Source organism: Botryllus schlosseri, chromosome 8, assembly GCF_051294905.1.
Source record: "Botryllus schlosseri isolate E-star chromosome 8, Bs_hap1, whole genome shotgun sequence".
NCBI classification, from domain to species: Eukaryota; Metazoa; Chordata; class Ascidiacea; order Stolidobranchia; family Styelidae; genus Botryllus; species Botryllus schlosseri.
The window spans coordinates 6278279-6350367 of NC_137243.1; the positions used below are offsets into that span (position 1 = coordinate 6278279).

Genomic DNA, 72089 nt, shown 5'->3' on the forward strand with positions numbered 1-72089 from the left:
ATGCTGTCAGAATTATGTAGTTGACTAATTCGACTAATTGGAGCGAAATGCTGGTGATCTAATTATAATTCCAATCTAATTTGTGAAATGTTTCTATGCTCTAATTTTAGTTCCAATCTAATTTCCGATTTTACGCAAAAATGCCGCATGAGATCTGCATATTGCTGCACAGACGTTTGCCGTTCTCATGTTTACGCGAATGAGCACTCTTTTGATATGAACTGAACTTGTTTCAATTTCCAAGTTTGCGTGAATTCAGTAATTCTAATTCTAATCGAATTTGGAAAAAACTGTGTAGCTATAATTCTAATTCTAGTCTAATTTGAAAAAAAAAACTGCGTAGCTTTTATTTAAATTCTGGTTTAATATGGAATAAACTGTGCAGCTATAATTCTAATTCGAATCTAATTCGGAAAAGCTAGTTGTCCGAATTTGCTACTGTTTCTGTTTCTCCTCCGCCTCCCGTTATAGTCGCTATTCGACACTGAAAGTCAATGTCGCCACATCCAACTCTGATGATAACGAGGCATTGTAATTAAAGTAATAGCTCATTTCACAGAAATTTGCCGTGTTACTTCCTCAAATATACTCACGAATTGTACACGAGATGATGTATATACGCGGACTGTGTGATATATACACATCAACTTTCGAAATGTTAAAGAGCAACATGAAGTAGCTGCTGGGCGAGCTGTTTTTGTTTTTGATATTCATGATGGTGTTTCGACTGCTTTGGTCATTTACACCAGGCGGATACTCCTCTCTATGATTGCTGAACTGCCGACTTCCACCACGGCCATTGTCATTCTATTGTCGTTTTGCGGATCATCCGGCGTGTATGAGCCTACAGATATACCTCCTGAGCGAGCTGGCAGCAATACCAAACGAGCCACACCACATAATTATTCAAATCCGATATAAGATGAGGCAACGTTTTAGCTCTGCAAAGCGACTTCATTATCCCCATTACCGGAAGCAATGTCGTCGTTGCTTATCCATTTCCTTCATAAGCAATTGAAGTTTTTGTACATGTATGCAACCGCACGCTGAGCGCTCGCATAACAACACTCTCACGTACCCATTCAACACTGACAGCGTCAAAGCTGTGGTGATATTCAAGAGATGCAAATGTTACATACATTAGGACGACCATTTCAGCCACCAAATGATGTTGCATCACGTCAATGGCGACTTTTAGACGCGCTCATGATATATCGCCAATTGAAAAGAGAGTAAAACGTATGTAAAATGCATGTAAATCGTACAGAATTGATGCCTTAACGGTGGTAATGCGCAACATTGTAGGCCAATGTAATATAAATGAAGCTTCTCCCAACACATCAGCATCCGTACAATTTGCAACTAAATATTTATGATTCCTGGTATCATAAAAAGTGATATCGCTACCAAGTTCAACAGCATGCGAAAGTAATGTGTGTCACCGCGGCTTATCCGTAACACAGGGCTTGTCGGGCTTATCTGATTCGGGTCTAGATCTGGCAGGGTATGGATGGATTCTGGCTCGAAAATAATCCGGATTTTCATCTACCCGAATGATTACTGGACTAATCCAGGTTTTGAACTTAGTACTAGTTTTCAGGATCAAATCAGACTGCAGTCAAACATCAAATTGTGGGCTAAACGCGATATGAAATATGTCGGGTACGGACCAGGTTCTGAACCTATGCATCGATTCCACATATGGCGTAATATACGTATTACATGGCCCCCTGTATGACCATGACCATCGCTCGCTACTACGTATATGGTAAACGAAAATCGCAGATATCCACCATATACCGCATGAGGCCCTAATCAGGTAAACTGCAGTTTCTGGTCAACATTGGTTTCAAAGTAATGCAGATGGCTAAAAACGAATCGAATGCACAAATTGATATGAGGATATATCACAGGGTTTAATAATTATCGGTGCACTTGACTCGTTTTCATCCAGTAGAATGGGTGTGAATGCAAAAGTCGGTACTGTATCAGAAAGTGCCAATTGCCTGATTTGTAGATTGCATCGTGCGCTATGATAGAAATATGGCAAATGCATCTCTTTCCAACCAATGTATTTACATTTTCAAAGGAGAATCAACACGAATGAGCGTATTTGCTATTGTGCATCATCAGTAATCTAATCGCTAGGGCGGTTTTTTTTTACCTAAATAAGGAAAATTTTGACCTAAAAAATTCTTACTTTTTTTGACCTAAACAAACTGAATTTTGACCAAATTTTGACCTAACGTATGCAAATTAGGTGTTTTCCCACATAATGTTAAAATTGTACCACTTATCTTCATTTCTGGTCGGAACTGACTGTCCTAACGAAGTAGTTTGACCTGCAAAAAGGTTTTTGGCTTAGAAACAGGCAACTTTTTACATGAAAAAACCAATATTTTAACGAAATCTGGCCCTACTAGGAAGCTTGCCAAGGACGTTTAACAGCAGCAGTTGTTGGCTGACAAAACTCAAGTTGTGCGTACACTGCTGGCGACACACCGTGTTGCTTCATTCTGACAATGTTGCCTACATCACAATTTTTCATCATGCGCTTCTTAATATAAGAATGATGCAATGCCCAAGAAGTCTTTCTTCAGTTAGGAGATTGCGGTACGTTGACCATAACACAATGTCTACCTATTTGTTTTATTTGACCGTTTATGATTCACAATGAACAGACAATTAGCCGTTTACAACGGTAGGTCTATAAGAGAGGCTACAAGACGTAAAATATCAAATGATAAGTTCGCAGACAGTGCAAAATCTACGATACAAACGAAATGCAGACGTCAAAAAAATTTTGACTTTATGAAAAATTTTGACAAATTTTGACCTAACGCTACAATTTTGACAAAATTTTGACAAATTTTTACTTGTCAAAAAAAAACGCCCTACTAATCACCAATTAATGGCGTTCCAGTATCCATATATGGGCCGCCTCACAAGCCCCGCTCAGGCAATTATGAGCGAAGTTACTACGCGCTAATCTTTCAAATGCTACCTTATAAGGCGTTATGATATTCCTGCGGGAATTTCAACAGGGGCATCACCTATTAGTAATTATACGCTAATAATTCCTGTATTTCTGATTTGCCGCAGATTGATTGAATAAAAGTCATTTTTATGAACATTCCACTAACCATCATCGGGTATGTACATAACACTGGGCAACAACTTTGAACAAAAAATTTGTTGATTTCGATTTTGCACTTGATTTAGGCTAATTTAGGCGTGCTGATTTCAGAAATGCCATTGGTTTTCTTCTATCACGTCAAGTTTTTGCTCTGCGTCATATGCCCAAAATATGCAAATTTTCACGAATTTAGCCATATTACTTTTCCATACCATATGAAAATTTACACTTTTGCCATATAATAAGTTATCTAGCCAACGGTTCAATTGAATTATAAAGAATAAAGGTAGTGGTATCAATCTAGGCCGATGCTTCCTCCCATTTTTGGTTAGAGGATGCAACCATCCGAGCATATTTCACACACATATTTGATGCAAACAGCAGGACATGTCAAGAAAAAGGAACATTACATTTACTATCAGCTATAGGTCCAATGCCTCATTCAGCGTATCCAGTGTAACTTCAAACTGCTATATGCTCGATAATTTGGATCAAGATGAAGATCTTAGGGATAGGAGGCCTAATGATGTAGATTTTGAAATTGAAGATGATTCATAATGTAGAGTAGTCCATCAACACAAGTTATTGATCTGACATAGGTTTTGGGACTTGGAATAGAAATGTTCGGAACTTTTAACATCCTTACGAAGTGAGAAAAGATGACTTGGCAAGGTAGAGAAGGTATCTCACTTTCGATCAGGAGAATCAGCCTTTTCTTCGTCGGCCTACTTTCGGTAGCTTTTTGTATTCCCGTGATACTGGTATTGGCATGATACTGTCACCCTCGATTACTGGAGGAGTTAGGAATCCCCATTTAGAACTCAAGCGAATGACAAATGCCTATAGGTAGCTCAAAAAGGATCCTAAAGTGTGGCATTCTCCAAAATGGCAACGTCTTAGGTGCAGTAACAATTGCACACTCCGTTAGTCTTCGTGAATAATACAGAAACATTGAGAACAATAGAGAAACAAAGAATTCTTGCAATATCACGAGCACGATTGGATCGTATGCGTCAGCTTTGAAATATTGTGTTTTCATTGTTTTTCAGACAATAAGGATGCACAGCACATGCAACCCTGATACACTTGTGCCACTGTCATATGTTCATGTCGGACAGAAGACATTAGAAAAAAAAAATATCTTAATAATTTCCCTGAAACCCTTGACATAGTCAGAGATGGTCAAGGAGAAAATGTCCCCCAACATCTGAAGATGATGGGGATAAAATACCAGAGTAGATTGGAACTTACATATGTTAGATGACTATTGCTCGAGTATCAGACTAGACAACCTACAGAATTGTGGGTTATTAGCGTGAATTTGGTCCGTGAAACTCGCACTTTATTTGTCCTGTACAAGCAATATCAGTTTAAATCAACCAAATAAAGCAGTGCAAATGTTTATTTGAAGTCTAATGATTTACTTTCGACTGGTTGTAGTTTTTGAAACGTTTTATACAATAAACACAAAATATTAAAAGTAGTGCTATTATGTGGGTTTTGAGGCAATGTGGGGGGTGCCTAACCCAAAAACTTGACGTGATAGAGAAAAACGGAAGTCATTTTTGAATTCAGCGCCCAAAAGTTAGTCATAATCAATTGCCTGATCAAAGTCAACAAAAACTGTGTTGACCAGTAGTATTGTACATTGTACGTACACATTGCAAATTACATTTGAACAAACGCCGAGAAATATTCAATAAAACACATATCTTCTTCAGAAAGGTTATCTTTTCATTCGGTCGAATAACGAAATTGGGGTCATTTTAGCTTCGTCTCCGACAGAAGCGCAGATATATCTGACAAAATATCGTCATTTACATTTCGGGAAAAGAGTTAATTAGTTTCGTATTCCGAATACCTTGAAACGTATTAGTGAATACCTATCGTTTTGCGACTCTGTCCGACACATGTACGTCACAGAATCCAAATTGGTAACGGCTCGTGTAATAATGACTTAATGGCGTTACTTGACGCCTACATAATTACGTCCAAATCGCGATAAAACGAGATTTTTATTTAACGGGCGTCTGTAAACTTTCGCCGTCTCTGTGGCATCCAAATGTTGTGAGTCAGAGATGAGCCGGGGCCTACGATAATTTAGGCCCCAGGTGAGCGGACTTTGTATTTTCGAATTCAAATCGTGGATTTAAGTTTAGAGACCGAATCCGACTTCGTAATTAATTTCGTGTCGTGCCCAAAATCATGTCCACGCCAAGTTAATGACTCAGAGTAGATCAGAAGTCGCATGAAAATTAAAAATGATTACAATTTCTCTGTCCAAATCAAAATTTTAATCCGGCTAGGCAAATCTCGTAAGTTCAAATCCGACAAATGCTTTTGAATCTCATCTTTGCAAATCACCCCAAGGTAACAAGACTGGTCCGTAACTGCCGTTCTGTAAGCTATATCCGAGCCATTACAGTCATTCAATACACTGCAAATGTGTATCGTGCATGGTACATTTCAGCGATTTTCAGCACATCGTATGGCGCACATTAGGTAAAAAGCACTTTCTGACACATGCTTTTGCTTCCACATCCCTTACAATGGGCGAAAATTAGCCAAATACACCAAGGATTCGTGTAATCGGCTCGTTTTCACCCATTAGAATGAACATGCCAGCAAAATTTGGTATCAGAAAGTGCCGAGGGCTTGATTTGCGCCCTATACGCTAAGGTAGAAATCTGGTGAACATACCTATTTATTTACAGCGTACGTCAGCACTTCACCACATCAGGTAATATTGATATACTGCGAAGCCCTGACAGCAGTAGATTGAATTCACACAATATGTTCCGCATTGCCACAATTACGATCTTTGCTGCTGTGTGATTTCGTTTCTGGCAGAGATTACCTAATTTCGAAAACCTGCTTAACGCTTCACACGGATTGAGTTTTCCGTGGGTCATACAGAACCTTCTTTACAGCACAATCCCAATTAAGCCCATGCGATGTTTTCAATGCAGCTTTGATGGCATATCATTGACTCAGGCACGAGCGATCGGAAAAAATACACGCATTGCAAGGATAACCTGCTAGATAACCACTTGTGCGTGCAGTGCACGGATGTGAGATCACAATATTGCATCTTGTATCAGCGCAACACTGACCATGCGACTGTTGACAGTTTTAAATCCAAAATGATGGCAGCATTTAACAAAGATATATTATCTAGATAGCCAAGACATAGTAAGTACGCCATTAAATTATACAATTATGAACATTGAACACTTACTCTTATCTACTGTCGTATACTATATCAAGTATCAAGGAAGCAGCAAACAATAGATGACTCGATTGTAACATAAGTATGAAATGCATCCTAGCATTGGCTGAATGGGCCGGATACCAGTCAAGAAGACCAAGACAGTAGTAGATAATTCGTTGCACTACAGAACACACTATCCGTTGTATGAGATGTCAAATATAGATATGCCGCTACAGTCGATTGTTTGGCGGTACAGATTGCGCATATTTGTACCTGTACGTGATTAGATGCCGAAGATTGTGAAGGATTTTCCTTGGTGATATTCTGAATGATTTATACGTGCTGTAAGTGGCTAAGTAAATGATATTAGCACTATGAAATAATGGCTCTGAAATATACACTGATAGCTACACACGCTGAGTGTGTAAAATCTCTTATACTGGGACAACATTCCTCTCTTTCTAGCTCTACGTCTGCGCCGGTGTGTCCTGATTACTGCTGTCAGCCGGTAGTCTCATTAAGAGGATATATTATGAGATTATCGATACATTCCCATCATGTTATTGTATACGGAAATGATGTAATGGTGATTAACTGGTTATGCATGAGCGTATCACAGCGCACCGTGATGTTATTACCATAAAACTTTTAGATTGCGAAATGTGAGAGTAAATGTCGAAGTCTGCCTCCCGGTACATTCATTTGCAATAAACAGTTAAGCACTATGATACCAGTATTGTCTAAGCAGCAGGTTCTGCTGTCAGAAAACCGCTTTGAAAGGCATGAACAGCAGACACTCCCCAACCTACACGGGTAACTACGATCATAGCTAGGTTTTCAATTTCTATTTGGAAAATATAGGATCGCAAGGAAGCAAAGGAGCCATGACACTGTAACACGGCAACTTCGCGTTGAAATCCCTACCAGAGCCTGACCGCCGATAAGTGACCATGACCACGATACCGACAGAGCAAAAATATCTCGGTACAATCAAATGTACATTAAATGTATTACTATGTAAACTACACTGCCTTACGGAGAAAATACACAAAGTGTGGCACATACACAGCTCGCGTCCAATCTCATTATACTACATCGCAATTTTCGGCAACTGCTTGCAACCGTCCCGATTATGCATTCGACTACCAAATTGGATCTGACGTAACAACAACAAATCCGTTTTGGTAAACGATGTTCGATTGACGTAGCTGACGTCGAAATATGTCCTGCACTCAACTGCGTGTCACAAAGCGTAACTTGTCTTCAGAGACAGTAATGCCTAAGAGCCCACCTACCATGTATGCTTGTTCCGTTACAAACGAACTTAAACACTGTTACACGGAGTGCTGACTAAGGAAAACTACATTTTCCACTTCGATTGCACGAGTGCCAAATGAGATTACTTTGAATTTATCGACGCGACCGCAACGCATCCCGTCATTTGATGTGAGTGTTTTCGGTCGTTCTTATGACATGTGACGATTAAAATAATAACGGCCGCTGAGTATGTGCGTTGAATTAAGTGATTTGGTCAATCGTAGTCCCGAGTCCGCGGTAATGACTGTAACTGTAACGGCTTGTAACCGTTGTGTGTCATTAATACTAATTGTAGATATCAGTTGCCGCAGTATGCCGAATTTAATTCGATGAAATGTAGTCGCATATAGAGCTTGTAGTCAAACTAAAGTCAACAATCATTCCGATGAAGTTCTTGTTTACATCCATTACGTTCTGGCACTATAGATGATACATTGCCTGTATATTTGGTATAACCTTAGTTCCGGTTTCTTGTAATGAGTAACACCTGTAGTTATAGGAATTTTGCTGCATTTTTCAGACCCATACTTTACTACCACAGTGGATCACGTCGACGATCCTCAAATGTATTGGTGTCGTCATAAATTAAGGGCCATGACTGAATCTGGTTGTACTAACAGCAAGAAATATATATCCGACCGTCTGTGAATTGCGAGGTTATAATATACCCACTAGAATCTTAACTAGACGAAAATAATAGAATCACCTACAATTCTCATAATTGCATTCCTTGAATAATAACATCTGACGCCGCGTGTCAGTCAGTCAGTCTTTATTGATATTTTTGTTGATTCAAAAACACCACCAGATTGCGATATAGTGAAACCACTTTTTATCACGTGTGACGGAATCTATGTGCTAATTGTGCTTGTGCAATGCTCATTGTACAGTAGGGTTATGACTAGAAAAAAAATTTCAAAATTTTGTGTGTCCCGTAGTCACAAACGATGAACTTTTGTGTCCTGATTTCAAAATTAACAAAATAACAGAAACCTCCCGCACAAAAATTTTGGATAGGCTTTTTTGGTATATACAGACTATATAAGATATATACCGACTGATTTTAATTTAACTGACACAATTCCAATTGCGAAGATTTAAAATAGTATTTTGGTAAATTGTGATTGCCCAGTTTGAATTAATCCGATCGTTTTCTTGCTTACAGTCAAAATTAAATAATTAATAATTAATTATTGATTTCGATTTTAGATGTAGACTGTATGTATCGTATAATTTCAATTTGTCTGACACAAATCCAACCGGCTGTTCGAAAAGACGAAAGTAGAACAACTCAACATATTTTCAGCGGTTTAGAAAACCATATCATATATGACTCAGCATCTGTTGATACTGGGCGGCGGAATGGCGTTGTTGTGAAACTGCAAAATGCAATGATGAGCACGGGTTTTCATAAACCACAATATATTGGTTGCCAACATAATGTTATCAATTCTTAAAGCATATATCAGAGTTCTTCGATCCAATATCCTCAACAAATCCAACCCTCAGCTACAAATTTGGAGATGACATGGTAAAAAACTACGAAAACTTGGTACAATCCACCAAGCCAGAATTTCAAATGAAAATATTAGAAACCGAGGATGGATGATGATTTTAAGTTTATCTATGTGCTGTGCAGAGCATGCCGCTCTTTCAGAGAAAATAGTAGATTACCACTAACCAAATGGCATAAACTTTCATCTCTACGCAATGCCAGATGGAGCTCAAGGGCTATAATTCCGTACTTCCAAGTCCCCAGATGGCGAGTAACTCTTGAGATATCATGCTTATTGCTTATTCATCCCAAATGCGTGTCAGGAAGCCTGGTATTCTAAGCAGATGTCTATAAATGGAATATACTGGAGCCCGACCGATTATCGGTTCGTCGATAATATCGAGACGATATCACACTTTGAAAGAATTATCGGTATCGGCCATTGAAGCTGAAAAATTATCGGCAATTTTCGTGACGTCACAACATGGCGGTAGGGAACTATTATCTTTGACCGCTAGACTGAGAATATTGATATATTTCACATAGCTTACACTTAACAGGTGTCCAGATGTAGCGTTTCTAGTTTATTTCATGTTCAAGTATAACAATGGCTGTAAAGATGTTCAAATAAATGCTCTGAAGCTTTGAAAATGTGCTTATGTATATCCAACTTCTTTTGAATATCGGCTGAATGTATTGGGTTTCTTGGTCAAGGTGTCAAGGTTCTCGGTCAAGGGCTTTCGGTTTTATCAGTATCGAGCCAAAAATCCAATATCGGTCGGGCTCTAGAATATACCAAAGATTATTTGCTGCTATCTTTGCGCTCGAATGTCCTGCAGCGATAAAGCGCCGTAAAATCCCATTGGAGGTCAGATATGCCCGTGGTAGATGTCCTTGGCACTAACATAATAACAGAAAGGGAAGTCAAATTGATGGATGAACTTTACCAGAAGTGCAAAAGGACATATATATGAAGATTAAATTTGTAGCTAAGAATACCTTTGTATTGTAAATTTTTTCTATATTTTCACCAGTGCCGAAAATTGAAGTTAGTTTGTGCGGAACATTTTTACGATTTGAACAAAATGATTATAATTTTATTAATTTATACCAAAATGCTCATTAATTCCTGCTACAGGCAATTTTTTTTCAAGTCATAACCCTATTGTACAGTACATTGTACAATCAAACGAGCATATACAATGCGTTGCTTCATAGCGATCTGAATTGATTCAAGTATAATATGAGCACTTGTCGTTGACACGGAATTAGTTCAGTGCGTAGAAGCATTGAAAATCCCGGGGTACTAGAGCGCATTATTACATACATTACATAGAGATCATGTTCTGCAAAGATCAGATCGTGGCTCAAGACAAACAGTGCGATTGGACGCCATTGCGACCTGTCGCTTATCGCGTAGACTCCAACTTAGGAATGTTTAGTTTTGTTCTTTATACCTGAGGTGAATTGTCCACCATTGTTTACCGTACGGAGACGTCACAGGTTGATTAAACCTTGATACAATTCAACCGTTTGATGGAGAGAGCTATTATGCCATCTCTAGGGTACTCCAGGCGGCCTATTATATATACAAGCTTTGGCGTTGATATGAAAATATAGCATATTTATGTTCTAGTAAATCATATATTGGTAGCCCTTCAACAGGTAAGCGCAACGTATTTTAGCTTTAGCGTATCACTGCAACTGATCTCTGCCATTGGGTATTGTCGATCACAGGGAGAATTCTTTTGATGACAGTGTCTGGTTACACAGATTCTTGTTATTGTCTTGTTTACTTAGCATTAATTAATGAGCTTATGCTCCTCTCCAGCTCAGTAGGTTGAAATAACATAAGGATCTCCAGAAAGCGCGGAAAGGTATTCACGTAGAGAGGGGCTAGAACATGTATGCCAAACCTTATAGTAGGCGTGATATCTAAACCCTGTGTAAATTGATCAGATAACAGTCAGATATAGGCGACAGGCATATTAGACTCAAGTTCCATTATTATGAATAGAAAAGGCCCATTGCACACAGCCATACGTACCCAATGTCAGGCGATAATGAGCATGTATGGATCTATCGTAAAATGATGCAAATTTACCAACAGTTAAGTTAACAGTCATGTCAGGTAAAGATGAGTTTTATCACAGATTGACGCAATGTAGTTTACGACACAGGACGTAAAAGCAACCTAATGGGTGTGCCTCTCATAAATTGCTACGGGGTAATGATTATAAGCAGCAACCGCGGATATGGGCGGGTGTCTTCCGGAACATTATTGGTCATGGTCAAGCACGATTCTGATCAACAGTCGAAGTATATTCTGCAGATTAGACAAAATCAGTTATTACACGATTCAGATGCTGAATGATGCTATACAATCTCACAATATTTCAGTAGACTTCAGACTTTCAAAGGCGGGTGACCCCACTCTTATGAATAACGACCCTGTAATAATAATATGGATGCAGTTGCATGCACGGAAGAATATTGTGATAGTGTGAAAGTCTACGTCACACGACATTTATTTCACACTGCATTCATATACCGATAGAATAGAGATCCTTCCTGTAACCAGACCTACTGTAAACAAATTGCGAACAAGTGCGAAGTTCGAATACGTTCAATTGTACGTAAGATTTTATTTTTTACCATCTTCTACATCAGTCAAATCGCAACGACTAAAATATAATGACCATATACTCCTAGTGACCAATGACCAATGACCAATGACCATAGATCAGGAACCGATATAATCTATGTTTAGGCCAATTTATATGATTTATCACAGCTATTTCAATCTTAGCGGAACAAAAAATTGCTTCCCGCCTTAATGATTTTAAGAATTGATCTTGTTATGTTAATAATTTCATATCACCTGTGAACGCGAATAAACTCTCGCCATCTCTCCCAATTATCCAGTATATTATCCCGCGAGTAAAGGCCTAAATTGGACTCGCCATGGATTGGGGCCGAGTCCCAGAATGCGTGAAATTCTACGGCACGGGTAGTCTTACGACAGGCTCCGGCGATATGCTACATGTGGACAAGACCACCAAAAATTGGAGGCGGTGGGTCTATCACAAGCAGCATAAGAAAATACCGGATCTGTGCGTGAATATGTACGGTAACAAGAGACTCATTGAAAGAATAGAGACTGCCGCTGTTGCTATAAAATCAGGTACAATACACTCATAATAAGTAAAGTATATAAATATGAGCTTATGCCGTATAGTCAGGTTATCTTGTATTATAAACGTAGTGCTGGTATGGTCCACAGCTTCAACACCAATGGGTTGCGGGTTTGCGTCAGACAGAGGTCGACTCCAGAATTCCATCTCAAGTGTTTGAGGTTTATCTAGGCTCCTCGCTATCTGATCCGCGTCAGCGGTGTCCTACAAATGCCAAGCAGTAGGCCTTGCTACAAGTCGGCAATTACGGAATCATAGTAGAGAATATCGGTCTGATGTAAGTGAACATTGCAGCAGTCGAAAAACGCCATGAGTGCTACGAATAACAATAAACAAATATGGCCACTGGCATGTAATGAAGTACTGCTAATTTTTAGGAGTACTCAAGTAGGTTATTATACGTTTCGTACTATTCTTACTCCAGTTGTATGTTTTCAGGCTATACTCTCACTTTTACTTAGCATCTATTGTCGCAAAATACTTACTTTTCCCACTTTTTTCATTTGTAGAGTAGAGAGGGGTTTTACGATTGGTTTGTATCACTTTTCAGAATTTTCATTTTTTTATAGTTTGGTCTTGTCACAGAAATGTCTACTTTTACTTGTAATTCATTATAAATTTATGCCGCGACTCGTACTCGAGTAGCAATGCTGACTATAGTTTGACCCCTCTGATTTTAAAGTCACTTTCACGTTAACACCCCGAAATTACGTAATTTCATGCATCAACGCCATAATATTTTACTGCTTTAATACTCCGAATCTATCAGGGGAAATAGTATATATGCTTTGACAGGTTATAAGCATGTCGCCGAAGAGCAGTTTCAACACACAATGGCGGAAGCCAGAGACCAACTGTCCAACGCGCGATCAGACAGCGCGGAAGCGCTTGACAGGTATTTCCCGCGCGTTTATGTGGGCGCAACTAAATCTAACTGCTAACGACCTTTTAGACTAGGAAAAATCTGCCTTCAAGTTGCGGACTGGGCAAAAGCTATAACTTGCTTCGAATACTCGTATCATATGCGTCGGGTGATTTACGGCCTGGAAACTGATCACTGCAAGACCCTCGAGTCGCTGATCTATCTCGGAACATCATGGGCCGAATATGAAAATCTACACAGGTACTTTATGACTGGACGTCATGCTGCTTTGCTAATAACTATATAGATTACTAACTTACGTCAGTTAGTAATCTATACAATAACACTGACCGAGTATAACGCAATATGAACGAGCACTATAGACGCGGTGGTTATATGATATTCAAACGAATGGAAATCACAAGGTTTACCATGAAATATTCACAGTACGAGCAATTGCCTTCAAATGTTCAAACATACTTTAACGGCCCTGGATGCCATCCACTTCCTTACTCGTCATTATTTTTCAGGGCCATCATCGTGTTCGAAAAAGCTTTGGAAATGGCTAAAAATATATCAGAGAAGGGCGCGAATCGCGACGAGCGAGTGGCGGAAGTGCTGCACAACCTGGGATGTTGCTGGGAGCGACTTCACGAACACCACACCGCGTTGTCCTGTTACGAAAAGTCGGAAAAAATACGCAGAACGATTTCGACTCCGGCGGCTTGCGGATCCGCCCCGCGATACTTGAATTGAATTCGCGAGTCACGACCTGACGAATCCAGCGAACGGTGCTGCCTTGCGACCATACATAATATATACTGCCAACTGTGTCGCCTCAAGAGTGAAACGATTCCTGATTTTATGGCTACAGAATAATGGAAACTCTCGTAAGGCCTGTGATTTACATTGTATTACTCAAGGACATCATTTGCGGAAGTGTAACCATTTATACATGATTAATACCAAACTGTTTAACCAAATACATATATTTTGCATAAGCACACGTACGAGATGGGCACTGATATGGTCAGAGTGTGGACATTTCAATGCACGCAAGAAGCCTTCGTACAGCATTACCCTTCGGATGAAATACTCGGTAGACTTATTCTGGCGGAAGTCAATATCTATGTTTCCTCTGATATAGCCTATTGTAGTGGACTGGATAAGAAGCTTCGTTATGTTGAATCCGAATACTAGATATAGCACTAGATCAAGGATTCTCAACCTTTTTTGTCCGTGGCCCATTTTCAGGTTTGAAAATGTTCTGTGACCCACCCCTTACCCTAGCCTAGAGTCAAAGTTCTGTTCAATGATAGTAATCGGCGGCGCTGATATGCCTAATATGTATATGTTTCTCTTACTAATCACATTTAAATCTAGACCTCTAGGAACGTGAAATCGCGTCACGCGCGACGACAAATTTCAAGTTTAACAACAAACGACCAACCAAATTTCAAGTTTAACAACATACGACCAACGAAATAATTTTGGGTCCCTGCCATCCCTCCCCCCCCCCAATTTACGGTTTGGGTACGGCAGTTACGGCTCTGGTAGATCGTATAACTCTTGTATACGTTATGGGCATCCACTTTTCCACTCACGTCGCGAAACCCAATGATCTGATCCCCGCATCCACTGTGTGCTTGGGGTTTTAGTTCAACTATATGGTGGGAAATAATATGACAATTCAGGGCCAATTCGAACATTCCTTTGGTGAATGGGATGCCACAGAGAAGTGGAGAAATAATTTTATAATATGCAAGCTGTACATTGTACAATGTCTTGTACTGTACCTACTGAAGTTGCGATGTCAGAACATTCAATCCAATGATACAACTCTTAAATTATGTACAACAATGTGACTCCACACTTGTCAACGTCTCACCAGAGTCAGATGAAAGGTTTTATGTATTCTACGTATAATTCGATGACATGACTATATTTTTGAGCGAACTTTACAAATATAACTAAACTTTCAGTAATTTTCCAATTTTTCAACCAGGTCTGTGGCTCACCTCTAAATGCTCACGTGGCCCACTGTTTGAGAGCCCCTGTACTAGATAATCAGAATAGCAGATACTAATAATTATGATAATAATGTACCGGATTCATAGTTTAGTTAACAACATGACCATTCTTAGCTATCCAGCTTTTCGAATAGTTATGATAACAAAAAAAAACTTTTCACTTTGTTGCTATCTCATGTGACTTGATACTTCTTGTCACAAGGATTATGAGGTTGATCTCGGAGCTGACCTGTCGTACACCTGTCGTACACTTCCTTGTCCAGAATAATTTTGCTGCGATGAGAAACAACGCAATCCTGGATATACCATAAGGTAAGTAAGATGTAGTAATATGACTGTGCAGTGTGCACTGTGTGCAGTGTCCAGTCCATAGAAATTGCGTGGCGTATCGCCGCGTGTTTATTGCGTAGGTAACAGACATTCAAGTCACAGGAAGCTGCGACTATCAAACTGTATATTGCGTGTATCAGGTGATTGAGAAATCAACATCGATGAGATAGAAAGAAAGAATACTGCAAGCTTCCGTCACCAGTGACAACGCAACGGGAAAGTGAGGTTGTGATAGGGACATGCAATGCCAACTCGTCACTTAACTGGCTCAATTTTGAGGCGGAATCATACCAGAAGTATAAAGCTTCCTTTGATCGTTACTAACTGGAGCCGTTACTTGGAATAGTGCCGGATATTTGAAGCAATCATAATTCCGCAACTCCCATAAATGGTAATATTGTTTGATCGAATATGATCACACCCTGGATCCTCTACGTCAACTACTTCTACTTTAACATTTTTGAAACGCACGCTCTGACGTTGCGTATATCAATCCAATCAGACCTAATTGGTGCAAAGGACGCTCTGTACCTCTGTACCTGTCGCGATTACACAACGATCGCGGCAGATAAGACTGGCGTGACACGCCATCGAGTCAGGTATCTCTGCGCTGTATGCGCCATGCGGCAGAACACTAGGGCTGAGCACAATGATTCGAGTATTAATTGTAATCACTCAAGTCGATTGGCTAAAGATGATTTCCTCTCGAGTACTGAGATTATACGCTATTTACCAATAAAATATCTTTATTAACGAGAATAACAGTTTCAACGCTGTTTCCACTGTGGATGCTGTAAACCTGGATTGGTCGTATCACAGAATACAAAACATCTGGTACAAAGCTACGCAAGTCAGTGGAAATGATACGTGTGTGCGAAGTCTTGATCAACCCAGCACGACATTGTCACACAGTGCAATGAAATAGGTATAGTCTCAAATTGAATAGCAAAATGATAAAAAAAAATTTGGCCACAGCCGTTTTCTTCAGAACGCCACCGTAATGGAGCTGCAATTTATGAATTTTCCACAAGAACTTCACGCTCCAGCAGTCACGCAGATATCGAACGTTATATAGTTGTCAGGCGATGTTATGAAGGAAATATGTCGTACACGACAGAAATAGAATACACTAGGCCCGATCTTGACATAAATCTCCTGACTGAAGAATGAACATCTTCCGTTGAACGCGGTATCTAAACCACCTTGGCGGCAGATACGGAATCAAAATAAAGACAATAGGCCTGGTAGTCGAGAAACACAAACAAACAAACAAACGTTCCTAATCTCACCACTGCGCGTAGTATGTATTTTCTAAGGGAGTCTTTTCGGAGAACGAATATATGAATTCCGTTACAGTATTAGCCACGAGCTAAACTAAAACCGTAGTCAGTACTGATATCGGTGAATATGTCGCCGAATAATTTCCGGAGTCCCAGGTGTGAAAAGCACTACCCGGCGGTCGACACTAACGAATGTGCGTAGTGCGCAGCTTGGAATTATACTGTCAAAGGCTTCCGCGTTGGGAAGAAATTATCGACTGATAATTCTCGTTGATCAAATAATTATCTGCTGCGGATTGAACTAATTTTGGTACTCCAAAGATCGACTCGGGCTATACTCGTTTGGGGTTCGAGCACTCGACCTGTAACTTGAACTACAATTGGTGCAAGGGGTGACAAATCCTCAGCGATAAATTTTCGAAATGAATGTATTGCGACATAACCAGCACATCATTTGTTAATTTCCAAAAATTTGTTCCCTCATGGCGCAGTCTCTTCTGAATCCTTGTGTCTTCGAGTATGTGTTCAATCCTCAAGTTATATGGGAAGCAATATAAATGTAATCGTGATTGCATCTCTATACAATAGTAATGGAGCAGTACGAGTTTTTGCTGTAATCATGTTCGCACATTTCAGAAGAATTCGTAATCGCAATCGGATACATTGATGCAACAATCGACTAACGTCTGGTAAATAGGGCTGGGCACAATGATTCGAGTACTCGAATCTGAATCGAGTATATATTTTAATGATTCGAGTCGAGTAGCAAAAGACGATTTTTTCGAGTACTGAAATTAAACGTTCTTCGCTACTGAAATTTATTCTATCAACGAGGATTAGGGTTTCGATGCTATTTTCTAATGTGGAAGCCTTGAAACCTTGATTGGCCGTATCGCAGCATACGAAACACGTATAGTACAAAGCTACGGCCGTTACTGGAAAGACATTTCCGAAGTCATGATCCTCCCACAACATTGTCACAAAGTGCAATGAAATCGGTGGTCGAAGAAATACCAAAGTGTCTTTAATGTGATGGATAACAGGCATTCTATTCTTTGTGGTGGCACAAAAGGTACATATTTGAACTTTGACACATTACATTTTGTCGTGACGTCATAATGAGTGATACTCGAATACTCGACTCGACTCGAAGCATAATACGTGATTCAGAATCGAATCACTCAGGTACTCGATTTTGCCCAGCCCTACTGGTAAACACACGTCTACAGCACCAGAGTTTATGCGAGAAAAACGTAAATAGAGTGCACGTGATTTAAAATTCATTATCGACGTAAAACCAAGAACTCCTTAAACCGCTCAAATTCCGAGCCAATTCGAAAAAAGGTAAACACTGTGTGCAGGACACGATTTCAATATCTAGAAGCAGTTCCGCGTCGATAGTTTTCGCTCAGCGATCACACGTGGAATCTTCCTTCTTACTGACGGGGGGCAACCGTGAGAGTATTTCGTCTAACTTCCTCCCGCAGTCTTGCAACTGTCTTCCGTAGTCGTCCATCTGAAATGCACAGTCACTAAGCCATTATATTTCATTTCTAGTACAACAAATGACGTGTCTGTTCTGTTGAAACACAACGCTGGTTGGTAATGCGCGGTTAAACGCCACCTCCTTTCTTTCTTAATTGATCGGTATGTTTTTTGTTGTTCAGATTTCTTTAAACGCGTTACGTCTTTCGTTTTGTTGACAGTGAGTTGAGTTTGGTGAGGTCATGCCACTACCGGCACCATTAATAACAAATTGCAACGGGATGAAGTGCGTTTGAACCGTGTTTAAATGGCCCAGACACGCAATCGCACATTCTATATGGAATATAGCCTCTGTCAGCAATTTTCAAGTAGCATGCATACACTATTGTCGCTTTCTTGCGTTTGAAACAACATCGATTGCACCAGTTGTATGGTACAATAAGTTCACTAATGCTGACGAGGACGAATCCTTATGTTGAACTCGAGGCGTCAGTCATTGAAATTCAACAGTTTGTTTTAACGGAAAAAAACTTCAAGCACCGAAATACCCTTGAAAGCCATTACAATGAAGTAAGACTCGTCAAATCGTATTTTGTAGACACAAGAGCGTCTTCATTAGCCCTTGACAACTCAGGGACACAGACAGGTATGGTCACTGGTCACTGTGGTCAGTAACGAAGTACTTTCACTTGTTCTAGTACTGAAGTAGGTTTTGTCTTCTTGTTGTACTCCCTTGAGTGGTTATATTTGTAGACTTCTTCCACTTCTAGCAAACAAAACTACTAACTATTTCTACTAACTAACAATTACATGCTGTTTGAGCGTTTAAAAGACGATATTAGTCATTTTGATTGATGACGTCGACAAAAAGCATGATGTTGGAGTTAAGTAGAATTGCAAGTATTACATGAAATATGTCACATCTTGATATCGGTAGAAAATATCGTTTTATCGAAAAAATTCTATGATATTGGTCGGGTTGCAATCGTTATTCAAGTAATTACTTATATTCGGAGTAAATGATACGCTATTTGGATACAACTCAGCACTAGTCCAACTTATGTAGTGTGGTGAAACGTGTAAATTTGAGAGTAGTTTCAGGATATGCTGATCGCAAGAGCTCCTCTGACATGACACCTGCGACGCAGATAGCGTCGCGGTGACGATAAGCGCCTGCTACCCTGACGGCAGGTTCGATTCCGCGTCGGAGGTTATTCTAGGCTCGTCTTACCCCGCGTCGCTGTTCTTACGGCGACAAAAAGCCCAGAAAAATACCCCAAAAAGGAACGCACTCACAAGGAATGGAAAGAGCATAACACCGAAAAATATAGCTGATATCGGGAGGTCGAGGTGGATGCCAGTTTAAGAGATCGCAACTGGTCGTTCGGCATCCTCCTATCCGTTCATTACATCGCATTGTGTCTTATTACACTGTAAGTTGTGTGTGTCTTGGTCAGATGAAAATATTATCAGACGATATTGATTATTGATTGAACTGTGCATATATTTTCGAAAATTGCACTGATTTCTTGTGACATTGGTCATTTTGCGTTACTCGCGAATATGCGTTCTGCAATTTTGAAACTGGAAACCTATTTCTGCTAAAGGTATATGACACATCTATCAGAACTGCCTACAGGTATACTTTCCAGATTATCCTGCAATTTCTAAACTAGCCACCTCTGAATAACCGCGAAAAGTATGCGATCCCTCCACAAAATCTACTTTGACTTGTTTTGACATGTCTTTGAAATTGTAACACCTACTTGAGTAATTGCGTAGAATTGAATAGAAATTCACGGCGTTATTCTACGTTCATACTTGAGTAGCAACGCTGTCTAATTTAACCAACTCTGGGTAGAGTAGATTCCCTTCTGTAGTCACGAAGCTAAATCGCTAGCGCATACCTTGAGTTCAAGTCTTCGTAAACGAAACCCGGCCGTTACGCGTTGTCTATCGATTCCGGAGAGTGGATCTGAATTCAGGCAAACCGTCATTCTCGGTATACTCATCGAAGTAGCAAATTTTCCTACATGTACCGTCATTGAAGGAAGCAGGCTTGCCGAGCGTCATGTCCAGTCTACGCTGCAGCTCTTTCAATCGCACTGTGATGTTCACGTACCCGTGGGAGTACTGCTCGAAAACGTCTCTTACGTCGTAAGGCTTCCGACATTGCTAAAAAGTTCAATGGGAACTGATGCGCCGGTTAAATCTTTAGATCTACTTGTGGGAGAAGCCTCGTGTGACCTCTAACGTTAACATCAAGTCGGCCTCATCGCTAATGCATGATTAGCGACGATGCGTCTATCGAATCCAAGTGTGAGAGACACAGAGTCCATAATTTTCATTCAACCGAAATATATGATAAACAGACAGCATCAAAGATGACCCAGAAGAAAAATCCACACACAGTCTTTTGGTATGGATAAGAGTGATCGATGGGACCTGAGAAGTCAACTATATTCTGATTATACCCGTATCAAATACGCACATCAGTACACTAAACATGAACTGAGTGTAAAAAGTGTTAATTGAAAAATAACGCGGAGCAAATTTCTCCGTCAAATTTGTCAGACTGCTACTTGCAAGGTCTTTGTAACGTTGAGTTTTGTTTGCAAGCGTAACGCGCTGAATGGCTGATAGTTGTATTTGCTATCGAGTCAGGGATACTAGAATCATTGAACGTATAGCTCTATAGTCGCAGTGCTTATCCACCACCCTCACCCCGCCCCTATATAGCGATGCACCCAAGGAAGGATGCTTCGCGTGTTCACATATACGGCGTCCCGAAAAGGATGAAGAGCGCTGCACTCACATGAAAATCCTTCTTTCGAACAAGGAAGATTAACACTCTCAGAGCCCTGACGACGTTTTTATATGAATTCGGTAAACTGCAAAAGCGAAGAGAACAAATTGATAAGCGTCTAAGCTCTCTAGTCTGTGTTCGTATGATAGTCACGTTACTTGAGAGGCTTGGTGTCGTTACAACTCCTGACTTCGTGGATAATGTCGCTCCAATTCGAGAGGGTTATCGCTTTCGAGTTACTGCCTCTCTGGTCGGCGCGTTTCGCCTTCTGACTGTCTCGTTTCATTGGTTTCAGCTTGGTTCCGGATACCGTCGAGTCATTACGATGCCTTGTAGGTAAAGCGTAGAGCTGCCACGTTGCTTTGCACTGTGATCCACGCCTTGTTGCATAGCACCGCCAGCTGAAATAGCAATCCGGAATATAAGTTTGCCTAAGTAAGTAACTTCCAGTTTAAATCAAGTCCCAGCAAAACTCAGGATATATATCGAATTAGATCGGGTTCACCGCACATGTCTGTTCGGTGTTCACACTGTTCACTCAGCACCAAAGCTTTTATCACCTGGTGACTATCTCTCTCTCATACTCATATAACTCTACTCACGCGCGCCCAAAAAGTAGTGAGATATACGAGCAGATGGTTCTCGTGATTTTATTATCTTTCAGATGAGGTTATGATGCACTCATCCTGATTAGACAGACATATACGTAGGGTGGTGTTAAACCAGAAGTAGGCAATTAAGTTTCCCGACAGGCCAAACGAGAAGCAGAGAATATTTGGCAGGCCGAGCCCAAATATTGAACTATATATTTTGGGGCCAATTAATATTATTTTTAAATGCAAAGCAGTGATTACATTGTTAAACAGGCTGTTAAGTAGATTTGTTTATATCAGAAAATGAGAAAGTGATGATTAATTAAAAATAAAATAATATTTTTGCAATGTCATTATTCCAAACAATGATAAACATGAAACATTTTAAACATTTAAATTCCTACAAATTTTTCGTATGGGCCGCTCAGAAGCGCGTCTCGGGTCGCATTTTGCCCGCGGTTCGTAAATCACCCAGGTCTGTGTTGAACCATGCGTTCATTGGTCGGAAAATTCCCAATTACCTATATGATGAGATCTGGTGAACGGAGCGAGGATGACATACAACTACAACCGCTAAAACCTTTTGCGGAGTCAAGGATACAGGAAAAATAGATAAATACAATTTACACCTACTTACCATGCTTGTATCAAATTTGCCGCTGCCGGGATTTGACGGTTGAATTGTTTTTGACGCTGCTTCTGTTGAACTTTAAGTGCAAAACCGGAGCCTAGAATTCCCTGAACAACAGTATCCCGTTGTCAACGAACATATGATGTGCTTGACCGGTTCGGATAAGACCAATTCCAATTCAAATGAACCAAAATCGTTCATAACGTGTTAGGGATTATAGTGGGCGAGCCTTGGGATTCAACTTAAGAAAATTTCAACATACCGCAGGCAGTGCAAAAAAGGAAATTGCAAAAATGGAGAAGAGCGAAGCCACCAGTTTTCCGACCCAGGTTTTCGGCACCAGATCGCCGTATCCTATCGTCGTGACAGTCACCTGTACAACGAACGGCAACTGTAAGGAATGTCAAAGCGATGTGCAACCTATCTAATAGAAACAGGAACAATCTACACATGTGCTTGACAAGAAGATAGCTTGCGTGGACGGGACGAGACCGTAACAGTAAACAACTGAACAATGATAAACTTGACTTATACCAGTCGTTGCCAGTGGGCGCCAGCGCCCCCTGGTGGCGTTAGCGGCATTGAAGCGGGAACTTGCTACAAACTAGGCGATTATTGGGGCACTGAGGGCAAAGGCAGGTGTTATGCACTATAGATATTAGTTCGGAAGATCCATTAATTGATGTGTGTATTTTTACACTAAGAAGTGATGTATGGATATGTGGTAACGCCACTAGCTTTTGCACAAGGCGCATTCAATCTCAATTTGTCATGCATGTTCAATGTTCATCGGCGTAAAATAGTGAGTTTTCTAACCAGTCAATCCTAAAGGACATAATTCTTAGCCTGAGAGGCTTACTGTAGACACATATAATAACACCTGTACGGCGAGTATGATGAATTTTTGGAGCCTAGAAAAGAGGACACTTTTTCAAAATTTTCAGACTTCCAATACTGGAGTGAAATCCGGAAAAATGGTAAATTCTTTCCGAGTTTGTGGTTGGTTGACTAAAAAAAGGTCGTTTTCCTGGATCAAGTCCCGAAAATACCACCGGAACGTTACTTGAGCGCTGATTTCCTACATCTCAGTCCAATTTCCACGTGCATTTAACCAGAATTTTCAAAAAAGAGGACAAATTCTCAAAAAAGAGGACATATAGACGTTCTCCGAGGACACTTTCAAAAAAGTCAAAAAAGAGGGCAAATCCTCTTAAACGAGGACGTATGGTAACCCTAATAGTACCCGACAATGAAGTACAATGACATTTAAAGGGGAACTGGCTTGCACTATTTTATTCCTTGATAATGCTTGTCCTGAGATCTCTGCAAAGTTGTGACCTTGAAATAGCGTGTTGCGTGCTTCCCATGAATTTTATTAACCTAAAGAGGCCATAAGCGCCAACGTCGTTTTATGAGCGATAGACAAGCAACGTTTTGTCGATTTTAGGTTATAGGGGACGCTTGGTGACTGGATTATTGTCCAAGGGAGGGGGGTGTCAAAAAGTTTTGAAAATACTGACTTAGAGGGTATTTGAACTGAAAGTTAACTGAGTGTCTCAAGTGCTATTCATTGATGAAATCCTATCAAACGGAATCAAAATTAGATTTTCACACACTGTGATGCGGAATGCTCGCAGAAGTACGGTATCTATGGAGTTGGAATAACAATTCAAGTGACGAAACCGAATAAAACTTCAAACAAAAACTTTATCCATTCTCATTTCACATCCTAAAGTTGCAAGCGGGAGGTCTTACTTATGTATTTCGGCTAATGATGCACTGTAATAGGCATTACCTACCACTCCCCACCACAAGGCATCCGCGTAGTTTTTGAAGTCGCTGTTGGAGACAGCTGGCAAACAGCTTCCGTTAGTTGAACTGCTGTTGAGAGAAAGGTCGTTGGCGTCATTGCTCCCGCTTTGAAACGTTGGACTTGCTGAAATAAATTCCGAGTTATTTTTGGAATGTGTGTGGTGTGAATGTGCAGTGTGCACTGATGAGTCCGCAAATGCCCGATTCAAAATAGGATAGTCGATATCGAGTTATTATTTCAGTGATTATAAAATCCTGAAATTAGTTATCGGTATGTCATACGGGATCGATATGCCTATATTCAAGTTCCCAATACCTACTGTTTTGCTAGCACAATATGGCAGAGGTGGTCACTGGTCAGCAACTAAACACTTCTAGTTTTCCTGAGTTTTCATTTGTAGAAGGTTTTTGCCACTTTCACCAGCAACATTTGTGTTTCTAGAATATTTAGACCTCTTAGTACAGGGGTGGGACATTTACTTTCATACGTTTCCTTTTCGACACTATTGCTCAAGTAGTTTTGGCATGTTCTGAAAATCAATATTTCTACTAATAAACGAATGGAAATCCATTATTATGCTTTTACTTTGGGGTATGTTAACAATTACAACCTTGACCACATGTAGTAATGTCAATTAACGCCTCCGTTTACAGATTAAAGTGTTTCGAGTGCAAATCACAGATGCAATTCGAAAAGTCACGTGTAAGGAAAACGCACCAAACTATAGTTTACATGACTATTTGAGTTTCACTTTAAACGTGTATTCCTTATAACACCAAAGAATCGACTAATGCGTGGACACTATATTAAGCTTTAATTCTAACAGTGGTGGACTATATACTCATTCTTCCTGAATGTCAATTCAAAGACCGATCATAAACACCGGTAATATAATCCACATCATTCAGCTGGCACGCTTACTGATTAAAAACCTATCGACAGTTCGTAGGATTATAGCACTAATGCGATATAAGCGCAACATCTAACGACAGAAATATTGGTAACCATACTACTAGGGATGGTGTGAACGTGAGGTTCACGTTCGCGTTCTGTGTGTGAAGTGTGAACCCCGGATATTTAGAGGTTCACGTTCACAAACGCACCTTGGTAGGTTCTGCACTGTTAAACTTTTTCATATATTACAATTTTTACCGTCATTAAAACATCTTTGGTTAAAGCTTATTGCATTTCAACTGCGGGCCACTCCATGCATGGCACCGAGCATGTACCTTGACTATACGAGCATGTACCTTGACAATCTCAAAACTTGTATCTGCTTTGTTACAAATGTTTGCTCGAAATATCCAGCTTTCTGTTTGTAAATATTCAGTGACGCTCTGCTGTGAGCTTGACCCGCAATCACAACATCAAGAGAGCGACATACGCTACATGTAGATAGTCAGCGAATTGATATCGTTGTCTGATGTAGAAAATCTAGCAAGCGTACGGGGTCCATCTCGATTCCATGTTTATTTTATAATAAAAACCAAATCCGTACGATTGGGGTGCTGGCTACTGCTGTATAACTGGTCAATGGGGTAAAACCCATTTTCACTCCGATCAATATCAACGTAGCAACACACAGACGCCGAATACATTGTTCTGTCTGGCCCACACCGCTGAGGCGTAAGCTTATATTCCCTTGCAAGTCATCGTCGAAATTGTTGGCAAGCGACGAAGGATGTTGATTTTATGGGATTATTATATCATTTGATTGCTCCAGTTGATACATTTCGCCACATTTAAAAGTCAGTATGTACTTAGTATGTACACTATGGCTTTTTTATGTGACCCGTGTCGTCGCTAGGTATCGCGTACATGAATATATATCACTTCACTGAAATGTAGGGTTGAAATTAGCAATATATCGTCACGTGACGTCATGAAGTTCCCGTTCGCGTTCGCACAGAACCTTTCTAAAAGGTTCGCGTTCACGCGAACCTGAACCTTGCAGAGGTTCACACCATCCCCACTTACTACCATGTTATTGATTTCATGCAGGATGTTATCGGTATACTAGACACTTCTAGCGAATTGTTGAATAGCGACGAAATACAGCAAATATATATGTGACTTACCGTGTTCGTCAGGCCTTTCAGCAAGATATACGAAGTACGACGATAACACAAGCGCTAAAAATCCTATGTACAACGTAGTGATTAGCTCCTGCCGGTGCATGTACACGACGCTGCCTGAAAGTACAAGGGTGTACAAAGGGTTGTGTTCAAAATTAAAATAAATTTATAACATGGATATTTCAAATAAGACCCTTGTTTTGATGCTCGCACATCAAAGTACGAATGAAACTGGAAGTCTTAGTAACAGACCCACGTCTCTTCAAGGAAGTCATAGATGTTACACGGTCAACGAACATTGTCATCTAATGCATGAACGATACTAGTCAGCCCTCTAGTTTTCCGGACCACGACCTGACACGGACATATCTCGCCTTCCGACACATGCCACCTTTTTTGTCACCTGTCCTTTTATATTATCTTCTTTTACTTTTCATTCAGTGTACACTGTACAGTGTAGGCTACATGCCCCCCTTTTTACATCGCCTAGGCCAGGTGGCTGTCTGATTTCGACGACTATACTCCAAGTCGTTCGACACCTTCCGATCTTTCATTGTATCGCAGTCTTGTGGTGTATTGAAGTGATGACATTTTAAGCAATAAATAAAAATGGACAATTATAGTGGAAATGGCGCATCAAAAAAAAACAATCCTTGTTTTGAACAATATTTTTTATTGTTTTGTCGTTTTGTATTCATCCGTGATTGCTCTTTGTGAGAAGAATATCTAAAATTGAAATATTTTGATTCAAAGATGCTCCGTAGAAAAACATGACTGCTTTGTACTCTTATATTTGAAAAAATGTTTGATGTGTATTAACAACTAATTGCATTTTCCTGGATCTTATTCAATATTACAGGCCAGTATTTAGCCGTTTCAGTTGCCGATGCTCGTATATCGTTCATATCCAATACTACCCTAGCATGGTCACTGGTCAGGTATGCGAACGGTGCACCTATAGTCCCGCGCCACAAAACCAGGCGAGTCTGCCATTGTATGCCCGTCTGTGATCACTACGTCAAAATTAATCCGCGACGTCACTTCATTGTTAAAAGTATGATGACGCAGCGTTCCGGCCGCCAAGCATCCATTTATCCATGTCAGGCTGCTGGAGAGGTTGCCCGCCATCATGGGTTAATTGAGCTATAACCTGCGAGACGCAACATTCAATACATCAGGAGGAAGTCGTGGTTCCATACCAAACAAATCAGCTTTTTCTATAGTGTCAGTCAACCTTACAGTCACGCTACATGGCGTTGTGAAAATATTTAGACATAGATGTAACTTGATTATTCCCGCTTTGAAACGAAATCTAATTTTGTTTTCCAAATTACTTACGTAAAAATAATTTGGATCATGTTTTAAACAGGTGAGCGAAAAAACACGTTTTGTTTAAATGCAACCATAGGCTGTACACAATTACTTGGTATAAGAATAGGTCCACCGCAGTATATTATTGATTCCAAGTCTCATTTAGACATAATTGAAGAATTAACTACCACGCATTTTCCAAACTAATATTTAAACGACTTCACGCGGTGTGTTGTTATCCGAGGCACCCAACGAGGCAAAATATTTACGCATCTGTCACTAAACGCGTTATCCAGTTAAATTCCGAGAATCCTTCAAGATTTTACTCCCGCGAAATTGAGCTCTCCGTCAAGTTATCATCAAATATTCATCACGTTTCGACTAAATGTACACGGGCGGTTTCACCTAATAGTCTCCACGTGCCGCCTTGTCTGTCCATATGAAGCATGCGTAATATTTGAAGGAACCGGATTCCCCTGTGTAATGCAGTTTCGTTTCAAATGGGTTACGGCAAAGACTGACTTCCGTCTTACCTGATGGCTGAGGTAGCGAAGACATTTCCGTTTTTGTTGAATAGTAGAACCACAGTGGAGGCGACCACGACAAATAAATCTGGAAAATAACTAGTATTCATACCGTATACTCAACTCATGTAGCATAGACTTGAACATAAACCACCGAATTAATATACGCCTCATTGTAATCTGGCCACAGAAAGTAGGCTATCAGTGTGGTGTCAAGGTTCAGATCTTCATATTTTGTCAAATGTCTACGAAAGAGTTTTCTCAAAAGTACATTACCGAGTTGATCGCAGCGTCGATTCTTCTTATTCACGCATGTTGATTTATTTGTGCCCGTTTTGCCATGATTTTATGTCAATATTGTCGCTCATTTAAGCCTGGACCATAGTCTTCAGTAATTACTTAATGCATGACACGAGACTGATAAAATAATGCGTTCAAAGGATGTAGCCGGTCATCATCACAGTTCACAGCTACTCCTAACATCGGACAAATGCGTCATATTAAGGCACGTCTGAGTGTAACATCAGTCCTTCAACCCATTTTCCGCAGGTCTATTATGCTCGTATGCCATGGCATAAATTATTCACGCCAATCCGTATCGCTGGTCTAACAGCTTTCATTGTTTCTAATGTTGTGCTGAAAATCAAATCGCGGGCGAATCCGGGTAATTGCCCAATGCCCATATTACAAAATATTTCCAGTATTGTAGTAATATATTGCTGTTATGTTGGGAAACTGAATGGGTATTGGTACATTTACACGTTATACATTACAATAAGCTACAGCTGAGTGCGAATTGGCGGTTAGAAAGTTGTTTGACCAGTGCCATTCGGTGTATGATCTGTGTAATATATTGTCAGGCAATTTGACTGGTAATTATACTCATTTTGTCGACCAAATACAGTTAAACAATACTACGCGGTCTACCGTTGAAAAATATATGGCCATATGTTAACAATTTGGCCGTGAAAATGGCGAAATCGCATTCATGATTATGGGTCGATCCTGATAGGGCTACACCACAAGCTCGCCGAAACACCCACCTAACAAGCAAATGGGATTTTTAGCGAATCGAAGTCGCCCGTAAAATCCGCTGTATTTCCCGACGCTGCCAGCGGACCATAACCGGACGCAGTATTCTACTCCGAAGAAGACGACTACGCAATATTCCTGCAATAGAAAATTGGTTTATTAGGGACCCCAGATATGGTACGGGGTAAGCATGTATGACGCACATAAAGTAGGCCTCCCATATTTTCAGCCATCTGAATAGAACAGTTTTTGCTGGCAAGCAAAACGAAAGTATAATTGTTGCGTTTGAGTTTGATGTGGTTTCGCATTTCCTTGGCAGTTGCACGCAAAAGCTTTATTAATCATGGATCTTTTTACAGGTTCTGTTGCAATTTTTCTGGCTCAAGTTTGAACTCAACTCAACATGTGCGTTTGCAAAGCCACGAACTTCTGTTGAAGACTAGGTCCACGTGTTACAGAGAACGTCGAACAATGTTTACAAGAAGGTATACGTCTCGTTAGGGCAATATATTTGAAAGCATTTTTAATCCAGCAGTTCAGCATGTTTCAGAGCTAACGTATTTTTGGACGTTTCGCATAAAAACGTTTTTGAAAGTATGAACATATAACTCGAAATGCGAAAAAATAGGACCTTTGGGCATGTTTGAGCACCCTCGGAGGACCATTCACTTTTCTTGAGAAAAGGGGACAAATCCTCTTAAAAGAGGACGCAATGGCAGGCCTACATGAAGCGACAGATGTCTTTGCATTATGTTGGTGTATCGACTGCCCGGATGCCCAAGTCCCAAGTTTTCTTACCATGAGGCAAAAAAAACTAAGGACACTGGGCAACAATAATGAATAGATTGAACTCCAATCGCCTCTTTTACCAACCTAACTATGATTTTCATTGATTTGATCACGACGTGCGCGCGACGAATATGGGCTTAATTGGCCTTGGCGTCTTTCCTATAGCTTATATACATGTTTAGGAGCGATAACCTACATTCCCATCGATAAGGAATGATCCCCAACTTGGCGGACTGAGATTTCAGCAGCGCACCTATTGAAATGATCTCCAATTGACAATGAAGACGGATGAATTCAATATGAAAATATATCTTCAAGAACGTACTTACCCGCCTCTAGTCCAGAGTATTTACCATAGGCAAGGCCCACGGCTGCATTTACAATGATTAATATGGCGAGCGAAGAATATTGCAATAAATTGTCCTGGTGACACTTCATTTTGGAATTATTTTATTTGGCACGATCTGAACTATTATATAGATAAACACAAGCATATTGCCTATAGCTACATACAGCTAAGATACAAGATTTGCGCAGGAGGAACACGATATAGAGCGCGTTCAATCGTACGGAAAAGGTGGTTTCGAATCTGGCACTGTGCGGTCGTGAGTCAAACCCGTCGAAACGGAATCTAAATAATTGATGTCTTTCATTTGCTGATGCACACAGCCAATCTTTTCTCGTGCTGTGTTACAGGAGTAGCCCCGTAAATCACAGGAAAATGATTAGTGTTTATGGCACCCAAACAAGTGACTTTCCCCTTTCTGAAAGGTGATCAATTTTCAAAAACAATGAGCAAGTATACGTGGGACTTGCCAGCAAGAATCGACCTCTGCATGCATAATGGAATCCCGGCGATTGCCCCTGTCACTTACCATAATGAGTAATGCATCACTTGTTCTTTGGTCTCCTGGTTCGATGGTTGATAAAACGCTGCATATCAGACACGCCAACACTACCAGAAACCTACCGCGTGAAGTGCGTGATTATTAGCAATCCATTTCAAGTCGCACTACAGATTTTGACAAAGATTAACGGAAATTTCTTTTGCTTCAGAAAATTTCTACTTCATTAACATTATATACATATACCTAGGATGGTGCAAGCGGTGGGTTCAAGTCTGCATCCGGTACCCTGACCTAGATAATTCAGAGGTTCACGTTCGCATATGAGCCTTAGCAGGCTTTACCCTGAAGTTTTTTGTGAAATATCAGTATCAGTATCAGTATCAACTACGGTAGAAATCCCTGCATCATAAAGACAACAAAAAAGAAATTCAACACAAAACTAAGAGGAACCTTTTCCCACGTACATTTTGCTAATTTTTGAAATGCTTGCTTGACATAACACGCAATACATTATTAATATTGTAGTAATATGACTCGGTGGACTCCTATTCTTGGCCAATAGGCCTATATGCCCGCAGAGTTATCCATATCTGATGAAACGGAAACAGCATAGTTGATTCGTGCTGCAAAGCAGTTTCTGGGCTCCGAAGATTCCCTGAGTATCCCTGGAATATACTATAGGTGCGAATGCGGGTCCCTTACGAGCACAAAGCGATCTTGGATCTAATAAGAATTACGTAAACGAGTTGACAGTCAATTCGCCCAAGTCCATCGCTATGAGTGACAGCTCATGCTTTGGATTACGTGTATTCAGATTTATGACTAAACTAATTCGACAGTACTTTATAGCAGTGGTGGGCAAATATTTTCCCTGTGGGTCAAACGAGAAGCGGAGAATACGCTGGCGGGCCAAGCCAAACGTTTAAGCAATATTCTGGGGCAAAATAATTTTATTAATAAACTGAAAGCAGTGAATTACGCTAAAGCAGACTGCTAAGTCGTGTGCTAGGAGGTAATGAGAAAGTGAGGATTAATTTACAAAAAATAATATTTATTCAGCGTCCTTTTTCGAAACATTTTAAGCACATTATCCCCCTGATACTTATTTTTTATTAATACACCAAAACGTATTTGGGATTTTACAGAGCTGGTCTTGGTCGCTGCATCCCAAGCTGTGCGTTGCGTGGTAAACAGCCTTGTTGATTTGCTAGCTTTATTAACAGGTCTTTAAAAATTCGCGCCGAGAGCATGTATTTCACAGGCTGAGTTTCGTCATAGCGGAGACTCAACTGTACTCCCTAATCCGGGCGACCTGATCACTATAAAATAAACTAATAAGACGCGTCTACTGACGCCAGTAAACAAATATTTTGTGCTCCTAATCAACTTGAAATGTCGGCCGTCAGCCTGCACCTTTCATTTTTGACACTCCATTTTATGAGTGTCGAGCTGTCGACAATCGCTAATCAAGTGCACTGATGGACAATGGCATAGGGACTTATCTCTTCATTTGCTGCCAACGATTTGCTATAATGGCATTATTTTGAATCTGGATTGCACATACGACGTACGTGTGCTGCGTGATCACGGTACAGAAATAAGCAGGCTTCAAAGTAAACGCATGTCCCGTTCGGTTTACACATCCTATGGTTTTACTCCACGCATTACGCTCAAACGTAGGTTTTATGTTCTAAATTCCAAGCAACTTTTTGCGGGCCGTATTTCACCCACGGGCGGTAAAACGCCCAGGCCTGCTTTATACGGGCCGACCCGCGAACAGAAAGGTCAAATCACTTCCTAATGTCGTTCCTATCGAACCAAAATTCGAAGGAATTCAGTTCGTATTTTGCTATAGTTCAGTTAAGGGAGCCAATAATTTAGAAAGAACGCAATAATTGCTTGTGATTAACCATGCTTCGGGATTGGTTCGAATCCGCAGATGAACATTTTTAATAGTGTACGTATTCGCACGAACCAGTAACTTCCAGGGGCTCACACCGTCTCTAATATATATGCCATCACTTACACCGCTATATGATACGCTAAGCACTTCCTGCCTGTGGGTCGTTCCAGAAAGTTGTATATGTAGATCTGCACGCGTTTTTTTAATCTGGTTTTCTTTCTGGCCAGCGACATGTGCCTTCGAATTCCCACCTCCGCTTCGGACTCGTCCCGAAGAAATTCGCGCAATGTCGAATTTCGCCATTCTCTGTAAATGGAAATAGACTGGTCCTGAATTCAAAATGGCGAAGCGTCACGGTTGCAACCCCTGTTCGAGTTCAGGGTGTGAGCAAATCGACCACGCGTACAGATCGTTAAGTAATTGTTACCCAAATATAATTATTATTCCGGTACGAGAATAATAGTGTCGCGACAGCCTTGCTTCGCAAGCGATGAATAGCTCAAGTTTGTCGATGATGGAGACATTGCGGGTGACGTCAAACGAATGATACCTGCATCCGTAGACAGATGGACGCTTCCAGCGAGCCCATTGTCGTAATTATTTTGTTTAAGGATAATTTATTTCGTGACCTCCTGGAAAGATTGTCTCTACCGGTGCGATATTGGTATCGCTCACACGTAGCAAACCAAACTAGAACACACACCGTGCTGTGGTGAGGAACACGCGATCTGAAATCCACATTTCGTTATAGCGAAAAGGTCATAGGAATAGGACGTTAGGTCGTTTTATATTTTTCCCTTGATGTTTTTGCGTCATATACACCGACTCATGATATACAGTTACATACACACGACACACGACTTGTACATATGCGTAGTTTCATACCATGAGTGCATGATGGGCATATGCCGTTGGACAAGGAAGGTGCTAAAATAGCCTTGTAAGGCTTTCTAGGTCTTCCAGCACACTCCTTGCTAATCCGGAAATACAGAGCGTCTAGCGGGAAAGCCACAAATACCAGTCTTACTGATCAGGTCTTTGATCCGAACGGACAGGGGATTGACCCATGACCTACTGATCAAGAAGCCGGTCGCTCCACCAGTACGCTACTTGTCGGCCATAAGTTCATATTGGACGCATTCATGAGATGTATTTTTGCTGACTATGCATAAATTGCATATACATGTTTGTCGTGTATTATACATTGCATATTGGCAACTATCGCAGTAGTAAATTTGTATTCTGAAATGCAATCGCCGGCATGTTCAATTCAATTTCTTACAAGCCACTCGCGATTTGTTCAGTGGCTGGTTTGACAAATGGCCGCTATCGATTTTGCACTACGGCATTTCAGAGTGGAGTGTCCGCAATGTGCAAGACAAATAGTAGAGAGAAGCATGTCGCATCTGTTAAATTACGTTGCTCTATTCGCGGCGTCCATATAATGAATCGTGTTATGCGTATTGGATTGGACGACGGGTGCACCCAAAACACGAAGCGACGTAGGCTGACTAACATGCCGCAGCGCAGACATATATAAAGGTTGAGTTGAACTGAAAAGCATTTTCCCACCTGGCCACGTCAGTCGATACGAGAATGCGGTATTTCAAAATGACTGCGAAATCAGTTTTCAGATTTGACTATTATTTGTACGCTGAAGGATATGCGTAACTTCACTAGCAGGAAGAGAAAGAAGAACTGATTCAATCCTAACCGATTTTACGCTACGTCTCACGAATAGGGGCCGACACAGTGATTCGAGTACTTTGATTCTGAATAGAGAATTGATTCTAGTCATTCAAGACGAGTATTGAAGTAATGATTACTGAAATTCTCCTTGTCCCTAAGATTGAAATCATCGATGTGACTTATAGTTTTGATATTATTTACCCATGTAATACTCGATTGGTGCGTGGCGAAATAGCGTAGTGGTATAATCCACAGCTGCAACACCTATGGGTTGCGGGCTCGAGTCCGACCTAGGTCGTCTCCTCCTCCTCGCCATCTCATCCGCGTAAGCGGTGTCTTACAGAAAGCCAGGAAGTGGGCCTTGCTACAAGTTGGCAGTTAGGGAATATAAATGAAGACTATTGGCCTGGTGTAAATGACCATAGTAGTCGACAAACACCATGAATACCACAAACAAACCTCGATTGGTCGTATTGGAGGATATACGAAACGTGTTGTACAATGCTACACACGTTAGTGGAAATGACATATCTGTAAAGTCGCGTGATCAAACCACAACATTGTCACAAAGTACCATGGAATGGGTATAGTCGAAACAATACCAAGTAATCAATAATGTGCTGTAGAACCAGCGTTACTCTTTCTGGTCGCATAAATGGTACATATATTTGAGCTTTCCCATCATTAATACTGTCGTGATGTCATGATGAGTGATATTCGGCTAGAATCGAAGCCAAATACTTGATTCAGAATAGAATCAGTCAGGTACTCGACTTTGTCCAATCCTAATCACTAACCCTGGCAGAACTACATCCACACAACCAAATGAATAATACGTACGAGACTATTTGCATATTACACTTAGTGTGACACGGTCGGGCGTTGTGGGGTCGTTAAAAAGCTTCTAAGCCTATGCGGATCGTGTGACGAGATCGTTAAGTTGGAAAGAAATCAATAAAGAATTGACACTAGCCAGTGTGTTCCGTACGGAAAAGGAACTATTTTCTGAACCATTTCTTCATAGACAACACGCCACATGCACTTCCACGGAACAGGATTCTCACTCGACGTTTTCCTGGTCTCTGCCGTCCATACCCGGAGGTGCATAGTTTCCCGATAAGCGTGCGTTGTTTAGTTCGGAACCTTGCATCGACATGGTATCCGCTTGAGATGATTGCAACATCTTGAGACGCCGAGAGATGTCACACGCTTCCGATGTCGTAGAGTCGATGGTCTGCGGCGAAAAGAGGTTTATACGTTCACGTCACAATCCCGGCGTATGTCTTCAGCTCATACTCCTGCGTTGTCTTATAAACCTATCCCGAATTTGTATACTGGGAAAATATAGACACCGATCAAATTATCTAGCTAGAACCTTCTTTACTAGCAAGTTACACATCTATATCTGGATGACAATTAAATCACGTTAGCAACTACTGCTTTCTAGCAGACTTTGAGAACTAGACAATTCCAGTTGTCTAATTTAACTAATTTGAGAGAAATGGCGGCAATCTAATTGTAATCTAATTTGTGAAATGTTTCTATGCTGCAAATTTAGTTCTAATACAATTTCTGGTTAAAATACGAAATGAGAGCTGTGTAATGCGGAAGAAGTCGAGCTGGCTATGCAGATGTTTGCCATTCTCTTGCCTATGAGAATGAGCTCTAGTTGAAATTAATTCAATTTCACAGTTTTCACGAATTCAGTAATTCTAATTCGAAGCCAATTTGGAAAACCTGTGTAGCTATAATTCAAATTTTAATCTAGTACGAAAAAGCCGAAAATTTGCTAGTTGTCCAAGTCTGCTTTCTAAACTACGTTTAGGAAAGGAATACAAGCTGGACTCTGTAATGGCGAAGAGATAGCGAAACACTGAGATTTCACAGTTATAAGCATCCGGCGTGGATGTAATATGGGATATTGTTAAGCACTGATTGGATTAATGTAATCTGACATGATGCACGACTGTAATCGTCTAAATCATTGTCGTCCACGCGAATCGCCGCACTAAATGTGATCGATGCCTGTCGTGTTAGGAGACTCAGTTAGCTCCATACTACATAACTGTTATGTTAATCTGCCGTGCGCTAATGCGATATGACTTTATACGTTCCGCTAATCGCTCAACAGACCCACGCCGAGAATAGAACGTACTCACGGGCACCCGGAAAATGCTCAATTGGTCATATAAGAACGTACTCAAAATGCAGTCAATGAGAATCACTGCTTTCCAACTATTTGATAATGCAACTTTCTTACAGTCAGTCATAAAACGAACATTGAATTTTCCTGCAACCCTGCCATTGCACCGCTACCATTGCGCCATCAAGTATAAGTTCAGCACGCCTATGGCACTAATATTCTGGATTCCGATCGAATATTTATGCAGCTATAGCTGTCTGAGGACATAAACAAACTTTTTATCATTTATGGCGATTCTTGAATTGCCCACAGCATTTTAAAGTACGCTTTTATCCTCCCTCGATGCTACGCTAACCTATATTCACGGGCGGGGGCAAAATCCCCCGTAAGTATGTCTTTCCTTTGTCTCTCTGTGCAAATTCAGCTGGCGTTCATGGCTGTCTCACGCAAAATCGGCGTTAAATCAGCTTCAAAATAATACAGATTACATCACACGGTGGCCCACGTTGTAATATGGTGTCATTTCTTTACTGGGCGTTGTTGTAAGCTCATCCATGATAATTGTGATCCCTGGAGGCTGCTACTCACTGGAATAAGCTTCGCTATGGATATATTGGCGCTTACCGACGAGGTGTAGCGCGGCCTACACATACGGGCGCTTGGAATAATCACGTCACTTGCAGATGTGTACGCGATAAGGGAAGTGGTTGATAGTATTTTCTAGCTAAGCTTAAATCAATGCAGCGACTCTTGCGCGGTGAAAGTGCTTAAATAATAAATGATGGGCTCACCCATTTTTTCTGCTTCTGTCAAAGTATATCTTTTGTAAAGCATTACACGCCACTTCGGCAGCATCTAAACACTGTGTACTTGTACACATATGCATAACTCAAATGCCTCGAATGAACCTTGGCAAGGCTGGAAATTGATTCCCGGCATTCACTTGTGCCAATTCATTCATTCCGCGTGGATCATGGTCTTTCTGTTTCTGTGTAGTGCTTCTCAAACATTAGCTTGGAGACGGTCAAATTTCAAAACTAATATTGTGGACCGGTGAACCTTGGAAAATCAGAATTAATCGAAAATTGTATGCAACTCAAAAGCAAATATTGTAAATTACAATTTAATGAGAAATTCTTCGCTGTCTTTTTGATAATACAAGTGTAAAAGGTGTTTCTATTGAGGTTTCTGCTAGGTGAAGTACTGTTAAACACTAGTTACTTGATTGTGATTGTTCGGTCTCTCTTGATAGAGCTGCGACTTCAATGTCGGCTAGCCTCCATTACATTTGCGAATGCCGCTAAATTGTACCGTCAACATTTAATGAATCTTCTCCGCAATCACACATCTCTGATCTTAAACGAGTTGTAGGCTACTATTAAACAGTTCTGCACAGCTCTGTGATGCGTTCTAGGTCTAAAGTACAGGAATATCTAGAAGTTCTAGATATCCCTGTCTAAAGTAGTCCATCAACTCTATAGAACGACGCGATGCTGCAAAATTCCATCCAAATTTCTGAATCAATAAAATAATTCATGTTTTATTTCGACAATAAATGGGCAAGCGTTCGACTTCTTGTATTTTGCAGTTGAGATATAAAAAATGTAATATATCTATGGCACCGACAGGAAATTTGACACGGGCTCATGTCTACGGATCGGCGGTTGAGAACCAATGATGTAGACCAGGGGTCGCCAACTCAAAACGGGTCGCGGGCCACTTTCCAAACTTCGTGGAGGCCGCGGGCCGCATGAATTCGATATCGATGTAAAATAGGCAACCACGTTCTAAAACTCTACGTCAGCACAACGGTGAGCTATCTAACATAGGCGATGGGCATATTTGACCACAAAAGAAATAATATTTCATTAAAGGAATACAAATACAACAAAAAATCATCATCACCAATTATATTTTATTTTGAACTGTGAGCTGTGCACGATACCTGGAAACGCTTTTCAGCGACTAAGGAATCGATATTGGGACTAGCGAGGTACTTTACGAGCTGAAAGACCATCTCCACGTAAAGCTTGATCTTGTGGGAACCCTAAGCCAGTGGTTCTCAAACACACCCCTTTATGATACTGAAAAGTCGTCATATCACAAAATGCAACCAGAATGCTAGCAATCCCAGTGGCTTGTTTGATGGCATGGAAGGTTATGGCTGTTGATAACATAATTCTATAAGATGAATTCCGGACTATAAACATAGCAATAACTATGAAACAGAGGTAAATCGCGCAAAGCGCGAAAAAAATTCATTTAAGCGCATCTCCGCCTCCCCTTCAGATGCTTTCGCGCCCCCACAAGGGGCGCGCGCTCCCCAGTTTGGGAACCACTGCCCTAAGCCGTTTTCTATGCGTCTCGGTCTTGGCAGTGTTTGGGCCATTGCAAGTCAAGACGATATGCCCATTCACATCAGCTGATTCTCCCTCGATGGAATGCTGTTGCCATCACCACAGCCGTTTTAGCTATAATGACGAATAGTGATGTTGGGCACAAGAGAATAGCTTATTCTGAAACAACAACAACAACATGTTGAAACTGTAATTAATGTCAGCATTTCAAAATGGTTTTCTTAGCTTTCTTCCTAAATCTCAAATCAGGTCGCGGGCCGCAGAATATGACTTGGCGGGCCGCATGCGGCCCGCGTGTTGGTGACCCCTGATGTAGACTGTAGAGCACGACTAGCAATTGGCATGCATACGCTGACTCATTCATCCTGTACACGCCGGCTCCGATTGTGTATTATGACAAATATTTATTTGTGATTATACATTATTTGTACATTATAATGTATATGTCTAATAAATCATCTCCTTGTGGTATATTTGCTGGGAAATATTCACGCACGACCTTTCTTCCATCTTCCCTCTCTTAAATACTGCGTCCCTGCACCAACCCGCAGTATCTCACGTTCGAGTGATTCATTTGACGCAAAACTCTTAACGTAGTACGTATCTGAGTCAGCAAATCCGTGTATTGAGATAAGAGTCATAACTTTGGCTCAATCCTAACCAGCAAATGTCTTGGTGATGCTACTGTCAGTAAACTAGGCAATTTTATCGCATAACTGTGTCCTCGGCGTAGAAGTCGCGGCAATATCTCTTCCACCGAATATTGTCGACTATTCTGCACTCTATTTGAAATAAAAACAATTTTGACGTCCCTGTATGCCATTGCATATTCATACATTTTTGCGGTTTTTCCAATACCACAACGAAACCGAGATACTACACTGCAACACGTAGTCGTAGCTGCAACCTATTTCAGTAAAAATCTGGCAATCTCGACTCAACATGTTTGATGGAATTGTACCAATCGCTTCAATGCCTTTATATACGCGACTATATAGAAGTAAATTACATATAGCGTTATGACCGTGCGGTAATCATATTTTGTGTAAATGCGATCGATTTCATTATTGCCCGAATAATCACGACACATACAATCATTAATCATGTATTTAACTACGCGATTGGACCGGATACTTGGCTGATATGTAAGGTCCTAAAGATGCTAAGTACCAATTAAATTAAACCAAGAACCATGGCGTGTTAGCATTGCAAAATTGATAACATATTTTCGTGTAAAGCGGCGTATATAAGCTTATGACTGATGTATACTGGCCTCTACTAGGTAAAACTGCTCAGTGCTCACACTGCTCGTGCTCAGTCATCCTCCGCATTCACTATAGATATCATCGAATGGCGTGAAATGATTAGTAAGCACAACACGCAACACCATATGACCCGAGTCTGATATTGGACAATTAAAATGCACGCGTGCCATGCAATATCACTAAACAGTCTTCTGTCTAATAGTAATTCATACGAGCGTACGAGCGACGAGCGTACGAGCGTACGAGCGACGAGCGTACTACGATACAACTGCGATTTTTTGTAACAGGTGCAACTGAATCATTGACCTTCACCTTTATCTCATTCAATACTCCGAACATCTGAACTGCAGTATAAATTTTCCTTCGGTTGTCTGAGCGAGTCGACGCCTCATATATACGCGTATTCGTTAACCATTCAACGGACTAACGCCGCCAGCAGTCGTTTGCAACAAAGCCACAAAAGGACAGTGTCTGGTTTATTGAATAGCTGCTCATATCATTAGCAGATGCTGGAAATAGCCAAAGTGTATCAATTACAATTCGAAACGAACGATAAAGTGCTACAATTTTCGTTCTGTATCTAGCTTCAGTTATTTGGCATTTACCTCGGTATCTGAGTCGTCAATGTATCCCCCGGAGTCATACTCTTCAGAATCCTTCGCCGGAGACTCGTAATGGTTTCGGAGTTCGGTTGTGGAAGTTCGATTATCCAGTATGATTTCGAATTGGTCCTCGTTCGCGCAGTCGCGATCTCTTTCGAGAACGATGGAAGGCAGATCGCATCTGTACGAGTTCGGATACTTGACGGGATTCAGTTTAAGTTCGTCGGCCATCTTCAGCTGCGCTGCCTTCATGAGCTCATTGCACTTTACACTACCATTGAAACATGACACAGCAAGGCGGATAAAATCTGTGCATTTTAAAAGTCGCAAGAACAGGTTATCGCGTATTCATTATTCATATGCATAAATATCTGGGTGAGATTTTATCACGGTGCATATTGCTGTTTGGGGCTGTCAATCGCAGTGTAAGAATGCAGTCGCGAACAAAATGAGAATAATACAGACAAGCGGAGATACAACGTGCCACTTCGGATAATCTCACAACCCAATGGATCCGACAGAAGGGTAACGTTACGTTCACGTTAATTAGCGTCTTGCATAATTATAGCACACAGAACCCAACAGTGTATTAATTCTGGACCTACACTTGATTTAGACTTGGCAATACAGCATACCGTATTGCAAATTAAATAAGGAGACACTCCTCGCCATCTGATTCCCGTAAACGGTGTCATACAAAAAGCCTATAGAACGAAAGCGGGCCGTGCTACAAGTTGGCAGATCAGGAATAAAAACAAGCAATATCGGCCTGGGTGTAAAATAACCACGGAGCTCGAAACTCAACAAACAACGTCAACAATGAGAACATATTGTAAGGTTGACATAGGTTGAGAGTGAAAAGACCGTGAGAATCTTGTCTAATTGCCGGTAGCCTTTTTGTCGTTGATGTTTCTCGAAAATTGCTGGAACGACTTTCGACATGTCTCGGGGCAAGGGGCAGAAATAGGTTACGGTCCAGTGATTCCCAGACTGTGTGCCGACACATATTATCAGGTGTGTCACGAATGTTCTTGACTTTTTTGAAGAAAAAATATTGAGACGAGCACATGTGACTTGAAGGCGCTCTTACTTCTTCAACAGCCGAAAAGTAAGCGCATGTCACAATAATGAAACCCGATATGGCATCGCAGTTAGTCAAGAACTCTTTCAGCAAAAGATCTGCTAATTGATTTAAGAAAATGCCCATTTTAATGAAAGCTGTTTCTGCAGAAGAAATTGGTCGAGTTTTAGCTGTCTTCTTCCAAATCCGATTCCATCATCGGTGCAATAGTAATAAAAATTATGTTAACGTTTGCATCCTCATGACTATTTGAGCATGGCTTTTTTTTGACGGAAATTATAATAGTCACTGCTGCCTGGAATTAATGACGAAATGCAGATATGTATGTCAATAATGCAACCTCGTTTCTGTTGAATATGTTCTGTTCATATAAGCAGCCACATCCATCGTTTTTAAATCTACTTTTCTAGGCCCAATTGTGCCGCAGGAAGTTGATGATTTTTCTGGTGTGCCACAAGCTCTAAAAGTCTGGGAATCACTGGGTTACACTATCCTTCGTTTTCGGGTTTTTTAGGAATGGATTATGTTATCGGCGAGGGCCATGTGTTATTGTTTACGAGCAACATTTAAACGGAACTGAACCGCTAGGCAGTGCGCACTCTTGTGACGGGAATGGAACAATTTCTAAGTTTGTGCAGTACAGTGCATTTAAATACATACATTCACTAACAGTGATATGGTCGCATTTAACATAGGCCGTATTTTAAAACGCGGGCCATGACAGTATTATCGAACAGAATGCGAGAAAGGTCCAGCAACTGCTATCATATACGAAGCTCGTGTCTACCGTGGACACATTGTAGTGATTATGTCTCGTCAAATATTTCTAAGATACAAGGTCGAAAATAATTATTTATTGATACAGGTAATACTTTTAAAGCATTCTATGCAGTGCAATATATTGAAACAAATATTGTAATTTCCGATGTTATTTTAGTCTGCAAGTAATCACGGCTACAAATCGCATTCTTTTTAAACAAGGGCATTCTTTTAAGCATCTATGTTTTAAATATATCATCAAATTAAACACAAACCTGCATGGGTATACAATATCTTTACGCCATTTTTAGATCTGATACATCTCATGCAGACGGTGAAGTACAAACGCGTTAAACGTAGTTGAATAAAATATTGTGTCACAGTATTTCAAACCATTCAGTATCTGGTTTCTCATACAAATGTTACTTCCTAGGCCTTCAGCTCGATGTAATCCTCCGTTTGTACACTAGTTACGAGCATATGAGTGCCGTTCGCTTCCAGAGCTGCGATTCTTCGAGACAAATGACACTGCAACCAGCCTGTTTCACCCACTTACGGATCTTAGATAAGAGACGAGACGTGGCCCTCCGTTAAAAATAGCACTTCTGCATCACAGGACGAGCTATATCAAGGCGGCTCTCGTCACCAATAGATATTGACAATTGTCGTATATCGATCCGGTATAACGATGATAATTTTTGTATTGATCGTTTTCATGCTGCTTGTTGTGAGACTCGATTTCTCAGCAAATAAGGCTTGATTGGTACCTAACCAAACTGCGCCGTGCTATTGAACGGAATAATGACCGTCACCTCTCGTTATATGACGCTTACTCTTGTTTACCGGCTCTGGGCCTTTATGATATCTGCTACCCTTCAACGGATAGCTTCAATTGTCTAATCACTGCGTTGATAGCGATTTGTAAATTCTTAATTTGGCGCGGCGACGAAACGACATTTTGACGGATCACCCGCAGCTGGTGACTGCTTGATTATTTCACTGTTGGGACACGCCAAACAATCGCATTGATTTATCATTGCCAACTTAAAATCGAACAGGGCCCCACCGGGGGATATCGATTGTTGTCTTAACTCACGTTGTGGTAACAATCCTATAGATCGGTATATATTGCAGGTCGTGACTTTGCAGGTGATAACCTAGGTACGGTTGCACAATGCACATGCACAATGCACATTGCCATTGCGCATTGCATTAGCAAATTTAGATTCGTTATATTTTGGTTTAGAAGAGGGATTCGAAGAGGAACCGATAATTATGCTGAGATTTCATGCCAACATTATAAATTATGTGCGACCGAGAACTAGACTGCGACTCGAACTTCTGGATTCTCAGTTCAGAAACGCAATAGGCAGGACTGACATTCTTATTATTCATTTATTTCTGCGACTTCTTCGCAGTATCACAGAAATAAGTGTTCACATTCGCGATTTCGCATGTAACGCATGTAACGCAACTGCATATTACAGAATACATCTGTATTCATTTGTGCTGCTCGCATAAACGCAATCCAATGAAACAAACATGTATTTTTGTCTGTACCAACGAGCTACTTTGACGATGAATACCACACGGATACTGAGTCAGCACCACCAGTTTCGTCTCTACGTTTGCTGAGGAAACAGCAGATCCAGATAGTAGAATTACGAACAAGTCTTTGGTCCGACCAAACCGGAGTTCGTGCCTACAGCCAACCGATCTCTGACTACACTTTCTCGTCCGTAGTAACAATTGGATTTGGGGCAAGCTCATCTCCCCAGACATGGCGCGGAGAAACGATGTACGTACTACGTATACTGAATCATATTTCTCATGACCCGGCAACAGTTGTTCCTAACAGTGGCTCCCCTTGGGGGTATGCGAGAAGGTTTCAGTGGTTTCGCCAGGTAATTCAAAATTGACAAACTTTAGATATCAATACGCAATTAGTTTCACTTAGATTCAAGTACTACAAATATGTCAGGAGTAGTGGGTTCCACATATGAAGTCTTTACGTTCCTCAATGTAATTAATGTTTGTCTTTGCTGCTGTATGATGCAGAATAGTGCTCTTCAGACTTGGTTATAAAACTTTTGCAACAACACGATATATATTCCGAGACCGAATAACCAACACATTGAGATACAGCGCAGCCAACGCAGTACGGCTACGTAAACCAGGGCATACCAAACTGGACGATAATTTAATGGTAGTAAAGCATTATGCGATACTTGAGATATATTTCTGTCATCGCTGCCACCGTATGAATGCAAGACCAATGCGTTCACAATGATGCGAAGTACTTAATCGCGATTAAGTTCGTTACAGCTTGAATTGCCTTGCAAAATTCAAAGTCACCTCGCAAATTATGAAAAGCAGGATCTAAAGAAGGGATATAACTATTTCACGAAGATTAAGATTCTCTGTTAGATTTGCCGAATTTCTTCTACAATGTTATTTACAAATTCAATCGTGTGATCTAAGTTACGCCAACATTGATCGTTACCAAGTTCACTGTGTTATGTGACTCTATAAGTGGGCCACAGTTCGCTGGTGTTACGCAATTCAGTTCGCTGTCACAATATATTATTCATTATAACATTCGATGTCTAAGACAGATTTTGCTTACATGGGTGGCTGACAGCTACGTTTACCAACTATAGCAAGTCATCGATAACTGTGGAATCGTGTAGATTTTGTAAAATGACTCCTCACAACAGCATATCTTCAGAAACCCGGTCGCTCAGATTACCATGCTTCGGATACTATGATCACAGTGCATGTCACTGATGTGCAAAATAGTTTGACCGTTGACATTCTGCTATCCGGAAATCTAGAATAACAGATCGATAACAATAACAGATCTGCCTTCGAGTCTCCGCTGTCTTTCATATATAAGTTAGTTGGTATAGCGCCGCATATAGTATGTAGAGGACACAGTTACTACAGTACAAGTATAAGAATATGGTAAAATCATTGTTTGCAATTCGTGGCATTTAAGTATTCGTAGAACTATTCGAAAACCTCACCGTTCCTATGCAAGACGTTACCGGGACAACATAGGTATATTGTATAGCTGTTTATGTGTGTGAACTGCGGTGTTAGTCCAGAAGAACAAGCGAAATCGGTGGTACGTGACACAGAATCAGCGATACGAAGCACATAAACATATACATGGTCATTGGTCAGTGTGTCACGTTAGTTCGTGGTCGGATATAGAAATATCAAGGCTATCTAAATCTAGATACCGCGAAGGCCCGTGCTTGTTGAGACATACTGTGCTGTACATCCATATAGAAACTAATATATTATTAACAATGAGTAAAGATGAAGGTTCACACATGACGGAGAATGGGAGACGAAGAGCCTATATGAGTGAAAAATGCAAACGCCCCTCGGCAACGGGATCTCTAGAAGAACTCTCACTCTTCATCATCAATCAGCTTTATTAATATTTTCATCGTTTCATAACACCACACAACTAAGATACAATGAAAAGATAGGAAGGTGTCGAAACAACGTGGAGTAGTCTTTACAATCAGATACCCACCTTGGCCTAGGCGAAGTAAAGAGGCATGCGCACTGAATGAAAAGTAATGCAGAGTATATAAGACACAAGCGACAAAATGAGGTGGCATGTGGCGGAAGGCGAGGTCGATGTTAGGTCGTTGCCCGGTAATCCTGAAGGCTGGCTAGTATTCATTCATTTCGAAGAAATTGCTTGTATTTCGACTTGAATGCGGACATGCTCGACGACTGTTGGATAGCTGGCGAGATACTGTTCCACAATTGGGGTCCGGCATGCTTGATAGAGCAATGCGTTTTTTTTTATTCCGTCCTGACCATATGGTAGTTGTTCTCCGTTGACGCGCGTGAGCTGTACTTGTGCGCTTTTGACTCCGAGGTGAAGTATATAGTCGTTGAAATTTGAGGAGCATTGATCGTAATGGAACTAATACATAAACTTGGCAATTTCTAGCTTCCTCATATCTTCTATGTTTAGAACACCAAATCTTTTGAGTGGCGATTTATCAGTTGCACATCCAGGTCCCCGTGGGGCTTTGGCAATGATACGGATGATCCGATGTTGAAGTTTTTGCAGTGGGTCAATCGTATTCTTGCAGGCAGCACCCCAACGAAGAATTCCGTATAGTAGCTTTGATAGGAATAGGGTGTTGAAGAGTACCAACAGAACTCTAACGTGCAGAGTGTAGCTAAGGCGGCGAAACAGACCACATACCTTCGATAGTTGTGGTTTGAGTGATTATGTGACTCTTCTAAGACATGTCTGAATCCAGTAAAACACCAAGATATTTGGCATTTTTAGCGTTGGAAATTGGTTGGCCAGCAATGTCAACGGTGAGGTTATTGCAGGAGTTCACGACCAACAATTGGGATTTCGCGGCGTTAACCCGAAGGCTATTATGAGACGTCCACTCATGCACTTTGGGCATTTTATCACGGGTGACGGCATTCGAGCTTGCGGTAATAGATGCGTGAGATAGGAGGTGAGTATCTTCAGCGAACAGTGTTGTATTCAATGATGAGGTTTCAAAGATATCATTGACATAGAAAGTAAACACGACCACCCATCCATGCTATCCCAGTAATGCATGGGCGCCAAGCGGGGAAGCCATGGATGATCAGGTGTTGCCAACACGTCTTAGGTCTGACTAGGCCGAGGCTCGAACCCACGACCTACCGATCAACAAGCCGGACGCTTCACCATTGCGCATCTCGTCGACGAGGACAGGCGTGTGTTGTACTTCTGCGGTTTTGATTCTAAAAGTCATTGACAGCAACCAGTAACGCTAACCGGTTCTCTTAACTCCTAAAATTACGCGATACGGATCCAACCGGGTTGATAGGCTACGAACACTGAACAGGGTAAATCGTTAACTTTTCGATAACATGCGTTGCCGTTGCCCACCCGTGTTATCCTTTCAATCATACACATACTAATGACCGAGAGGTGTCGCCATAAAGCTATCCTGGTCACTGGTGAGGATGGTGCAGAGCATGCATTCACACATATTCATAATTTCACATGGTATAGTAAGTCCAATTTTAGTGAGGTAGCCAGGCGTCGTGGTAGCAGTATGCAATTGCAGCTGTCGGCAATACATGTGTATTATTTTTATTATATATGTTAAGAATAGCAACTTAACAATAAGCCAGTTGATAGTATAGATTTATAATTTATTTAAATGGCAAACAGACAAACAGCAGACTTCCAGAATGGATAGATGATATATTCCCATACTGAAAGAGTGCTATAGTTAGAACGGCTCCATGTCACAAAATACTTTTATTACGCCTGTTTGTCAATTTACACATGGCGTCTCTGCGACGCTCCGCAAATGCCATTATCAAACGAATAAAGTCTTATTTCGTCCAATAGCGACCGCATGCGCACATCAATTATTGACTCAAGTCTGAAACAGTTAGCGGAGAGTCTATTCGCCGGAAAACTTGCAACCTTTACAGCGCGGGGAGATGTGACTTCGGCGAATAGGCCGGGATAATCTCGCAAAGGCGCACGCGCTAAGTAAACAAAATCTTCGTGTCTATCCAAGGTGGATTTCGTGACTTTAAGGTACTTTATAGGAATAATAGAGAAGTCCAGGATTGTTATCATTTGCAGTGTCCTTAGTACAGGGTTCAAGTACTTTTTTGATAGTTTTGCGTACAGTTAGAACTTGGTTCTGATAAACTATAAAGTTCCCAAATATCTTTTACTTTTCGGTATATATATGTTGAAGATCAGATATTGCTAGCAATCCGTTAGGAGTTACAGTATGTGGAATTTACCGACTTGCTAACGGAAAGAAAAATATATAGATTTTTGCAAGACAGTTTATACAAAGATGACCGACTTCACCGGACGGAATATCCAATACATTCGCGCACAGACGCCTTGATGTGTTTAAAATATATGCTGTGAAGGGTACTTCATATCTGATATGCAAATATTGCTTTATTGCCTCGTCGTGTTTGTTGGTTTTTCATATTTCTTTAATTAAATGACATCTGGCACAGGGACGACATATTTCTGTGATGACGATTTAATTTCGCTGTTCGGACTACTAAGATAATTCCCGTACGCTAAATTCACAATTTCTCTATTAGCCATCTTGATGACCGACCCACGGCTTCCGTGAGTCGGGAATTGAGCTGTTTTTAGAATATTGATGCGTAGCAGGTCAAGTAAATCCGCGGTACACGTTAGTTGAGCAGTCAGGTCAATGTACTAATGCATTTGCTTCGCAAGTTAATGCCAAAGATATGTCTTACTATACGCCGTGTGGGGCATCTTGCTCTGATATCAATGCTACACTAGCCTAATACGTACAGAATGAAGTGCAGGCGTAATTGTTTGGCTCACAAATAGAACTTCGCCACGAACAAGAGAGTCTTATTAAACGCAGGATTTGCGATTTGTCCGGAAAATGTGACCTGCTCTTTTAATTCAAGTTTCAAGTTTCGATTGATGGTCGTCTCATTTCTCTCATGCTGAAATTTCAACTCATGCTGTAATTTCACCCATTCTATAAGTCTATGGATAAATACCCTGCCTTGCTTATTTTGGTCATAAGCGCAATCTACATGACACCATAATATAATCAAAATCCATGCTCCCCGTAAAATGTGGATTTCTGTACTTATTGTACATGTAGAGTTTTGGAAGTTCAATAATAATCATTTTCTCTTGCTAATGGATGATGAATTTCACAGTCACGCGTATAAACACGTGTAATGCAATATATCTGCACTATACTCCTGACATTTGAGTCGTGTATATCGATTTTCAAATGGAAATCCGTGACTTCTATGAATTGTTGTTGTAGTTGCCCAGAAAAGAAATTTCTAGTTCTTGCGACTAGGTACTTTTAGGTGGCATAGTAGAAAATCGAATGTGTACGCCTGCAAGTTTATTTGGCAACAGATCGCGTGAGATATTAATAGCTATACTTGGCCTATTGCACTAATGGAACTGCAATCAAACTTTAGTGTATCGTGTGTAGCAATTTCGTGTGTAGAATTAGGGCTTAAAACTATAGCTGCAAAAGTTCACCAAATACGTATATACACTGCAAATAAAGTCTGAATTTGACGACTTCATTATCTGGTCGTTCAAGGCACAGTAATGCAATGAAACATTGTCGAGGAAACGATTTATGGGTCCATTCAATCGGGTGGTGTGATTTCAATCCATGCACGTCATTTGATAGTGATAAATCGATCGAGTTATGGATTATATGGAATGAACTTCAAGATCTCAGCTTGACAGATAAGATTTCAATCAGACTTCCCATAATGCTTTATAATAACTTGTGGCAGAGGCCACGTATGTATTGCCATATTGAGCTTAAATGAAATCACGTCATATATTGTTCTGCGTCACAATGGCGGACGCGCCCGTGCTATCTAACCACAATAACACGATTGTTACAAATATATTAAATCTTTTCGCACGCCGTTAGTATACGAAGTCCCGAACGCACCATTTCAACCGCATACCCTATTATTACAGAAAACTTGTGACTGACAGCATGAAGCTATATGCCTGGATTATTGACATTTAAACTGACAAGTTTATGGTTGGCTAGAGTCGTGTGACGCGACATGGTCGCAAATATTTTCGCAAAGGAAATCCGTGCATTACGAGGGCATAGTCGGTTACGGGAAGCCAATTTCACGGAGGAATCGTTTACGATTCTGTTCCGCACAGAAAACGAGCCTCAGAAAGTGCGAATCGCGATTGATTCGCCGTTACAGCGGAACTACTTTTATGAAAACGTACATTATTTATGGGACGCGCGTATTTTGATCAGTCTTAATGGGGAGCTTTTAGGAATCTTCATCGGTGCCAAATCTCCGGCGGGGTCGTGAAACGCCGTTATCTGATGCTGATGTTGCGCAGCTGACGATTGTGTAAAGCGAGACAGTTAGTAAAGATTTTCGGAGTAAGTGTAACGAGTGTTGAAGGAAATGATATCTAATTGTTGATTGGCACTTGCATTCTTGCATACTATGAAAGTCTTTTAAAGTGCATTTCTACAACAGTCCAGCAAAGCAGCAGACATCAAATGATATAGATCAGGCGTAAACCGCAATGTCGCTCTCCGATACTGAAATTGTGACGTATTATCATTGAGTCGTCACTCATGTATTTATATCTTCTCGTTGTCATTGATACTATCTAACTATCGATCATTAGACGTTATGCTCTAGATATTTTCCCGTATCAATAATGTAGGCGCGGGCGAGTATAAGTATCAATTTGGAAGTCACGTAACCAGCATGCAGATATAAGACTTAATGTGCTCAAACCATGACCTGGTGTGTAAGTTAGCGACTGAAATTCAGATCTCGATTTTGGCTTAAATCGGAGCGTTAAAGCAGCAGAAGGAAATTATTACTCCAATCCCACTATTCCTGCCTATATAGATTAGTAATCTCGTTGAGTACTTGCTTATTATTCGCTCTATATATGTGATATTGAATGCTGGATTGGTAAAAGCGTGTGACATTTTAAACTTATAAGTAGATTCGCTACACATTCATAGCTTTTGCGATCATGGTTTGCGTGCTATACCTTGAATATATATAGATATGTCTTCGGCAATACTTGATCAAAAGGAAAGGCGATTAAGATATTAGCAGGCTCAGCATATAAGATTGATGGATCGTATCTATTTCAAGTCAATAAATATTAAATGAATGCAAGAAATAAGAGCTGATAAATACAGAAATCGATCTGAGTAGTCGTAGCTCGCCGCTTATTCTGTTGTATCGTTGAACCATCTGCGCAACGGCATCACACTGAAAATTACCGAAATTCATTTACAAGACTACCGTTATGTTTACACTAAAGCAATAAATGTCCGGATCCGATCATCGCTGGAGTATATGTTACAAGTCTCAAATAGTTTCGTCACAGAACGAAGCATGTTGAATCATTGATAGTGCCCGAGATCGAGCTCCGCGGTAAATACGAGCGACCGTCCGTGAATGTATCATTTCTCGCAAAAAACTTGAACTAGTTCCGTCTCAACGAGCGAATTCACTGTATTATACGAAATATGAAAATATATCACTACATAACAATATAACTATTTTAAACAGCGTGATGACTCGATCACTACTAAACACCGTTACTAGTCGGTGTTAAGAGCCTTCATTATTTCGATGTGTGTCGTGGGGTGTCGCCCATGCAATTACTGGCTGAATAATGGTGTTTTTGAGAAATCAGTTGCGTGTGACTTATAATTCGGGCGATTTTTTTTGACCTAAAAAACGGAAGATTTTGACCTAAAAAATCTAAATTTTGACTTTTTTTGACCTAAAAAAACTGAAATTTGACCAAATTTTGACCTCACGTATGCAAATGAGGTGTTTTCGCACATAATGTTAAAATTGTACTACTTATCTTCATTTCTGGATGGAACTGTCTGTCCTTACAAAGTAGATTGGTCTGAAAGAACGTTTTTGGCTCAAAAACTGACAAATTTTTACATGAAAAAACTAGTATTTTAACGAAATCGGGCCCTATGAAGAATTGCAGTAGTTACATTACGTATTATGGTGGAATAATTAAAATTTGTTGTAGTACAACGAAAGATACTTTCCTACATTCTCGGGTGGAAAGTGTTTGTTTTGTTTGTTTGTTTTGTGGTATTCAAGGTGTTTGTCAACTACTATGGTCATTTACACCAGGCCGATATTCTTCATTATTTTCCGTAACTGCCAACATATAGCACGGCCCACCTCTAGGCTTTTTTGTAAGACGCCGCTTACGCGGATGAGTTGGCGAGGAGGAGCCTAGGTAAACCTCCAACACTTAGCTATCGGAATTATGAAGTCGACCTCGGTCGGAATCGAACCCACACCCATTGGTGTTGCAGCCCCGGATTATACCACTGCGCTATCTCGGGTAGAAAGTGTCTGTTCTTACTAAGTAGCTTGTCAAGAATGGAGAAAGAACGTTCAACAGCAGCAGTTGTTAGCTGACAACACTGAAGTTGTGTGCACACTGCTTGCTGGTGATGCACCGTGTTGCTTCATTCTGACAATGTTGTCTATATCACAATTTTTCAGCTTGCGCTTCTTGATGTAAGAACCATGCAATTCCCAAGCAGTCTTGCTTCAGTTAGGATATTGCGGTACGTTGACCATAAAACCATGTCACTATTTGTTTCATTTGACGGTTTATGATTCACAATGAGCAGACGATGGGCCGTTTACAACGGTAGGCCTATAAAGTAGGCTACAGGCTGTAAATTATCAAATGATAAGTTAACAGGCAGCGCAAAATCTACGATACAAACTAAATGTAGAGGTCAAAAAATGTTTGATTTTGTAAACAATTTTGACAAATTTTGACCTAACGCTACAATTTTGACCTAATTTTGACTTTTTTTGACATGTATTATGATATTTGCTATGCCGACTTCTAGCACGACGCAGTTTCGTTATAGGCGTCCTGTAATACACTGCTTAGCTTAATGCTTCCGCGTATCGAATGGAGACTAGAAGCCTTGATCGACCTCGAACACATATAGGATGGCATTCAAAACAAAAATCAATTTAAAACAAGAATGTTTAAAACAATGCCCCTGTTTAAAACATGTTTTTAATTGTTTGTTTTTCCGTTTTTTAAAGCCATGACGTCACGAATATTCAAGTGTGACGTCATAATGGATCGACATTGACAATTGAAAATATATAGTAAATATATCTCCTTTGACGAAATATCTGCGTACTATAGTTGTTGAACCGACTATTTTGAGGGTTCCAACCATCCCATATTGTATACGTCGGCTATATCGGGTGGTAATCATCCGTAGCCTCATAAAGCATATTTTTTGTTAAGTATTTACGCAATTATGGCACAATTATACAACTTACAAAACGCACATTTTTAAAAAGTCCTTTGTTTAAAACCCTGTTTAAAATATGCTTCAAATAAAGTGTTTTTAACAACTATTTGTTTTAAATGCAACCCTACATATATAGCAATTATGGACTTCACGTCGATCAGACGCGAACCCAAAACCCCTTGGTGTTGCAACATTACGATACTCGCCACGCCACCGAAAAACGTCTGGTGATCGAACTGAGGCTATCACAGTAATAACAATATCCAATTAAATTTTGCGAAAACTCCATCAAACTCATCACACAAGAATCCAGCCGTGCATAATTCCTATCCAATTACAATCGTCATCATGCTGCCACACACAGGGAGCGGGGAGTATTGATCGGAATACTGTTATTGTTGAAGAGTTTGAGAAAATATCACATGTTGCACTGCGACTCAGCTTCTACCAGTAGCCGTAAAAACTATATTAGTCAGTAGATGCTTCGTATTTCTGATTGCTTTTATCGGTAGAATCCTATCACACATAAGTCTCAATCCATTTAGTATGCAGATAACTCTTGATAAGATACACCCGAAAAGACTTCAAGTTAAAAATAAATGCATCTCCGCAAAGTCCATGTTCTGATGAAATACTCGCAATTCAGATGCTACCTTATTCGTGAACCAATCAATATCTTTACTACAAGAATGCATCGGAAACATAAGCAAAACGGTGTCATGCCATCGTTTTTATTAACAATCAATCATAATACGAATATTGTAAATAGGTAGTTTGAATATGTTCATTATAAGATGTGTAGGACAGACAGGCGCAGTATAGTATTGAGGCATTTAGGATTCGGAAGACTAATAGCGGAGTAGGCACTAGGCAGAGTTCAGGAGATGCAATCCGAATTTGGAAGATGAGTTCGAAGCATCAGTCATAATTTCCCGTGCTCTGTCGTTCCTTCACGAATGATAGATGGAGTGTGAAGCCAACTAAATCCATATTACCTCACGAAATGAATTATGAATTTCTGACGCCCGGGGACAAAATTCTTCTCGTCTGAACACTGAACAGTGAACACTGAACAGCTATAAAAAGCACAATCTCTCGTCTGCCATTGTATGATATTACCTGCCGGTAGCTGGCGACAGCAATTCATCATCATCATTGGTTTATTAGCAATTTCATCAGTTCAATACACCACAAAAATGCGATACAATGAAAAGACAGGAAGATGTCGAAGCGACAAGGAGTAGTCTATGGAATCTGACACCCACCTTGGCCTAGGCGATGTAAAGAGGAGGCATGCACACGGCGTGTCATTCACTCATTCGTGAAGTGTGTCTCGCAAGTAGCCAGGCTGACTTCGGTACTGGCTGCAATCGGCTCATCTTACTGCCGTCGTACCCTGCGTACAAACTCCGCGACACTCGGTGAATCTGAGACATGACACGATTTCCTTCCAAGTCGCCGCGAGCCTTTGTCTGCTAATACATATCGATCGGCCTTCGCGTTAATGTAATTATGCGCTTGGAGTTATCTCGGTGTTGCCATCATTACCGCCTCTGTAGATGGATGAACGCAGAATCTGACTGACTATGATGTCGCTACCGGTACGCCAACGTGCATCGCGGCTGCGTGGACTTTCGGGCTGTTTTGCGCTTGAAATTTGACCATTAATGGCATTCATTCAATGTATATAATCTCTTCGTTTTCTCATGCACTCAGAGGATAGGCAAATTCATGATGTTATATAGCTGGTCTTGCGTGTGTGCGAGATATAATTGGAATTATTGATGCGGTAGATCGACCTTGCATGCTCCACCATGAAGCTTATGGACGGGGAGTTTCAGTATAATGGCGGACCGGCAGACGCTGAAGGTAGGCGCATGTATACCGCGCGCGTAGCCTCGAAACATCCGGACCGATAAATATGGGATGGGAACAAATAACTCGGTTCTTTTCTGTAATTCACGGACCAACCCTGTATGTAAATCTCAATCTTTTCACCGAGTTAAATACCGGCAACACATCGTCATAGGTGTCTTCCAGAAATGAGTGGGTATGTAATGTACGTACAGTACACTGAGCAGTGGACATTCGCAAGGGGGCATACAATTGTAACAATCATGGGGCTGATGCTGCGAGCTACAGTGCGAACCTGCGGGTTAACGCACAATCCACACATAGTTAGCGAGTATTATATCCTGGCTCTCAATCCAGTGTCGTGTGGCTCTTCGGTGCCACTGTAGGCTTTTGAATTTCAGGTAGATTGCATGTTTATTATTGTCCGATTGAATTGCTCCCTTTGACTTGGAGACATTATACCTGAATTTGTTAGCACGTCAATCCGATGCCGTTATATTGCTCAACTGTATTCGCGGGTTATTTGAGTCGTGAGTCGTCTGCCTTTTCTCGCGACAACTGTGAACTGAGATTTATTTCGGCAATCAGGATCATAGGATATCCATTGTACCTACGATATTCTTTAATACATCAGCCTTGATGGTTAATTATTTATCATGGCCAGTGGCGTAGTGACTGTTGTCTTTTGGACCATACTTCAGACACAGAGTGGGGCCATTGTACACTACAACAGTATTGTTTCCGATGATCTGATACTATCGTACTTAATACACAGCAGTTGGTCCGTCGTGCATTTTTGCATTGCTGATCTTTGATGATCTCTGCAAGTCTGAAATTCTGTGTATCGCCAAGACGTGGTCGAAGTTGGACAGCGTTGGTATTCATGTAGAAATAGAAGTAGCACCGTAAATTTACTCTAAATTAAAAGTAGAAGCGAATGGCAAAAGACACTACAAATACGTGCTATGTTCCAATGTATCGGTCGTCATGATACAGTTTAGGACTATTTTACTCGTGAAATTGACTCGATCACGGTCTCCAAAACTACTTCTAACGTTGCAAAATCCGGAGCACGAAAGTAAGTAGATTTGCTTAAACTATCAAGTAGAAGCGTAAGTAATTTGAAAGCACAACCACTTGAGTAGGTAATGCAAGTTGAGAGAACCTACTTGAGTACTCCAAAAAATTAGAAGTACTTCGTTACTGACAACCTCTGGTATCTGTCGTGGTGACACCTTAGACGTGACTTCGCAGGAAAGCAATTCTGAAATATCAAACTGCCGAACAGTCACTAGAGATACGCATCGCACCGCGGGCAGGGCGGAGGATTGTGCATAAAAAATTCATGAACCGAAATCGGAACCGGCCAGATATTACATCACATTATTCCCGAGGATTAGCTACTTTGCAGGTCCGCGCCTGGCTCCCGTGATTTGCCCGGGAAATCCTGTGCAGAAACCGTCACGGCTCAATGGCAAGACCGCGCATTTACATATTTTTCAGCCTCGTCACCTGTCGTCATGGCATCGATCGCTGTCTGCCTGTTATCCGTGATCTGCGGCTGCTTCTACTGTCTCTACCCCAAATTTAGGAAAAAGGTAATTCGGATGCGTATCTCGCGCGATATCAGAGCACAGCTCTTCCCCATTATCGCTGTCACGTTCATGACAACCGCGGCTCTTCCCGTATCGACATAGCTAGCGGTTTAGATTATGTAGGGTTTGTAGAAGACAGGCGCGTATAGCAACCAGCATGGACGGTCTTCTTTGTGCCACTATACCCGCGCGGGCTTTAAGCCGAGTCTTCCTATGCAGTTTGCAGGTAAAGAGAATCGTGTGGTGCAATTTATTTTCAATCTTTCTGCAATTTCCGGCGGACCACTGCTGGAACTAATTATTTAAATCAGGCACGCGTTGATTAGATTAGCTTTAAGCTTTTTAACAAATCGTGCTTTTATTAAACAAAGACTGCCCCCTTTATGATACAGTCGAAGGTTTGTCGGCTGAATTATGTTTGCACAGCGTCGCATTCATCTCGCCACCCTATTGTAATACTATAACATAAACGCAGTGCGCGGGAGAGATCTACATCCCCAGATATTGGTCTGCCGACGAATATAAAGGATCGTGTTTTGAGTTAGGACTCAAAGTCGCGGCAGTATCTGGGGACGAAGACCATCTATGAAACTAACGAGACATTAGGGTTAACTTGAAGACAGATGGTAATTTAATAGACAAATCGAAGAACTCTAATTGACAAAATTCACTTGAGTGACTAACAGGATAATTGAGGCCGTCAGAAGGTGTGTACGTGTATTTTGATTACGTTTCCTCGGCGTTAGGCGTGAAGTTGTGAGTCGATGGTTATTCAATTAGTTCGAGGTCACACGTTAGTATAAATATCTAACAAATCGCTAAACAATCTCGTGTTTTCTTTAAGTCTCTGTAGTCCATGCTCAGACTTACTTGGTCTTAGCTTCAGTGCGCGTTTTCCTAGTTGTTGGGTTTAAGAGCGCGATAGCTGATACAGTTTTGCATACGAAGCTACTGCGCGTTGGGTGTGAACTATGATTAGTCTTAATTTGGCGGTCGTTTTTACGAAGCCATCAATATTGCATAGTATAATGTCCAATATCGAATCACGCGCCAGGATAATGTTCAATTCGACCAAATGCAGCAAGTCGGTTACTATCATAAATATTTCCATAATCAGAAGCATTCGCGAGTAGGCCTATATATAAAATGAAATACCCAGTCCGCGGGCATGTGTGTCGATTGATATTATTTCTGCGAATGCAATATTTATTTCGCTCTCCAACGATCCATTGATGTTCAGATGCGCGCTTATCTCCAATACCAGAATATTGCGTACCGCGCGTTATTTCTATAGCCAATAAATCCGATCGATGCGCAGATAGCTTTGCACATGTAATAATTGCGCGAGGCTTCTTTTCCGTAATATATTCCACGGCTTTGGAATAAAGACATCGCACTGATGGAGTGCAACAATTTTCCATGAATCTGGTCGGTTATAGATCGACATTATGATACAGTATTGCCTTGGGAGCGTTGGTTTTCTTCACCCGTTGAAAAGCATGCGCGCCATTTAGAGTTTAGCAGACGACGACGAAGAAGCTGTGTCGTCCGGTAGCGACGAGCTGACCAATATCAACTCCGTAAAACGCGGCGACGAGCCTGCGACGAGGACGAGAAAAATGAGCCACTGGACGAAACTGACTTCGTTCTTCCACGCGTCTTCCGCCACCGACGAGCTGAACAACAGGCTGCAGAGTCACGAATCTGTGCGGCGCATGAGACGGACCGAGTCCACCAGCATGTGAGTGTTTGGTTTGCGTTTCTTTGAGTGGCGTGTAAACATCTAATATTTCCCTGCGGATTCGAATATGCTGTTGCAGCAGATGGTGTTCGAGTTTTTGCGTGTCGCTGCAATATTACAGTGGGCGAGGGCCTTGTTTAGGTTACTTTATGATGCAATTTCGCCGAAAATGCTGTCTCGTGCCGTAGGCCTTTGTAAACCGTATCGAACCTAATTGTAATCAGAACGAAAAGCACTGCTATATAGCAAAAATTGCATCATAAATATGTTTTCGCTGAGGCACCCGACTTCACATCATTTCTACACTTTCAAGTTGTAGGAATTGTTTTGTAGCTCCAGACCCAATTAGGTTAGCAGGCCTACCCCAATCAACAGCCCTCAGTATACTTAACTGTCAAATTAGTGATATATTTGTGTGAAACTTACGATCATACCCGAAAAGTGATCGGGTTCAGCATGCTTACGTTGCGCAGTCGCAAGAATTAACGTACCGCAGCCACGCAGAGTTCTGGTGTCAGATTTGTGACGTTATTAAGTTATAATAAATGGAAACCTGAAATTGATATCGCTTCTTCGCGTGGAAAAAATAACATTGAATCATCAGATCAGGCGGGCAATATATATTAATTTAACACGAGAATCGTGTGGTATTGTGTGTATTTGTATTCTAATGTTTGTTTGTGTTTTCATAATCAATTATTCTACAGCGAAATCGATAGAACGAGTCGGATTTATGAAAAATGTCACGTGTATAAATATGTACCATGAATTTACAATCGGGATTATTATAAAACCCCGTCGCGGAAAATTCATTTTTGTAAATCGGGGAGTCGTCTTAGGAAAATCCAAATTGGTTGAGATTTTCAATTATGCAATGAGCGCGCGGTCACTATAATTTCACGATTCATCGCATGATCAATATTGCTTGATACAATTACTATTTCCGTATCTATATGTAGTCGGACGGAATTGAGGTGACATTGTGATTAATTGTGATGGTCCATATAGTCCTATAGAAAAAGTAGCCTACTTTATGGTTCGGAATGTTGGCAAGAAGATTTTATTCTGATAAAAGACTCGGTTTTCTGTAGATTCAAAATTTTACATTCATGAACTAAAATATGGTACTTCATGACGCAGTTTATACCGATCGGGTAACAAGAAACAAAAAGAGCAATTACGCATACTTGTATATACCACGGCGTACTTGTATATACCACGACTTTGACTATGATTATATCCATCAACCCAGAGAATCACACTGTGTTCGAAGTGAATATGTTTATTACATCGTACCCGAAATTTTTGATACGATGTTGAAATCAAAGGGGCCCTAACAACAAATGGAATTCATCAATGTTTGCAGAGGCTGTGGGAATCCATTGTGCCCTTACTACAAGATTTGAAGATCACAAAAAATAGATTCAAAGAGAGATATTTTTAGGATCTCACCATTAGAGAATGATAATAGCCTCTCGTGTTTGGTCGTGGATTTAACCTTCCAACTTTAGCGTTGGCTGTGTTTTTAGATTTTAAATGTACGGTGCCGAGTCACGTATTAGCCGTCCGCCTGTTGAATAGATTTCATATCCAAGTACTAACAACTGCTGACAACGTTATCCCATCAATCTGTAATCTGCTTACGTGCCCACACTCCTTACACTCACGGTAAGGTTACCAACGCGAATACATCAAAATATGTTGAACGTACGGTACCGCGTATTGTTATCATGAATAAAGTCGCAGGTTAAAAACTTCTTTTAATGCTATTGTACTGGATTCAGAGCCTTTTGTAAGGGACAACTAATTAATGTCTTCGAAGTTGGAAAACGAAATTTTCTCGGGGCAATTTTTTCATGACCTGACAGTTGAACACTATTTCACTGACTTATTTCGCTTATTTTGGAAATAAACTTCTGTCTGTCTGTCTGTCTGTCCCTAAACCCAACCCAATCACTCCGATAGCTACTACGCGTACTCATGCGTTGTTACGTCACAATAATCATAGTTGATCCAGTATTTCGAAATTTATATGTGTTGACCAGCTATGTGGATATGCCATAAACCAGGAGTGGGCAAACTACGGCCCGCAACACCGTTTTGTGCGGCCCCCGAAATCATCAAGAAAAATACTGTTAAAATGCGTGCTAAAATCTAATTATTGCGGCGAAGTGACTGAACCTTTTCTTAGTATATTTCACCAGGACAATGATGAGTTATAGTCTTACTATATGATGTTTACTTCTTATTTTTGTGGCTGCAACAATAGCAAAACAGAATTAAAATAATTCGGTTCACGATCGTGATTTTGAATTTGAAACTCCATGAAGTTAATTACTTTTAGTGCTGTGGTTGGAAAACGGATTTGAGCGTGTGTTAGGGTAAATTCTTCTTCGATATGTGTTGAAGTACTTCATATTTATAATATCAATAAATTGTAGAAACGTATTTTTAAGGTAACTTGGTTATGATGCTGTCAGCATAGTGTGTCCTGGAGGTACAGCAAGAGTAGAATCAGCGCATCTATGAACATATCGGTGCCCGCAGATTCAAATTTCCATCTTGTTGCGACTTCCAGCGCTAATTTTGACAAATTGGTTATTGAGGACGACCAGCTTATAAAATCTTGTCAATATTTCTGACGCGTAGATTTACTTTGTTTTAAATATACATTAATAGTATTTTCCTTGGTCACTAAATCATGGAATAAAAATATTTCGTTTTGGGTAAAAATCTCAATTTACTATATGTGCGGCACGCGAGTCTAAAAGTTTGCCCACCCCTGCCATAAACTATTACAGGTGAAGTTTTGTTGTGAGTAGCCTGCTGGTTGCAGGCTACAACGTGTCCAAAGTGTAAACGCGTGAAAAAGCAACATATAGTAGCCCGTCGTATTGCAACCAAATAAAAAAGCCTATACCGATTTGTGAATCTACAACGGTTTACCGTTACGTCACATGCTTACAGGAATGTAATTTTACAAGTTTCCATTTCTCTACGGTTCTGCTTCCGTTATTTTAGATGCGACAGATCAGCGATGGGAGACGTAAAAGCATCGTATGTCCAGCCGCATGTAAAAGATGACGCTGACAAGCCGGAACAGAAGACGCGCAAAAGGAGCAGCTTCATGCCAGATGGCCTGAAATTCCCTTTTGACCCTTGGGTGAGAATCGTGTACCTTTTCATGGCTGGGAATCTGCGGTTACTAATTCATGGCTAGGTGTATTGCGATGAAATGACGCCTTTCTGTCGACTGACGCTGGATTTCTACCTTTAACTGAGTTTTCGGTTAGATAATTTGACACGCATTGGAAATTACAGGCTGTTGGAAACTAGAAAATGATATCAGACATAGCGTGAAGAACACCAATCTTAGATTTAGGATTGCCTCGTCTCGGTCACTTGTATATTTGCAACAGTTATAATAGCAAATGCCGCCTTGTGTAGTGTTACAGCAATGCGTCCAACAATAATAATAATTGTCGGACTATATATTTTCATCCGCTCAAGACATGCAATGTACAATGCGATACACAAGACGAAACGCGATATAGTGAACGGACAGGAGAATGCCGTCTATTAATCTGGCATCGTTTTGACCTTTTCCCAAAGTAAAGTCTTATTGAATAAATGTCGAATGACTAGATCTCGGATTAATTCTGCATAATGATTCCGTGGTATGAAACAGGCAAGTCCAAAGTCGAGCCTGGCTGGCTGGCCACAGTGGACACTGGACAGTTGTGGGACGTAGTCAGATTTAGCCATATAGCCCGCAGCGTCTCTCGAAACATGGCTCTCTACCATAAACGACGATTGTTGGCCATTGTTTTATTCAGTTTGTCAATGCATTATCTGGCGTTTCTGTTATTACGCTAAGACGAAGTAATATTTTTCTTCTTCTTAGATATTCGCGGATGAAGCCCCATCTGCACCGCAAGGAGCCGACTACCTCGGCCGGCTGGAATTCAGTGTGTCGTACTCTTTCGAGACCGCTTCATTGGCAGTGAAGATTATTCGGGTTAGTAGTTTGTTTCTGACTGTTTCCGTATTATCAACATACCGGTGTCAATGTACATGCGCCATGAACAAAACAGTGAACAATTATAAATAGTTTAAACACAATGCAGGAATTAGTCGGTTTCGAGCTGCTGGTATTCTCCATAAAGCATCCATTGGCCAGTCGAAGTTGAATTAAAAATGTTTGAGCACTCCCTTCGTTCGCCATTTATCCTACGGCTATTACCAAGCATACTATACATCACTGTATTTTCATACTAATTTATACTACTTCAATTACGAAGCACATGATCCACACAGGGCCGAAGCATCACTTCGTCAGGCGCCCCCAAAACGTTGGTTTCGGGCCCCAGTGGGGTGATAAACCGAAGCCCCCCATTCCCCCATCACGATATAGAGCTACGTATTCACAGCTACTATGTGAGCGGGATTTGTTATGCCCATTAGTGAGTCAGGTTATAATGCCTGAATCGCAAGAAGCGCGAAAAATTTCTATTGTTCATGACTGAATTGGTCAATAATATTAGAATTGTTTAGATATTGGTATAAGTTATTTTTATTCTCTCTCTGCCCACGTAATCCGATTTACCGGTAGAGCTGAGTGCAGTGTTGTCTTGGAAAATGTAGGGCAAGTAAATAATAATTAAATATATTCCGGCGGTTCCGTTGGTGTAATAACTTCGTTACATGATGTTATTTCGTGACCTGCTGTGTAAAACGATATTTAAATCGCCAAAACGTACTAAACGATTTCAAATTTATATTTCTTGGCTGGCAAATAATTTTTCCCTGCGGGATAACATTTGTCTTGTGGGGTTCAGATTGCCAGGACAGGAACATTTGGCGCCAGCCATTGCGGCACCTATCGACAATTATAATTGTATATATCTTGGAGTTTTTGGCCAGCATAAGGCCAATCTTTTTCGGCCAAGGTTTTCTCGCTGCCGATCGTTATTTGGCACACGTCTCGGAGTCGCATGTTACATGGCCTAAAACTTCATATTTCTTGATGCGTCGTGGAGCGGCGATGGCCGACGCCGAATTGCCAATTTTTATAAATCATGCGTAGTTTTGCTTGGGGAAGGGTACCCAATAATCATGATATGTGGCATCATTAAATTGAATTAAGTTGGATAAATTTTTAAAAAGTCTCTATAATTTACGTTCATTCACGAATTAATTTTGGGCCCCTTCGAGCTCGCCCGCCCCCCAATTGGGGGATTTGGAGTGCGGCATTTACGGTCCTGGATGCACACTGCTCACCTTCATTTCGCCATCACTTCGGTAGATTTAGGCGACCTTTCAATGCCAATATCATACAGACTTTCAGTGACAGTAGTACTTTATTTTCTAGTAACTCTCTAAACGCTTACTCATTACTGTCCTCGCTTTCGTATTTAGTGTCATAACTACGTGTAGTACTAATGGATCGACGACATTGACACTATCGCTCTAACGATAACGACGGAACACGCTAATCGAGAACGCTGTATTAGACGGGAGAGAATCTAAATAATTAATACAGACATCTTTCCATAACGTTATCGATGATATCAAAATTCTGCAAGCGGCAATCGCTATTCCGTATCACATCCGAAGTTACGGGTTTTCGCAGGCAAACGATCTTCCTGCGATGGACTTGTCCGGCTTCAGCGACCCTTTCGTCAAGTGTTGTTTGTTACCGGACAGGAAGAGAAAGTTGGAAACGAAGATTCGAAGGAAGAATCTCAACCCAACGTGGAATGAGACATTGTTTTTCGAAGGCAAGTATCTCAGTGCCGATTTGAAGCAGATATTATTAGCTCACGCGACACGCTTCAGTCGCCTCGTAGTCCCGTTGAAAGACATCAAAACGGATAGATATAAAATACTATATGGTTGCTTGTTTTCTGAAAACAAAACTGATTATGGGCGGGGTATAGCCCAGAGCAGCAATGCAATACCAGCATCCGTAATCGGTATGTGCTTGGCGCGGAAAAGGCCTAGAGCGATATCACTAACTTACATTCCCGCTGGCAGAGCTTGCCATGCATGATGATTGTGATGAAACCACAAATGATATTGGGTCCCGCGGTCCTAATCTGCTTTTGGGATCAGAAGATTCTCTGAGCAGTCCAACAATGCTAACTGAGAATAAGGGATCTTTGTGGACCGGCAGGTAACCTCAGATTTTAATTTAAACACAAAGTTGTAATAAAATCGTAATATGACTGTCCACTCCATTCATATCGTCATTAGTGATGCGTTCCGCATGATGCTAAGCGTACTGTAATTAGTCGCGACTATACTGTGTCAATATCTTATGCAGACATGGAATCAAAAAGTAATTTGTGTCTCGATAGCATTCGGATATCACATGATATCAAATGTTCGCGTTCTCAGCGAATCCTTTATGTGTTTGCACCATCCATACCAATTTCGGTCCCATATAAGATTCAGGCCAAACTTGACTCTTACAAATAGTCCCTCATGCATCTGCTCATAATTAAATACCCACATAAATATTTATCTTCAACCTCACTTAACCCTTTCCCACTTGAATCATGTAGATCGACAATAAACAAAATTCGGATGTTTCGGATGTATGATATCGAATAATGACTCATGCATGTAAAAAGTAGGCCACAGATACTGAAGTATGCGTACGAATTTACGCTAAGTATCTCTGACATCAATATTCTGTCACATATTCTCGCTATGGTCCATGTCCGTGGTTCCCAACCGGTGGGGAATTCAGGGGTGTCTGGTGGAGAAAAGACGCACTCGTGAAACAAATACATACAGTGTATACATTAGGGCTCTTCAAAAATGACTTTTCTTCTCAAATCGTACTGGCTACTTGATAAAATTGTTAGGTTACCAAATTTAGGCCTATACGCATCAAATTTGGTTCCATTCCAACCAGTAGCCGCATTGCTACAGGAGAAGAAAGTTTCTATTTATTATATAAAAATAAATAGCAAAAATTTTGAAAATTTTCTGTTCACCCCATGAAAGTGTTAGGTTGTGTTTAGAAACGATGTTCACCAAATTTGGTTCAATTCCAACCAGTGGAAGCTGAGTTATGGCCGTCGAAAAATTTGGATTATGAATAAAATAGTATTTACGGTGACCAATTCTTTAATAATTTATTATATTGGTGCCCACCGTAAATACTATTTTATTCAAATCCAAATTTTTCGACGGCAATAAATCCGCTTCCACTGGTTAGAATTGAACCAAATTTGGTGAACATCGTTTCTATACACAACCTAACACTTTCATGGGGTGATCAGAAAATTTTCAAACTTTTTGCTATTTATTTTTATATAATAAATAGAAACTTTCTTCTCCTGTAGCAATGCGGCTATGGGTTGGAATTGAACCAAATTTGGTGTGTAGGCTTAAATTAGGTAACCTAACAATTTTATCAAGTAGCCAGTACGATTTGAGAAAATGAGTCATTTTTGAAGAGCCCTAATATACATATGTACGGAGGCATAACAACACGATTACGGTTACCAGCTCACTTCTCTGGACAGTATGTGTCGCTAATTTCATGGTGTGCTGTTCACAAAAACTGATTTTGAATTCTGGATAGCCAATGTTGGGGTCGCACATTTAGCACGAGAAGCAAGACGTGTAATAAAGCTTTCGCAAAGTGTTGCGGGTTACGGATGCAAAAGAAGCTATATGTTGCAGTAGAGGTCGATTGTTTGCGTCTACTGTCTGTCTTCCCAAGTATATTGGGTGCACTCAAATAAGTGAATAGCTTTTCCGTGACATCCGGTATTTCAGTCTGGTGAACTCAAAGTTTGATTAAACGTAATGCCTAAAGTTATAAGATAATACGAGCTCGTTAACTCGACCTCGGATGCACATTTTGTTTTAGAAAAATTTTAGCAACTACCACAATCATTGCTTTTTTTTAAACCGGTCGTCACTATCAATCATGAGAGATTTTAGGTTGTGGGGAATAAAGACTCGGAAAAAATCAGAAGGTTGGGAACTACGGTTCTATGGATATCCAGCAGTTGGCATGTCTACGCAGCAGTATAGGGGATCCGAGTCGGGGTCGAATGTCATTAGCAACAGCCTATGTACGTAGCTAATGTGATTTTGGGTTATATAAGAGCTCAGATTAAGCTTGTTAATAAAGGTCATGTAAACTCACTATCGCAAATCGCCCGGCGCCGCGTGTAATTCATCGGGGACTTATAGACTGCGTCTTTGCACGATATAGATCAATTGACATCGTCGGCTTGGAAAAAAATCTCGTACTCGATCGCAGCTATATGCTATTAAATATTGATGATTCTATATTTTGCACGGTATCTTCAGAATTCAGATGAGATTTATGAATCTTGGATGCTATAGCTCTTTCATAACAAAGTTGCAGATTTGAAGACGCGTATAAATATTGGGTAAAACGGCAGTTACATCAAAACAATTATACAGACCTGAAGAGTTCACATATGTAGCTTTTATACGATCGCCACGTAACTAGATGCATCAAAATCGATAATCGACTCGGATTCCAGTAGTCGAATATACCTAACCCATAGATATATTTTAAACAGAATTCTACAACATACACAAACAAAATCGGACTAGTGACGCATCAGTTCCTTCATCTATGGGAGACAGGCTTGTTTTTGGTAGGTGTGGCCAACAATGCAATGATGCCATCGGAATGGTACTTCAAGAGGCTCACGCTAGGATTTTATGTTATGAACTGTGAGCTAGGATGAAACCAAAGCAGCGTCTTTTTTAAATTTGAGACAAGGCCACGGAATTTTTGGTATTGGGCGTATCAAAACGAAACGATCGAAGCAAAGATAAAACGTTTTTGACGCGCAGGGCATGACAAACTTACTGAAAACAAGGAATAGTTGACAGTTTTTCAACACTGAACCCCGTTCAACACTAACATTCATTCTAAATTTACGTGCAGGACTTCCATACGACAAAATTCAGCAGCGAGTACTGTATATGCAAGTGATGGACTGGGACAGATTCAGCCGCAACGACCCGATCGGCGAGGTCTGTCTTCCTCTGCAACAGCTTGACTTGAGCGAAGCCCAGCCGCAGTGGGAATATCTCTCACCGTGCAAGGGATCGGTAAGCGCAACACCCCCAACGTATAGTGCGGACATACTTACACTTATAATATAGGTATTAACGCATTCCGTGTGCGCAATAACGGTTGCAACAGCTTGTCTTATCATCAACCTGAGTATAAAAAGAGGATCGTGAGATCTTCCAAGTTCTTGCTGTTTATTAAACAAAATATTAGGTGCTTATTACACCTGTTCATCTTTTGAACCACGATCAAAGATTCCATACAAAGAAAAAACAAATCATGTCTAAATTATGGGATGCGAGGAGAACAAAACTTCCACTGGAATGGCAAAGTTTGGCATCAATGTAAAATCACGCCCAACGTGGGGCTCGAACCCACGACCGTTGGATTAAGAGTCCAGGGTCCGGGACTCAGATTGCAAGGACAGGGAGATCCCGCGTGATCTTTGACCAATGCCCTAACGCCACTTCATCCGAATTGTACGGACCAATGCTTAGAAACCAAAATGAATAATAAATATAAACGAATTTTAAAATGACGCCCAACGTGGGGCTCGAACCCACGACCGTTGGATTAAGAGTCCAACGCTCTACCGACTGAGCTAGCCGGGCGACGGAAGACGTGCCCCAACTACAGCAATTATGACACATTAGCTTGAAAGGTTACCTAAGGAGCACCAAAAACCTAAATTTATACTATAGTCTTTGTACTTTTTACTACAGTATAAAAGTATGAAAATTTGATGGGGTTAAAGACCCCCTCTATTTAATATGGAAAAAGATAGTAATAAAACGATGGCCTTGGACCCTTATTGGATGATTGACGCAAATTCTGGGATCAATATATACAATAATTCACTACACACACAATTTTATGCGCAGAACGCAGACCGCGAAAAGTAAAAAAAAATAATGAACGAAATTGGTAAAAAATATTGTTACTTGCATATTGCATATGCGTTATCATTATCAGATTTACCGTTAGAGCTGATAGAAGCGATGTCATTAAAGATTTAGATGGCGCATAATCATACATCTTGAGCTATCTGCTCCTGCCGCAAGGGAAGACTATTAATGAGTTTCTCGAAGATGAGCGTCAGGCGGGCGGATTGTCATTATTTAGTTATTTGAAACATGCTGTCATTTTGTGACCTTAAAGAGAAAGTTATCTCCATTCAAACAATCACTCACACAAAAGATAAACTTTTTTGGTGAGACGCACACGACTCTCAATTGAATTTAGTCGCGAGGACTAATATTTATACCCTCTGCTGGTCGCATTTGTACCGCGGGACTCAGATTGCAAGGACAGGGAGATCCCGCGTGATCTTTGACCAATGCCCTAACGCCACTTCATCCGAAATGTACGGACCAATGCTTAGAAACCAAAATGAATAATAAATATAAACGAATTTTAAAATGACGCCCAACGTGGGGCTCGAACCCACGACCGTTGGATTAAGAGTCCAACGCTCTACCGACTGAGCTAGCCGGGCGACGGAAGAGCGTTACCAACAACACAAAATTATTGAGAAAATTGGGTAATTCGGTAGTAAATTGATGACCTGATTTTAGTCGTTAGTCGTCCAAGAGACCACGCAGTTAGTTGGTGTTGCTCGAAACTAGAGGGTGCATTGGGTCACACTATAGACGACATGCCGCTTTGAACAGTAAGGTTGACCAAAGTTCCCAATATTTATGACTTCAGCGATGCCTAACGCAGTAACAACAGGTCATTGTGACAATATGTCGTTAATAGTGAATGACAACAATGAGTCAGCAGGAAATAAGATTTGGTCTCAAAAATCATAACTGGCGATTACAGGACAGCATGAATTCAGTGGCGTATGTATGGGGTCACCAACTACGATCGTAAGAACGGAATTGACATTCGCAACGAGGTGCGGAGCATGGACCGGAGCCGGATTGGATATCCGGCCGGATTTTTACAATTTTGGCCGGACCGGATCGGAGCCGGATCAGTACTTTTTCTATTACGGCCGGAGCCGGATCGGAGCCGGATCACTACTTTTTGATCCGGCCAGAATCTTTATATATAAGCATGACTTTTATAACTATATAACTACCAACCAACCACACGTAAAGTAACCTCCAAGTCAGTGTGAACATAAACGAGGCTTATTTATCAATTCACGGAACCTCCGTACCGAGTAGGGCTGGATTTCTGGCTGGACTTTTTCATTTTTGGCCGGACCGGATTGGAGCCGGATCAGTACTTTTCCTGATACGACCGGAGCCGGATCGGAGCCGGACCAGAGAATTTGTCGATCCGCTCCGCACTACGAGGAACCCACGCACATCCTATAGGAAACGGTATACATAATTTCTACGTGAATCGCTGTTTACACGGAGCTCGATGATCTGACACGTGAACAACCCGTTACACTAGTTCTTGATAGGGATGGTGCGAACTCCTAGAATTTCTGGTTCGTGTGAAGTGAACACGGACTTTTACGGAAGGTTTTCTGCGAATGCAAACATACGACGTTAGGTAGCGCAACAATGATGCAAACACTAATCAGCAATCGCTTTTTTGCCTTCCTGCCTGAACTTTTGTAAAAAATATTGCTCGAGTATTAATCGCGATACGCTTGGTGTCATTTGAAAGATGTCGCTCATGACGATGTAACTACATGCAGCGAATATTACTATCATCATCTCATGACACCTTTATGGTTGAATTTTAACAGATTTATGGGTTGGTTCGTTTTGTTCACCGCGCGGATAGCGAAAACCTCCAAGGTTCGTCTGTGAACACTAACCATTAAAATGTCGAGGTTCCTATACTTAACATTAACGTGAGTGGAGCGTTCGCACCATTTCTAGTTCCCTATTCCGCAGCGACATGGGTAGATACGAGAGCAATCTGGCAAAACTTCTCTCTCTTTCTCTCTTTCTCTCTCTCTCTACTTTTTGCAAGTGATCATTAGCCATGAGGTGGATGTTCACATTGTTCAGCTCGACTAACACCCTCTTGCATTGAAAACATTGTTACAATGTTCTCTCCAATTGTCTGCTGGTTGCTGACGATTACCTCTGACGAGTGTCAGCCGAAATTATCTGGGTTCGTTGGGTTCGTTTCAAAATGAATACTATTCAATTGTATATTGAAGCTCTGTTATACGACCATGAAGCTCATGCAAACCTTAGAAAAATCGCGCTAATATACTCGCTTTTTGTATATAATGTATAACATGAAACAGTTCATAAATCAGACCCTCAGTTAGCTTCGAAAAGATCAACAGACGAACTATGTTCAAGTGGGCGTTTTTGGGTGCTAGCGACATGTTGCACGCTTCTTTTTATAGCCCCGTCCTCTACAAATATCTATTATGACGAATTGATCAGATCAATTTGCCCGATTCAATTCCAATCGGTGCAGTGCTCGATAAATATTCTGTTTGTTGTGTTTATAGAATAAGCGTGGCGAATTGCTAGTTTCGCTCTGCTACCAACCGGTAGACGGTTTGATAGAAGTCGGGATCAAACAAGGCAGAAATCTCAAGCCAATGGACATCGGGGGAACATCAGGTAGACTTTCATATTACTCAATTGTATGGCTCGACTGTGGTATGACACATAGCACACTCGTGCACAGTACAAGACATGCGCGCTTATGCATTATATGAAATGGGTCATGGTCAGGCAGACACCCACTGTGCTGGGGCTGAAAAAAAATTGAATGGAGGTACGCCATGTTAGATTGCATATCCATTTATAACCAAGAGTTGGTGCAACTACGGCCCGCAAAATCCCGAAGGAGCAATTACAAAATGCTAGTAAAATAGCGCGGTCAATCCAAATGCTACGTTGACTAATTCACACGTACTCTCGATATATTTCATTTTGTAGTGGATTATTTTTGATTACCAGTGTAAGGATATCGGCCAGGTATTTAAAATGCTTCGTTTACGAAATGTCATAAACAAACCGCCTGACTGACGGATCGTATAATTACAGTGTGATTTCGATTGTCAACTACATCCGTAACTGTTTGCAAAGCTATGGGGTTGTCCTTTTCGGCGATGTACTCGTTTTAAAACAGATTCATTCGTGCGCGTGCTGAATAGGTGCGAACACGACGTGTAATTAGATTATGTAAAATTCACCCGTACGAGCTAACAATCTAACAAGCGGGATGTTGAAAATGATCGGTTCTAATCGATAAAGTATTGACCCAAAAGTATTTGTGTTCTTGCGTCGCAGGTAAAGCAATATGTGTGACATATGTATCCCTTTGAACCAAAATTCTTCAAGCACAATCTACTAGATTTTGAGCGATTGAAGATTTTGCGTATCTATATTTGTTATTCTTCACTCCAAATTGCAAGCGTTACATTAAAACACAATATCCATCTA

At 40.8% G+C, this 72089-nt stretch overlaps 3 protein-coding genes and 2 non-coding genes across 10 annotated transcripts in view; 2 read left to right on the forward strand and 3 right to left on the reverse strand.

Annotated features, from left to right (window-relative positions):
* The first annotated feature begins 10802 nt into the window (after positions 1 to 10802).
* LOC145445394 (uncharacterized) lies at positions 10803 to 14228 on the forward strand. The gene is made up of 5 exons (XM_080323581.1): positions 10803 to 10824; positions 12085 to 12343; positions 13149 to 13248; positions 13306 to 13476; positions 13746 to 14228. The coding sequence occupies exons 2-5, from the start codon at positions 12124 to 12126 to the stop codon at positions 13969 to 13971; spliced, it is 717 nt and encodes a 238-aa protein (XP_080179707.1). The 5' UTR covers positions 10803 to 10824; positions 12085 to 12123; the 3' UTR covers positions 13972 to 14228.
* A 3037-nt stretch (positions 14229 to 17265) lies between these two features.
* Positions 17266 to 41687, reverse strand: LOC145445393 (potassium voltage-gated channel subfamily KQT member 1-like). Of its 4 annotated transcripts, XR_013916994.1 has the most exons (17): positions 40725 to 41687; positions 35419 to 35588; positions 32789 to 32971; positions 30790 to 30880; positions 29137 to 29263; positions 28103 to 28181; positions 27975 to 28045; positions 26262 to 26375; positions 24170 to 24306; positions 22633 to 22743; positions 22377 to 22477; positions 21305 to 21547; positions 21156 to 21231; positions 20374 to 20515; positions 20248 to 20315; positions 18077 to 18371; positions 17266 to 17554 (listed from the first exon to the last, which is right to left on the reverse strand). XR_013916994.1 is itself a non-coding variant. In XM_080323578.1 (16 exons), exons 1-16 carry the CDS (start codon positions 40971 to 40973, stop codon positions 18264 to 18266), a joined length of 2070 nt encoding a protein of 689 aa, XP_080179704.1. In that variant the 5' UTR covers positions 40974 to 41687; the 3' UTR covers positions 17266 to 18263. The 4 variants fall into 4 exon arrangements, 3 of the variants coding, with proteins under 3 accessions (XP_080179704.1, XP_080179705.1, XP_080179706.1); XM_080323578.1 differs by having other exon boundaries at positions 17266 to 18371; XM_080323579.1 differs by having other exon boundaries at positions 17266 to 18371; positions 20380 to 20515; positions 40725 to 41681.
* Positions 41688 to 55124: 13437 nt separating this feature from the next.
* The window catches only part of LOC145445297 (synaptotagmin-7-like), a 20381-nt gene continuing 3416 nt past the window's right edge, over positions 55125 to 72089 (forward strand). Inside the window, exons 1-8 of one of the 3 annotated variants that reach the window (XM_080323477.1) lie at positions 55125 to 55310; positions 56799 to 56893; positions 58405 to 58631; positions 61653 to 61794; positions 62536 to 62649; positions 64264 to 64411; positions 67582 to 67748; positions 71147 to 71261. In XM_080323477.1, coding sequence (XP_080179603.1) covers positions 55256 to 55310; positions 56799 to 56893; positions 58405 to 58631; positions 61653 to 61794; positions 62536 to 62649; positions 64264 to 64411; positions 67582 to 67748; positions 71147 to 71261 — 1063 coding nt within the window. In that variant the 5' untranslated portion in view covers positions 55125 to 55255. Of the gene's footprint in view, positions 55311 to 56798; positions 56894 to 56946; positions 57117 to 57165; positions 57602 to 58404; positions 58632 to 61652; positions 61795 to 62535; positions 62650 to 64263; positions 64412 to 67581; positions 67749 to 71146; positions 71262 to 72089 lie in introns of those variants that run through there. The other 2 variants (XM_080323478.1, XM_080323479.1) reach the window with 2 other exon arrangements.
* Positions 68249 to 68321, reverse strand: Trnak-cuu (transfer RNA lysine (anticodon CUU)). The gene has a single exon. It is a non-coding gene; the product is annotated as a tRNA-Lys (tRNA).
* Trnak-cuu (transfer RNA lysine (anticodon CUU)) lies at positions 69133 to 69205 on the reverse strand. The gene has a single exon. It is a non-coding gene; the product is annotated as a tRNA-Lys (tRNA).

Coding starts and splice junctions, on each gene's coding strand:
- LOC145445393 (XM_080323578.1), bottom strand. CDS start 40,973: ATGAAGGCAGCGCAGCTGAAGATGGCCGACGAACTTAAACTGAATCCC. Junction 22,744..24,169: donor ATGCCTTGTGGTGGGGAGTG/GTAGGTAATGCC, acceptor TTCGTTGTACAG/GTGACTGTCACGACGATAGG. Junction 20,516..21,155: donor TTCGAAAGAAGGATTTTCAT/GTGAGTGCAGCG, acceptor TGAACTTTTTAG/CAATGTCGGAAGCCTTACGA.
- LOC145445394 (XM_080323581.1), top strand. CDS start 12,124: ATGGATTGGGGCCGAGTCCCAGAATGCGTGAAATTCTACGGCACGGGT. Junction 12,344..13,148: donor CGCTGTTGCTATAAAATCAG/GTACAATACACT, acceptor ATGCTTTGACAG/GTTATAAGCATGTCGCCGAA. Junction 13,249..13,305: donor AGCGCGGAAGCGCTTGACAG/GTATTTCCCGCG, acceptor ACGACCTTTTAG/ACTAGGAAAAATCTGCCTTC.